The sequence below is a fragment of the Oncorhynchus clarkii genome, chromosome 17 (assembly GCF_045791955.1).
Source record: "Oncorhynchus clarkii lewisi isolate Uvic-CL-2024 chromosome 17, UVic_Ocla_1.0, whole genome shotgun sequence".
Classification (NCBI taxonomy): domain Eukaryota; kingdom Metazoa; phylum Chordata; class Actinopteri; order Salmoniformes; family Salmonidae; genus Oncorhynchus; species Oncorhynchus clarkii.
Window position 1 is genome coordinate 23,501,854 of NC_092163.1, and position 58,235 is coordinate 23,560,088.

The following is a 58,235-nucleotide window of genomic DNA, read 5'->3' on the forward strand; positions in this document are numbered from 1 at the left end:
TTTAACAAAATACAATATGTAATCGGAATTACTCTATAGAGTCTCCAAAACTGAAATTGGTCTCTTGTGCTGGGCAATGGGTTTAATACAGAGTGCTGGTGACTCCACCCACTCCTTTCATTGCAATGCAATACACTGTCAATTAATTACATACTGTATGGGTTTTACGATAAAAAAAACGATTGTATTTGCTGAGGTAAAAGTGGGTTGGGAATACTCAGTAGGGTCTGTAGGTGGAGTATAAAGTCCTGCTGGGAATTTAGACTTCAGTCCCCCATTAAATAACACCATATATAGATTCTACAGACCCCACTCTGAGTATTACGATCTGAACATCGTATTTTTTGATAGTGGCCTTACAAAATGTTTTTAGAAGCATATTTGTAATTGTTTCCATAAAGTCCTTTTTGCATTTGCTTTTAATCACAATATAAAGGGGACATTGATTAAAATGTAGTACTGTATCTTTCGAATTAGTTATCCACATTTCAATGTTTTGAAATGTGTGCTTTTATTTTGAAGGAATTTTCATTAGCATACAAAGTGAGGCCATCGTTTGTGCTGCTTGCAGAATACTAGTGCGGTATTGCACTTATATCTCCTGTTTTGATTGTAGGTCAGAAGAAGTAGTGCTCAACTACAATCCTGTACTTTGTTGACCAGGTAAGAACGCCGACTTTATCACTAAATGTTTTGGTCTAAACTAGTGTTCAGGGAAGCATAGCAAATTAATAGGTAAATTGCCCAAATGTCCACAGAACCTACACAATTAATAACCGATTGTGGTTATCCAAAAAAAAATATTATAAGCTGTCTATCCTAAAGCCTATTAGCTTTATGGCATATACGTTCTTGCAACCCCAGTGACATTTTTTGCTGCGTTTTTGGGTGTGCTGGTTCCCTAGGGTTGACCTACTTTTGCTATAATGCAGTGCAGTCAGTGTTCTTGTTCGACATTGCAGGCGACTGCCGACTGACTGATCTACAAATTACCTTGCGTCATAATTAACTACTCATTACTATTTGTAGTTCAGCCAGTGTCACCATTTACGCACAATGCATCATGGATTTGACGCTCTCGAACACGGGCAGTGAGTTCACAGCCCATTTAATTGTTCGCCAGCGATGGTTAATCGGATGTTGTAGTAAAATCTTTAATTTAGTCCGTGCTGCTGTGCACTACTTTTAGTGGATTTGTTAGCGTGCGCTGTTAGTGTTTTTGTGTTTGGTTTGTGTTGAGTAATGTGCAACCCACCTGCCGCAGTAAACAGAGTTTTAAAATGTTTGTGGGGGTAAAAGCCGATTTATGGTCAATCTGGCATCTGTAGCAGCAGTACAGCGTTTACTGAGATGCCACCTCTGTTGAAGTCAAAGCATTCATACTTGCGCTTTGGTGAGCTGTCGTACGCATCCAATAAATTGGTCTGCACCGCACCACTCGCAGTGATAGTCTGTTAGCTAATTACGAATAACTGTCCAAACGAAATGACAAGACCTTACCTTTTCTGAGATGTTGGAGTAGGAGCTCAGACAATTCTATCGTTAAGTAAAAATGCTGCACCGTTTTCCACTTGCATCTCCCCATCCAGCAAAATTGGGTTACATTTAGGCTATTGTTTATTTTACACTATGTTGAGGTAAACATCAAAGTATAATGCTTGTATGGATGTCAATCCCAATACATGTTCATGTCATCAATCAACTGCCTTGCAGTTAAAACCGACTGAATACTACCACTGATTTCTGAATGCTAGCTATGCTACCAGTTTATACGAACCGGAGCATAGCAGCACTTCTTCTAAATCTGAAAAGGGACAACTTCTAAATGTTATGCAGCGAAACCAGCCAAGTATATCCACATCTGATTTTAGTAACCACATTTTGGGCCTGTTACAATACATCAATCATGACCGATTTGGCACATCAACTTTGTTTGATCAGATTTGTTGAATGTGTACAAATCCATCTATCCCAATTTACCTCCCTGATCTCCTTCCAGGAGTTAACTCCTTTTTGTATCATAAATATGTATTTATTTTGTGAACTTGTTCTGATAAGACTCCATGTTTGTGTTTTATACAGGATATACCGCCCCCACCTATAGTCAACCAATCATGTCAATGCGGAGCTACACAGAGCCCTCCGCATTGTTAGCTCAATTTGGCCTCCAGCGGCTCCACAATTGCGTCACACCCTTGAAAAGGAGCCTCGGAACAACATTTCCAGATGAAGCAATAATCAGCTTTTCAAATCTAAATCTATTTGTCACATGCGCCGAGTACAAAGGTGTAGTAGACCTTACTGTGAAATGCTTACAAGCCCTTAACCAACAATGCAGTTCAAGAAATAGAGTTAAGAAAATATTTACTAAATAAACAAAAGTCAAACATTTTAATAAAAGTAACACAATAACAAGGCTATATTATTTTATTGTACCTTTATTTAACTAGGCAAGTCAGTTAAGAATAAATTCTTATTTACATTGACGGCCAACCGGGGAACAGTGGGTTAACTGCCTTGTTCAGGGGCAGAACAACACATTTTTACATTGTCAGCCCAGGGATTTAATCCAGCAACCTTTCGGTTACTGGCCCAATGCTCCAACCATTAGGCTACCTGCCACCCCAACAAGGGGTACAGGTATCGGGTCAATGTGCAGGGGTACAGGTTAGTCTAAGTAATTTGTACATGTAGGTAGGGATAAAGTGACTGCATAGATAATGAACAGGGAGTAGCAGCAGTGTAAAAACAAAGGGCAGGGGGGGTCAATGTAAATAGTTCGGGTGGACATTTGATTAATTGTTCAGCAGTCTTATGGCTTGGTGGATCCCTTTTGGACCTAGACTTAGCCCTTTGGTACTGCTTGCCGTGTGGTAGCAGAGAGAACAGTCTATGACTTGGGTGACTGGAGTCTTTGACAATTTTTTGGGCCTTCCTTTGACACCGCCTAGTATATAGGTCCTGGATGGCAGGAAGCTTGACCCCTAGTGATGTACTGGGCCATACACACTACCCTCTGTAGCGCCTTATGTTGAACAGTTGCCATACCAGGTGGTGATGCAACCGGTCAGGATGCTCTCGATAGTGCAGCTGTAGAACTTTTTGAGGATCTGGGGACGCATGACAAATCTTTTTAATCTCCTGAGGGGGAAAATGTGTTGTCGTGCACTCTTCACAACTGTCTTCAGGTGTTTGGACCATGATGGTTTGTTGGTGATGATGCTGTTGGAGTCGTGCTTGGCCACGCAGTCGTGGGTGAACAGGGAGTACAGGAGGGGACTAAGCACTCATCCATGAGGTGCCCCCGTGTTGAGGATCAGCTTGGCAGATGTGTTGTTGCCTACCCTGACTGCCTGGCGGTGGCCTGTCAGGAAGTTCAGGGTCCAGTTGCGGAGGGAGGTGTTTAGTCCCAGGGTCCTTAGCTTAGTGATGACCTCCGGGATGATGGAGTTGATGTGAGCCATGACCAGCCTTTCAAAACACTTCATGGCTACAGACGTGAGTGCTACGGGGCGGTAGTCATTTAGGCAGGTTACCTTAGTGTTCTTGGGCATAGGGACTATGGTGGTCTGCTTGAAACATGTAGGTATTACAGACTCCGACAAGGAGATGTTAAAAATGTCAGTGAAGACACTTGCCAGTTAGTCCGCGCATGCATTGAGTACACGTCCTGGTAATCCGTCCGGCCCCTCGGCCTTGTGAATGTTGACCTGTTTAAAGGTCCTGCTCACATCGGCTACGGAGAGCGGGATCACACAGTCGTCCGGAACAGCTAGTGCTGTCATGCATGCTTCAGTGTTGGTTGCCTCGAAGCGACCGATAAAAGGCATTTAGCCCATCTCGTAGGCTCGCGTCACTGGGCAGCTTGCCGCTGGGTTACCCTTTGTAGTCCGTAATAGTTTGCGAGCCCTGCCACATCTGACGAGCGTCGGAGCCGGTGTAGTAGGATTCAGTCTTAGCCCTGTAATGGCCCTTTACCTGTTTGATGGTTCGTCAGAGGGCAGAGCGGGATGTTTTATAAGCGTCCGGGTTAGTGTCCCGCTTCTTGAAAGCGGCAGCCCTAGCCTTTAGCTCGGTGCGGATGTTGCCTGTAATCCACGGCTTCTGGTTGGGATATGTACATACTGTCACTGTGGGGATGTCATCAGTAGACTTATTGATGAAGCCGGTGACTGAGGTGTAATAATCCTCAATGCCGTTCAATGAATCCCAGAACATATTCTAGTCTGTGCTAGCAAAACAGTCTGTGCTAGCAAAACAGTCCCAAAACAGTCCTGTAGCGTGTGCAATAAAGATGAATTTGTGCTGTTTCTTTACTGTACATTTTCAAACCTGTGTCCCCATGATGGCACAACAGTAGCCCGATGGTGTAGGCTACTGTGTTTATTTAAGTTTGTTACCAAAGCCCTATAAGCTAACATTAAAATCTGACAGGTAAAATGCTTTATTACTTCTTATAAGCATATATGAGCTTTTTAAAAACATTTTTTTATTTGACCTTTATTTAACTAGGCAAGTCAGTTAAGAACAAATTCTTATTTTCAATGACAGCCCAGGAACAGAATGACAGATTTGTACCTTGTCAGCTCGGGGGTTTGAACTTGAAACCTTCCGGTTACTAGTCCAACGCTCTAACCACTAGGCTACCCTGCCGCTAATGACTTATGTGGTGTATAAGATTAGTTCACATTACTGTAGCCATACAATTATAGAATTATAGGATTTCTTTGACTGCGGCTGACACTTTCTGAATGAACCACCTTGATTTGGAGCCCTCACTTGAAATGTTATGCATTTTTTGCCTAAGACCTATTATGCGGCAACAAATGTTATGGAACAATACATGTATACCCTTTCATCTGATAGAATATGTAATTGGCCATTTGTAATACAACTCACATTTGTCTACCATATGGTGCCCTTTCTGGTCATTTGCGGAGATGGTGATAAGCCTCCTACCACAGGCACCATAAGCTTCTTTGAAAAGGTCTGACAATCAGGTTTGATATGATCCCGTGAATAGTGAAGTCCGTATCAAAACAGCTTCATGTACCTACATGGTATTACATCAGCCTGTCCGTGATACTGTACAAATCATAATATGTCCTGTGTAGCCTACATTCAGTGAATAAATGACTGAATCGTGTAAAGTGTTCTATTTTCTACTGGTAATAGTATGGTAGCATATTATTTGATGGTACTGTTTTTATGTGGTTTTTAATGGGACATTTTAACAATAGTTACTTTTGGTACTTACAAAAATAATTGGTTATTACAGTGTAATATACATTGTTACAGTTTGATCGTGTCTTTTTATTGTATGTATGGGATTTTCTGATTTTATTGAACAAATAGTGAATGAGGGTGACCGTGGGGAAAGTCGGAGACTTTTGTGTCAAAGGGCGGTAATCCCAATTCAAACCAATGCCGACACTGTAGACGTGTGGCGGAGGCTGCAGCATTAACACTAGACCAGCCATGCCACAACCAAGTCATTTCTTAGTAGGCCTAAATACCCAGGTGAAATGGACATTAACAATGGCCCTATTTCTAGGAAAGTAACATTTGTCTTCTTGGTCTTGTATTTGCAGATCTACCCGGCCTGTCGACCAAAAACAATGGCGCTAATCTCCCTCGAGGATCTTGACGGATTGGAGGATGAAGAGCTGGACAATGACATCACTGACAACCCTGAGCCAATGGAGGACGACGAGCAGCAGACGCTGTACACCCATTGGCAGGCGATCGCCAGCACACACCAGGTGTCCGTCCCCCGAGGTAAGCGAAATAGGCGGTGGAGTAAAATAGTCCCATTCGAGGTAGTTGCTTGGCAGCAGTGTATTTGGAGACAATCAGTCTGAGAAATCAGACTCTTTTCAACAGAACATGGTTTCTTCCAACAGTTTAAATAACATCTCAGATTCTAGTTGCTACATCTTGTCTGCAGTTCAGCAGTATGACTTGATTGTTATAGTGTGTGTATTGAAGTCTCTATCATGGCTTACTCAAATGGGTATCAGTTTAGGGTCTAGTGAGAAGCTTATAGCTATTAGAGCATGCCCATTTTCCTAGAGACTTGAATACTTGACATTAGCACTGTGTTCCTTTTATGAAGTATAAGCCAATGATGAATTTCCCCCCACTTCACTTGGTTCCGGTGAGGTTTTTGCCAGTGAGGTTTGCTCTCACACTGCTCTCTGTCATCTTTTTTTTTAAAATGAAGAGGCCCCCTGTGTTGTTTTGATAGAAATGACAGGACCAATTCAAGAGCTGACGCAGCGGAACCAAGCCCAAGAGAGAGAGCAGGTCCCCTTTTCCTCCATCTCTCAGCATGAGAAGGTAAAGTATGTCTCCCTTCCACTTGATACCAATCTTAGGTCAGGATGACAATGGCAGATATGTTGTCTGGCTGTTCCATTTTCTGGGTCATCTGTCTATGTAATGGCAGGAAGTGAAGGAAAGTCTTTAGTAAAAGCTAAATGAAGCCATTTTTCTTGTTGTTCTTTTGAGTGTCTGGCACATGCACTTTTGAGTGTTTGAATAATAATTAAATAAATCATGAAAGCTGTGTGTATGAACACACGGATTTGTGTAAATGCCTGAGTGCAATGTGGTGTGTAAAATCTGTGTGTTTGTGTTGCCTTATGACCAGCCATGCGTTTGCTTGAGTGCAATTTACAGTGCCTTGCGAAAGTATTCGGCCCCCTTGAACTTTGCGACCTTTTGCCACATTTCAGGCTTCAAACATAAAGATATAAAACTGTATTTTTTTGTGAAGAATCAACAACAAGTGGGACACAATCATGAAGTGGAACAACATTTATTGGATATTTCAAACTTTTTTAACAAATCAAAAACGGAAAAATTGGGCGTTCAAAATTATTCAGCCCCCTTAAGTTAATACTTTGTAGCGCCACCTTTTGCTGCGATTACAGCTGTAAGTCGCTTGGGGTATGTCTCTATCAGTTTTGCACATCGAGAGACTGACATTTTTTCCCCATTCCTCCTTGCAAAACAGCTCGAGCTCAGTGAGGTTGGATGGAGAGCATTTGTGAACAGCAGTTTTCAGTTCTTTCCACAGATTCTCGATTGGATTCAGGTCTGGACTTTGACTTGGCCATTCTAACACCTGGATATGTTTATTTTTGAACCATTCCATTGTAGATTTTGCTTTATGTTTTGGATCATTGTCTTGTTGGAAGACAAATCTCCGTCCCAGTCTCAGGTCTTTTGCAGACTCCCTCAGGTTTTCTTCCAGAATGGTCCTGTATTTGGCTCCATCCATCTTCCCATCAATTTTAACCATCTTCCCTGTCCCTGCTGAAGAAAAGCAGGCCCAAACCATGATGCTGCCACCACCATGTTTGACAGTGGGGATGGTGTGTTGCTTTTACGCCAAACATAACGTTTTGCATTGTTGCCAAAAAGTTCAATTTTGGTTTCATCTGACCAGAGCACCTTCTTCCACATGTTTGGTGTGTCTCCCAGGTGGCTTGTGGCAAACTTTAAACAACACTTTTTATGGATATCTTTAAGAAATGGCTTTCTTGCCACTCTTCCATAAAGGCCAGATTTGTGCAATATACGACTGATTGTTGTCCTATGGACAAAGTCTCCCACCTCAGCTGTAGATCTCTGCAGTTCATCCAGAGTGATCATGGGCCTCTTGGCTGCATCTCTGATCAGTCTTATCCTTGTATGAGCTGAAAGTTTAGAGGGACGGCCAGGTCTTGGTAGATTTGCAGTGGTCTGATACTCCTACCATTTCAATATTATCGCTCGCACAGTGCTCCTTGGGATGTTTAAAGCTTGGGAAATCTTTTTGTATCCAAATCCGGCTTTAAACTTCTTCACAACAGTATCTCGGACCTGCCTGGTGTGTTCCTTGTTCTCCATGATGCTCTCTGCGCTTTTGACGGACCTCTGAGACTATCACAGTGCAGGTGCATTTATACGGAGACTTGATTACACACAGGTGGATTGTATTTATCATCATTAGTCATTTAGGTCAACATTGGATCATTCAGAGATCCTCACTGAACTTTTGGAGAGAGTTTGCTGCACTGAAAGTAAAGGGGCTGAATAATTTTGCACGCCCAATTTTTCAGTTTTGATTTGTTAAAAAAGTTTGAAATATCCAATAAATGTCGTTCCACTTCATGATTGTGTCCCACTTGTTGTTGATTCTTCACAAAAAAATACAGTTTTATATCTTTATGTTTGAAGCCTGAAATGTGGCAAAAGGTCGCAAAGTTCAAGGGGGCCGAATACTTTCGCAAGGCACTGTATGTTGGGTGTGTGTGTGCGCCGCTGTGTTTCAGCTTGAGAATCCATGCCATTGCTTGAGTGCTAAGTGAAGTGGAAGATCTCTTAAATTCCCTGGATAACGAAGTGTGTGTTTGTCTATTTCTTCAGATGGGCGAGGTGCTGTTTGAGGAGAGGGTGTACCCTGCAGGGAAGTGGGCGTGCATCACTGAAGGGGAGAAGCTGTACGAGCAGAGCATCTCCATGGGCTTTATGAAACTCATGAAATTCATCTGCAAGGAGAACTCTGTCGGTAAGGCCTTAGTGTTCATGTTACTGTGTAATTATTGATGTAAGTATAGTGCAACATCTATTGTAATCACTCATTGTTTCAACTATATTGTAATCATTCATTGTTCCACCCTACTTACAGCAGTAACCCTAACCCTTATCATAACCCTAAGTACAGTGTATCCACAATTTATTGATTTGGGGCCTCCACTCTATTGTATATTATTTAGTCATTATTACACTGTACTTACATAAGTAATCCTAATCCTTACCATAGCCCTAAGGATAGTAAGAACAGTGTAACAATGAATAATCCTAATAGCACACTCTCGTGTCAACAGGACGCTATTTGGGAATGACTGTACCCATTGTGAACAGTATCCAAATGCTGGAGGACGGCAATGGCTTTCAGAAGGACATCTTGACAGCATACTACCTGCCTGCTCAGTTCCAGGCCAACCCGCCCCAGCCAACGGACCCAGACATCACCATACTCCAAAGGGAGGCTTTACGAGTCATCACCCTGTAAGGACACTCCCACCTCTGGCTGACTTCGATACTCAAGCCCCAGGCTTGATTTGAGGCCTATTCTACTTTGCCTGTGGTTTGGAGACCTATTCTGACCTATTTACATATCTACATGTAAAAATAGACAATGGATTTAGATAGACAATGTATAGCCAAAATGGGTGGAAATAATTAGTCAGATTAGTGATAATATCCATGTTTTTTTTGTTTTACTATATTGGCTGGTTTCCCGGACACAGATTAAATCAAATCAAATTGTATTAATCACATGCGCCGAATACAACAGTGAAATGCTTACTTACAAACCCCTAACCAACAATGCAGTTAAAAAAAATATATATATTTTTTTTATAAGTAATACGGATAAGAAATAAAAGGAACAAGTAATTAAAGAGCAGCAGTAAAATAACATTAGCGAGACTATATACAAGGGAGTACCAGTACAGACTCGATGTGCGGGGGCACTGGTTAGTTGAGGTAACATGTACATGTGGGTAGAGTTATTAAAGTGACTATGCATAGATGATAACAGAGAGTACCGGTAGTGGTGGTGTAAAAGAGGGTGGGGGGCAATGCAAATAGTCTGGTTAGCCATTTGATTAGGTGTTCAGGACTCTTATGGCTTGGGGGTAGAAGCTGTTTAGAAGCCTCTTGGACCTAGACTTGGTGCTCCGGTACCGCTTGCCGTGCGGTAGCAGAGAGAACAGTCATGTGGCTGGAGTCTGACAATTTGTAGGCCCCTCCTCTGACAGCGCCTGGTATAGAGGTCCTGGATGGCAGGGAGCTTGGCCCCGGTGATGTCCTGGGCCGTTCGCACTACCCTCTGTAGTGCCTTACGGTCGGGGGGGCGAACAGTTGCCATACCAGGCAGTGATGCAACCAGTCAGGATGCTCTCGATGGTGTAGCTGTAGAACCTTTTTAAGCCCAGTCCTGAATTTAAAAGCAGTTTCAATGGAGTCTACATCGAGCTTCTTTTTTGTTGTTGTCCACTACTAGGCTTAATCTGTGTGTGGGGAATCAGCCCAAACAGTATTAATTATGCTAACTTCTATAGATAATGGATACGCACTAGCTAGACTCACACACTACTTTGCTTGGTACGATGTCTGGGTAAAATACTGTAGGTAAAAAATAATCACATAATAGCAGTAATGCCAGTATTTATTTAAACACGAATAACAAATGCGGTCTTCTGTAGGACGTTCTTCGGCACCACCACGGAGGAGACAATCATGCCTCAAATCAACCTGCTGTGGGAGATGCTGGGCCCCAGCGAGGAGATGCATCGCAACTCCTACATGGTGGCCGTCTACGACAACCCTGGGGTGTCCTGCCGCAGAAACGAGATCTGGTTCATCCGACGAGACCCCTAAAGCTCTTATAACATCCTCCTGTATCATCCCGATTTGGGCGCTAACCCGAATAAAAGGGACAAACGGGGAAGGACTACCTGGACTTGGTCCAATAAGCAGCACTCCTTTTTAGTTTCTGGTACAAAATGTTTTTTTTATAAACTTTTGTTTTTGCGTGCCATAATGAACACAACCCAGATGATTCCTGTAATGGAGATAGAGTATGGATTAAAATGGGAGGAATGGCTCTTGGGTTGGTTTTAGCTGTAAAGATGACAAGATTACTTTAAAGATGGTATTAGGTATATAGTAGGTATGGAAAATACTTTTTTTTAACATTCACTGAGATTGTATGTTTATGCTCCAGGGGAGCACAAGGAAAGACTAACTTCAGTGGCATTTATACCATATACACAGCCAAATATGGTGTTTAAAATACAAGTATATTGTATCTCTGTGAAAAACTGTCTGGGAATTACAAGAGTTAACTCTTATATTTCCGTCACGTTTTATCTTTATTTTATTTTTCTTGCTTTTTATGTAACAAATTAGTGATCGAATCATTGCAAACTAGTGTCACACAATGTGTGAAACACGCTGTTTTAGAAATGGACTGAAATTAATTTACTTTTTAGATTTGAGTAATTTAGCAGATGCTCTTATCCAGAGCGAGTTACAGTAGTGAGTGCAAACGTTTTAATATATTTTTTCGTAATGATACCATAACGTTTTTCTAAACTATAATGGTTATGTCTTGTGGGACTGTAACCTATTACTAAAATGTTGTATTTGCTGTTGACTAGAGTAGGCATCCAGGTTTAACTTTATTATTATCCATAGGTAAATCTGACAACTTTATCATTCAAAGTTATTTGCTATGATATGTGGGTGTCCTCTTACTCTTAACTGTCTTTTTTTTTCTTCCTGCTAGTGAATTTTACCCACACTCTGCTGCTTTACCAAGATTTCGAGGCTGGTGTAGGGATTTTGGGTATCGGTGTCTGAAAGTAAACAACTGTTCTCAAATGACTATCCCCCCAGCCTCAAAATGATAGACAGATCTGTCATTTGTTTCCTTCAGTTGCCACTAGGTGTCAACCAAACCGTAACGTTTGTGTAATGTTTTTTTTTTGTCTATCCATTTGCTTATTGGTGAGTAACGACTATCTCACAAATTAATAGATTGTTTTTTGGTGAGGTTAGTTGTAAATGGAGCTGAGACTGTGACCAGGCACTTTAGATGTTGAGGAAGGCTCAAGCTTTAAGGCCGTCATTGTACATAAGAATTTGTTCATAACTGACTTGCCTAGTTACATTTTATAATTATTTTTCTTTTTTGAAGATTCATAACTATAGTTAATGATGGTTGGGGAATGGAAGTTTAATTAAAGTGACTTATGAACATTTGTTCAGCATGGCCAAATGATGTGCTCTTACTGTGCTTGCCTCTTTTTTTTTTTATATACATATATACATAACATTCCTTGAAATGTTCCCAGAATAAGTGCATTAGTTGTATTTGTTTGCATTCTCCAATCATTTGTATGGTATACTTTTGATATGTTAAAATTGCACCCGTCCTCTCTTTTGTGACCTTGTATTTCTATGCTGTTGTCAAAGCATACATTTCAAAATTGCAGTGTGAATTTTAGTGGATTGCTTCAATTTTTAAAGCTGCGCTATGTCACTTTTTGGGCGACCTGACCAAATTCACATAGAAATGTGAGGAGTTATAGAACTTTCATTCTCATTGAATGCAAGTCTAAGACGTGGTAGGTCTGTTCTGTGTGTTATTTCTATGCTTCTTCCCGTTCTAAAGTTTTGTTTTTGCCTCTTGGTTTTGTACACCAGCTAAAAATACAATATTTTTGGTTATGGAAAACATATTTCACAGCGGTTTAGATGGTACAATGATTCTGTACACTATACTTGTTTTGTCTCATACACAGAAATGTACAATTTTAGCAACCAGGAAATGGCAGAGAGATTTCTGCATTAGGCATCTTTAAACTACTTAAAATATTCCCAGAGTAAATGAATGGAGATTTGATATACATTTACACTTAATGTACAGTGCCTTCACAAAGTATTCACACACATTTTACATTTGACACATTTTGTTGTGTTACAGCCTGAGCTATTTGGTCCCTGCTCTACGCACACTACTGCATAATGTCATGGTGGATTTTTTTTTTTTTTACATTTAAAAATGAAAGGCTGACATTTCTTAAGTGTTCAATCCCTTTGTTATGGCAAGCCTAAATGCATTCAGGAGTAAAAATGTGCTTAACAATTCTCATAAGTTGCATGGTGTTCAGCACTAGTGTTTAACATTACCTTTGAATGATTACCCTGTCTGTACCCCACACATACAATTATTTTTAAGGTCCCTCAATCGAGAAATGAATTTCAAGTACAGATTCAACCACAAAGACCAGGGAGGTTTACCAATGCCTTGCAAATAAGGTTACTGAATGGTAGATGTGTTAAAAAAAATGACACTGAATATCCCTCTGAGCATGGTGGAGTTATGAATTAGTCACTACAAACATACAGGCGTCCTTCCTAACTCATTTGCCAGAGAGGAACGACACCACTCAGGGATTTAAAACAGTTACAGAGTTTAATGGTTGTGATGTGAGAACTGTGGATGGATCTTCAACATTGTAGTTACTCCACAATACTAACCTAAATGACAGAGTGAAAAGAAGGATATTCCAAAACATGCATCCTGTTTGCAACAAGGCACTTCATACTGCAAAAAAATGTGGCAAAGAAAGGTACTTTTTGTCCTGAATATGAAGCATTATATTTGGGGCAAAAACACATCACTGAGTACCACTTGTCATATTTTCAAGCATGGTTTTGGCTGCATCATGTTATGGGTATGTTTGTCATTGGCAAGGAGTAGGGAGATTTTGGGGAAAAACATGTATGGAATAAAGCTAAGCACAGGCTAAAATCCTATAGGAAACCTTGTTCAGTCTGCTTTCCAACAGACACTGGGAGATAAATTCACCTTTTAGCAGGACAATAACCTAAATCACAAGCCCAAATCTACACTGGAGTTGCTAACCAAGACAACATAATGTTTCTGAGTGGCCTAATTACAGTTTTGACTTAAATCTGCTGAAAGATCTAGGGCAAGACTTGAAAATAGCTGACTAGCAAAGATCTATAATCAACTTGAGCTTGAAGAACTTTAAAAAATAATAATGGGCAAATATTATACAATGCAGGTGTGCTTAGTTCTGAGACTTAATCAAGATATATTAGCGTTTTAGTTTACATATTTTTATAAATGTTGAAAAAATTCTTCCACTTTGACATTACATAGTATTTTGTGTAGATCAATGATGACAAATTACAATTAAAACAGTTTCAATCCCACTTTGTAACACAACAAAATGTGGGGAAAATAAAGGGGTGTGAATAATTAAGACACTGTATACAATGACAGCTTTTATAATCTTTGCACTGTATGATTTGTATTTTTATGTAAAATGCAAATAAAATTAAAACAAAAATGTGTGGCTTGGTGTGAAGGACATGATTGTTTCCTGTCAAATACCATTTGTTATATTTGTGGTTATTTGGCTATGTCACAGTGTGTCTTATTAGTATACCGCCTCTGTCCAAAAATCTTACACAACTAAAATTACAAAAGTATCCCTTTCTGACAACTACCTTGTCTGCATTAAATTTTGTAATAGTCTCTTAATTTATCCTTATCCATATTTACATTTTATATGTATTTTAAATGGTTTAGGATGTAGCCCGAAAGATAGCCTTGGCCTTTAATCCAAATAATAAAATATTCAAAACAAGTTGTATGTGCTTGGGCATACAGTATTTTAAATGGTTTAGGATGTAGCCCGAAAGATAGCCTTGGCCTTTAATCCAAATAATAAAATATTCAAAACAAGTTGTATGTGCTTGGGCCTACAGAAAAATGTGTGCCTGTTATGTTTGCACAGAAAAAGTTCAAAATTGTCACGTTTGACCTAAGGCTACTCTTTTAATTTTGTAAAAAAAAAAACAACCTTTCGTGCCCCCCATCCCCTCACCCCTCCCTCTCTTCTCCAAACACCGGAAGCTTCTCATCCAAAGTGGGAGCTAAGGAGAGAGAGAGGGAGAAAAAGGGAAAGGCTACTTTCATTTAATAGTGTTGAAGGAATGGCATGTAGGCACATTTCTTCTTTGCATTTTCTTGTCATTATTTGAAATAATGGAATAGGTCCTACGTCTTCACGTTTACGAATTGCGCGTGCAACAGTCGTATCGTCATCGGACGACCACTAGACAAAGCAGTCGTTTATCGTTGCTCTTGTCGGAGTACTTTTTTAGAGGTCTTGTGAAACGCTGGTAGTTTTCGCGTTGACTGCCCTTGGTTTCGGGTCTCGTTTTCTTGTGCGAATGATTTAACGTAGTTGTGGCTGACTTTGCTTGAGTTCTATTATGGAGTTACCGTCCACAGAAAATAAATGTTTCACAGAGAGTAACCTGAACTCGGCGAATAGGCGTAGACAAGGAGTCATGCCGCCAATACACACCACTACTATGCTGTTTCTTATTTTCACCAAAGGTAAGAAGACAAAGTAGCCACAAGCCCGTCAGGTGTTATAAATGTATCTGTTAAATGAAAGTGTGCTTATCAGCCGGTACAATGTTCTACTATAGACGACTACATCAATGTAACAAGCAAGCTTTCTTTCCGAAAAATGTTTACTAGAGGACGCTACTGAGGAACCCATCTTGGTTATCAAATAGCCCAAGTTGTAAGTGCCCACTAACAAAGTTGTCTTGGCGTTTTAACTTTTTAACCTTTACTCTACAAAAGGCTAGTGTTATAGTTAACGGCTGTAAACTCCATGTTACTGAAAACATAGTCAGTGAAAAACGTGTTACTCATTTGTATTTTTTTATTGTCCAGTTGGTTAGTTTTCATACTGTCATGACCCATGTAATATCCCCTTCAGCCTGGGTCTTTAAATTGACAGCTTTGCAGGGCACACAAAGAACTGTTTTCCAATGCCACACATGTTAATCCTTCAATTTCCATAATATTTCCATAACAATATGAATTTTACAGTATGTCATTTGAGCTCATAACAGGACCATGGCTGAAAACTGTTTTTTGGCAGAATAATGATCTGTATTGGTTGTATGCAACGTTCATGTTGGCATGGCCTGGCTTTAGAAGGTTCCCTATTGCTCAGCTTGATTCAACAGGCTCTTTCATAGAATATGGCCAGACCTGGGCTGAAGAGAGTGGGGAAGTGACTGGCCTACACGGAGTGTGCAAAACATTAAAAACACCTAACTAATATTGAGTTGCACCCCCCTTTGCCCTCAGAACAGGCTCAATTCATTGGGGCATGGACTCAAGGTGTCGAAAGCGTTCCACAGGGATGCTGGCCCATGATGACTCCAATGCTTCCCACTGTTGTATCAAGTTGGCTGGAGGACCTTTGGATGGTGGACCATTCTTGATACATACAGGAAAATGTTGCTTGTGGAAAACCCCAGCAGCATTGCAGTTCTTGAGACAAACTGGTGCACCTACTACCATTCCCCGTTCAACGGCACTTTTGTCTTGCCCTTTCACCCTCTGAATGGCACGAATACACAATCTGCCATCTTCATCGACCTGGCCAAGGCTTTCGACTCTGTCCATCACCATATTTCTTATCGGCAGACTCGGTTTTTCTAATGACTGCCTTGCCTGGTTCACCAACTACTTTGCAGACAGAGTTCATTGTGTCAAATCGGAGGGCATGTTGTCCGGTCTTCTGGCAGTCTCTATGGGGGTACCACAGGGTTCAATTCTCGGGCCGACTCTTTTCTCTGTATATATCAATGATGTTGCTCTTGCTGCGGGCGATTCCCTGATCCACCTCTACGCAGACGACACCATTCTGTATACTTCTGGCTCTTCCTTGGACACTGTGCTATCTAACCTCCAAACGAGCTTCAATGCCATACAACACTCCTTCCGTGGCCTCCAACTGCTCTTGAACGCTAGTAAAACCAAATGCATGCTTTTCAACCGTTCGCTGCCTGCACCCACACGCCCGACTAGCATCACCACCCTGGATGGTTCCGACCTAGAATATGTGGACATCTATAAGTACCTAGGTGTCTGGCTAGACTGTCAACTCTCCTTCCAGACTCATATCAAACATCTCCAATCCAAAATCAAATCTAGAATCGGCTTTCTATTTCGCAACAAAGCCTCCTTCGCTCACGCCGCAAAACTTACCCTAGTAAAACTGACTATCATACCGATAGCTCAAAAATAGCTTCCAATACTCTACTCAGCAAACTGGATGCAGTTTATCACAGTGCCATCCGTTTTGTTACTAAAGCACCTTCTACCACTCACCACTGCGACCTGTATGCCCTAGTCGGCTGGCCCTCGCTACATGTTCGTCGCCAGACCCACTGGCTCCAGGTCATCTACAAGTCTATGCTAGGTAAAGCTCCTTATCTCGGTTCACTGGTCACGATGGCAACACCCACCCGTAGCACGGCGGCCAAAACCTAATTTGGCCGCCTTTCCTTCCAGTTCTCTGCTGCCTGCGACTGGAACGAATTGCAAAAATTGCTGTGGTTGGAGACTTGTATCTCCCTCACCAACTTTAAACATCTATCTGAGCAGCTAACCGATCGCTGCAGCTGTACATAGTCCATCGGTATATAGCCCACCCAATTTACCTACCTCATCCCAATACTGTTTTTATTTTATTTACTTTTCTGCTCTTTTGCACACCAGTATCTCTACCTGCACATGTTCATCTGATCATTTATCACTCCAGTGTTAATCTGCTAAATTGTAATTATTCACTCCTATGGCCTATTTATTGCCTACCTCCTCATGCCTTTTGCACACAATGTATATAGATTCTCTTTTTTTCTACTACGTTATTGACTTGTTTATTGTTTACTCCATGTGTAACTCTGTTGTTGTCTGTTCATACTGCTATGCTTTATCTTGGCCAGGTCGCAGTTGCAAATGAGAACTTGTTCTCAACTAGCCTACCTGGTTAAATAAAGGTTAAATAAATAAAAATGTCTCAAGGCTTAAAAGTCCTCCTTTAACTTGTCTCCTTCCCTTCATCTACACGGATTGGAGTGGATTTAACAAGTGACATCAATAAGGGTTTAAGCTTTCACCTGGATTCACCTGGTCAGTCTGTCATGGAGAGCAGGTGTAATTAATGCTCCAACTTTTCCCAATCATCTTGGAGCTCCATTTCTAATTGGGCAGCATTTGCTGATGATTAGAGCTTGTCAGGAATGACATGTTCATAGAGATTCTATAACTCAATTGTAGGATCCCTATGCATGCGTTGATAAGGCACATACTGTAGTACAGCATGCAGAAGGGTAATTTATCTATGCTGCAGGCTAAAGCCACTTGTAAAAGTTTAAGGTACTCTTGTGCAAAGTAGTGGTATGGCTCAAGCTCTGCTTTTGCTTTGGTCCTTCCCCAATGTATGACTACTGTATATATTTTTTTATCTTGTAGGTAAGTGGGAGTTTTTAAATTTATTTTTAATTTCACCTTTATTTAACCAGGTAGGCAAGTTGAGAACAAGTTATCATTTACAATTGCGACCTGGAGTGTAGAGAAACAGTCAGAGAATGGATTTGTATCTTTTTGGAGAGGAAAGTGTGTTGGGGGTTTGTGTTGGCCTCAGGGTCTCTGGAGGAAATGTCACTACATTTGCATGGAAACCCAAGAGATAAAAGCAGCCTGATGAGACTTCACAGGTAGTTGAGGGGCTTGCTTGATCTTTAGAACTCAAGGGGGACTATCTCCTTCCATTGTTATGGAAATCAGGATTGGTCTGGGAAAAATACTTTAGAAGCATTCACTGTAATTGCAAAGACAGAGGTAGTATCATTTCACTTGACAAGTCCCTTTGCTCTGAATTGGGCTCACAATCATTTTTTGTTTATTCTAAAGTAAGACGACTGAGAAGGATGATACGCTGTAGTAGGATTTTGATACTATAATTAAGTGGAAAAAGCCCCCAGTCTTATTGGACTGTTTTAAATGCAAGGCTCCATGTATTGTTTGAAATATCAACAGTTTGCCTTCTGGGGCTTCAGAGGGGAAATAAAAATGTCTTCAGATAATTTTACATCAAAACCATATTGTGAGCCCTTTTCCCCTAACAAGATGGCCCTGTGTCTTGATTAAGACCTACAGTGTATAATGTGAAACATCCTTTGCCTTGAAGTCCTGGAATATGGACTGCGTCCAAGGAGGTTTCAGTTAGAGGAATAGTTCACGTTGATTGCAAATGTAACTTGTCTTATAGATATTTAGAGAGTGGTCTATGTACCTGGAGAGCCGGCAATCTAATATTGGTTTGTTTACCTTGCTATACAGCCAGTGTTAGGCTACTGATGGTAGTATAGATCATTTTCTTGGTAATATTACCCTTAATGTGAGGTAAGTTGAGTGAACTTTCTCTTAAACCAACAGCGCCCACACAGGACATAGGCGATGCTACAGCAAGCTATATCACACAGGACTTGGGCTATACTGCAGCAGGCTATATCACACAGGACATAGGCGACGCTAAAGCAGGCTATATCACACAGGACGTACGCGACGCTAAAGCAGGCTATATCACACAGGAAGTAGGCGACGCTAAAGCAGGCTGTATCACACAGGACGTAGGCGACGCTAAAGCAGGCTGTATCACACAGGACGTAGGCGACGCTAAAGCAGGCTGTATCACACAGGACGTAGGCGACGCTAAAGCAGGCTGTATCACACAGGACGTAGGCGACGCTAAAGTAGGCTGTATCACACAGGACGTAGGTGACGCTAAAGCAGGCTGTATCACACAGGACGTAGGCGACGCTAAAGCAGGCTGTATCACACAGGACGTAGGCGACGCTAAAGCAGGCTGTATCACACAGGACGTAGGCGACGCTAAAGCAGGCTGTATCACACAGGACGTAGGCGACGCTAAAGCAGGCTGTATCACACAGGACGTAGGCGACGCTAAAGCAGGCTGTATCACACAGGACGTAGGCGACGCTAAAGCAGGCTGTATCACACAGGACGTAGGCGACGCTAAAGCAGGCTGTATCACACAGGACGTAGGCGACGCTAAAGTAGGCTGTATCACACAGGACGTAGGCGACGCTACAGTTGAAGTCAGAAGTTTACATACACCTTAGCCAAAAGACATTTAAACTCAGTTTTTCACAATTCCTGACATTTAATCCTAGTAAAAATTCCATGTTTTAGATCAGTTAGGATCACCACTTTATTTTAAGAATGAAATGTCAGAATAATAGAAGAGGGAATGATTTATTTCAGCTTTTATTGCTCACACACACTTTTTCAGTTCTGTCCACAAGGTTTCTATGGGAGTGAGATCATGGCTTTGTGATGGCCACTCCAATACCTTGACGTTGTTGTCCTTAGGCCATTTTGCCACAACTTTGGAAGTATGCTTGGGGTCATTGTCCATTTGGAGGACCCTTTTGCGACCAAGCATTAACTTCCTGACTGATGTCTTGAGACGTTGCTTCAATATATCCACATAATTTTCCTTTCTCCTTTCTCATGACGCCATCTATTTTGGGAAGTGCACCAGTCCCTCCTGCAGCAAAGCACCTCCACAACATGATGCTGCAGCCCCGTGCTTCACGGTTGGGATGGTGTTCTTCGGCTTGCAAGCCTCCTTCTTTTTCCTCCAAACATAATGATGGTCATTATGGCCAAACGGTTCTATTTTTGTTTCATCAGACCAGAGGACATTTCTCCAAGATGTACGATCTTTGTCCCCATGTGCAGTTGCAAACCGTAGTCTGGCTTTTTTATGGTGGTTTTGGAGCAGTGGCTTCTTCCTTGCTGAGCGGCCTTTCAGGTTATGTCGATATAGGACTTGTGTACCTGTTTCCTTCAGCATCTTCAAAAGGTCCTTTGCTGTTGTTCTGGGATTGATTTGCACTTTTCACACCCAAGTACGTTCATCTCTAGGAGACAGAAAGCATCTACTTCCTGAGCGGTATGATGTCTGCGTCATGGTGTTTATAAAAATTGCTCCCAAGGATGAACCAGACTAGTGGAGGTCTGCAATTTTATTTCTGAGGTCTTGGCTGATTTCTTTTGATTTTCACATGATGTCAAGCATGAGTTTGAAGGTAGGCCTTGAAATACATCCACAGGCTAATTGACATCATTTGAGTCAATTACCTATCAGAAGCTTATAAAGCCATTCTCTGGAATTTTCCAAGCTATTTAATGGCACAGTCAACTTGTGTATGTAAACTTCTGACCTCTGGAATTGTAAGTGAAATAATCTGTCTGTAATCAATTGTTTTTTTTAAACTAGGCAAGTCAGTTAAGAACAAGTTCTTATTTTTAATGACGGCCTAGGAACAGTGGGTTAACTGCCTGTTCAGGGTCAGAACGACAGATTTGTACCTTGTCAGCTCGGGGATTTAAACTTGCAACCTTCCGGTTACTAGTCCAACGCTCTAACCACTAGGCTACCCTGCCGCCTTGTTGTGCCATGCACAATGTAGATGTCCTAACTGACCTGCCAAAACTATAGTTTGTTAACAATACATTTGTGGAGTGGTTGAAAAACGAGTTTTAATGACTCCAACCTAAGTGTATGAAACTTCAGACTTCAACTTTTTATCACACAGGACATAGGTGATGCTGCAGCAGCCGATATCGCAGAGATTAGGAAGTGATGATTACCAAACAAATACAAAAATAATGATAGTTTCCTTGGTTTACAATAAGCTCAATCATCACCATTTGCAGCATTGGAACAGCATTATTTGCTGAAACATTGAATTAATCCTATAGTATCTTATTTCCAACGGTCATCCAATTTCTGTAGTACTTTCAGAGCTTGTACAAATTTCCTGGTTCGATCAAAACCCAGTCCTTATTTTCTATACTCCCATCTGTCCTTGCTGTGTGTGTCCTGTTGAAACCAATGGCAACTACTTGTATGAAAGAGAGGGCCACTCCGGTCTGTGACATATGTGATGATGGAGAAGCAGCTGAAATGTCTTGAAACACGTTCTGGATTAGGCGTGATGGCATGTTCTTCCCTCTGGTCTAACTCCCCGAGATCTCATGGGTCTTTGGGACTGTGCAGTTAAATGTCAGGGGCAACCATCACTGTTTTCTTTTGGCACACCTCTGGCAGCTACAGTTTCATCAGACAAACAAGTGTTTGTTTATTTCAGCTAAACTTTAAGACCTGGAAAGTACATTTTGAGGAGTTCTTGTTGTTGTGAGGAATAATCTATCTCTATAGCCCTTTTAGAAAGCAAAAGCAAATGGTGTTAGCAGTCAGTGGGCAGCCCTGATATAGGGCATTGATGTATAAAGATTTGTACTATAATTAGTGTAAAAATAATACCTGAAAACCTCTCTGCGACATCACACACACACACATTAAATATGCACAATTCAAATGTCACGGTGGAGGTTCACAATTTAGATGAGTAACTTAACTGCTACACAGTATTTGAAGCAATACAACAGCGACACTGTATTTATTGTCAAAATATCACACGGTTTCAAAATTACATGTGGCAGGGGGGGAATGTAAAGGTAACATCTATAATTCAGTGTTCTCGTATGGTAGATGCTCCTCTATGCCAAACTCATAGGATGATTGATGCCACTTCATTCGCTTGTTGAGTTATTCTACCCTGGGTAAACCCAGCCAAGGTCGTGCCAAAGCATGTTGTAACCTTGTGATTACTTTCCACAATGTCCTCCATATTTGGCTCCTAACCCAGTGCAGAAAGACGATGCCAGCGGCTGACATAACTGATGTTTGATCTGATAGCCCATAATGAGCTACTAAAATGACAGCCTGGCAGATGTTTGAAATGAATGCCTGTGTAAACCATGCCACCCGTCGTGAGATTGCTCGCCGGCAGAGAAATAGCAGGGCCTTGGCAAGGAGGAAGAGATTCTGCTCATAAGATGTCAAGTTGTCTGATATGGAGTGTCAGCCAGGAATGGCCTGAACAAAATGGTGGAAAACATGCCTGTTTTGAATTGTCTAATGATGAACTGTTAAACAACAACCAGCTCAGAAATATTTGGTTTCCAGACTCATGGTTTTAAAAAATTCAAAGCATTTGGTTAAACACTATTGTTTTTCCTGCTAAATGGGGCATTCGTTAGAACCAATTTAGGAAACTACATCTGTGTGTGAAACTGTTACTCTGGCATACATGGGTGCTTAATATTTGTAATCTTTTTTCACTCTTTGAAGGAAATAGCTTTGTTGGTTAAAATAATAAGCTATATTGAGCTTTGCACTTGAAGTAGGCTCCTTTTGGATATTTTCAGGAGGATCTGTTTCTGAAAACTGCTCCAATTTCCTTTTATATAGTCGGGAAACATTGGGTTGAAAGCAACAGCCGAGTCACTGGTTGCAACAAGGATTAAAACCTGAAGATTGTGTGGAAGATGCACAATCTTTGGGATTTGAGTCATCATTTGCAGAATAACTTTGACCCAATTTGTTGAATGATTCCATTGTCTTTACTTAACTTTGTTTTTCTCCGTTAACAGTCTGTTGGGCGTGAGGTCAACCGTCAACATTTCTTCACCGATTTATCAAAATGTCAACCTTTTTAGATGTGCTTTCTGCCAAAGCTAGGACATGGGCTTGTCTTTTAGCCACATATGAGCCTATGGCACCATATCAGTCAAGGAGCAGATAGCCCTGTAACCCTGGCAAACCTCAGTGCTGCTGACTGGGAGAGGACTGTTTCCATGTTGTAAAGTACACCTGGAAAGCTGGGCAGATGTCATTCACAATTCCACATAGAGAGTTTTACAGCTCCACCCCATTTTTAGAGGGGATTTCACTGTTAGTCTACACCTTTTTGTATATGAGGCATGTGACAAATTGTTGATTTAATTTATGAATATTTTTCTGACAAATTATTGATTTTTGATAAGACTTTGCAGATAGAATAAAGAGGGGGGGAAAGCGTGTCATCAAATACTTGCACATAAACCCTGAATAACACACTCCCAGAATTGCTTGGGTTTTGTGCGAATGATAAGTAATGAAATAAGAGTAATTGCTCACGCAGTGTATAAAGTATACACAAAGTAGTGGTCTACTGTTTGTTCGTGCCATCCCTTCATGCTCCTCTAATATTACGATAGCATGTGAAATGGACAGAGCAACCTCGAGATGAAAAGAACCCTGTCTGACAGAGCCAATCACAACTATGCATGGCTCTCGTTGAACATGAGGTAAACCAATGGCTGCTTGCAGGCCACAATCATCAAGGGAAACCCACACAGACCGATTCCAGGGCAGAGAGGTCACGAGCAGGGGAGAAGAGCTGATTTTACATTTCGCAACCCAAGAACAAGCTCAGCCAGAGCCGTTTGAAGAACTAGGGACATGAGTGATTGTACCTTTTTTTTGAGTCTCTCTGTGGTAAAACAATATTTATTGCTAGAGGTTTTGCCAGATTTTTGCCCATTGTTGCAAATGAACCCTTTCCTCTCAAGGGCTGTCTGGAGAGACTTGTTTTAGGGACAATTTTAGTCTGTTGGCCTGCCTGGAACCGATGTGAAGTTGCCTGGTGACACTCCTGAGTGCTCTGCAGAGAGAACAAGTGGTTCTTGTTATAAGATCAGAATTTGTGTAATTAAATTTAAGTCCATATGCTTTTCATTAAGCTCCATCTCTTTCCAGAGCCGAATTTAGAAATCCCACAACATTCCCTAAGCACCAAAGGCTTTTTAGATTTTATGTAATATAAAGAGAAGCGTGTGGAATTTACTGTGGAGGATAGATTGAACTTCAGTGCAACACACATTTCCCGCCAATTTAGTTTGTGAGAAGAAATAATTACTTGGTTAATATGCCAAGACTATCAACATTTGAGGTCTGAAAAACTGCCGGGTTGCATGACTGAACGTCCCAAGCCTCGTCTCCTAAACATTTTTCTGACTTTCAACATCCTCTGCTGTTGACCTCCTTTAACATTTATTGTATTTTGTCCCTCCTTGTGTGCTGTTTTGGGTATTGTTTGTTTGTCGGGGGCCCCACACTTTCTGTGGTAGGCATCAGTTGCTTGCACTTCTCCCAGCATGAGGTCAACACTGCCAACTGGCAGAAAGAGAAAGAACTGTTATGAGCTGAACATAACAGTGGAAGGGAGGACCAGTAGCAGGTGACCCAACTGTGATTTGTGACTAGATTTAGAATGCAATGCAATTATCCCCCCCACCCCCCCCCACGGGACAGCTAATTGTATTGCATTCTAAATCTCACAGCGAAAACACATACTCTGTAAAGACTTCCATGTCTGAACTGCCTGCGGCAGATGCCATACCAGAGGGGTGGGCATAGTTGAGATGGGTTGTAACCTGGTTTTGGTGCTTCAATTGTTATTTCCCCCTCCGAAAACAGAGAGTAGGCTACTTTATCACCTTCAAGCCAGTTCAGCAAACAGTAAAATGAAAGCCCTAAGGCTCACATGTGAAAAGTGGCTGGACCCCTGACTCTTCCAGGGCTGTAAACTTGGCCCTGGACTCTAACGATGGAGGTACACAGGAAAGGTTTTATTTTCTTCTCCAGGAGCATGTCAAATTAGGCATAAGTAAAGTCTTTGATTTCTGGATCAGATAGAAAATGTGTCTTACAAAATGTAAGACTTTTTTCCCTTGTAGATGTTATCAGAAATGCATCAAAACCCCTGCCAACTAATATCAACACACACAAATTGTTTACGTTCTAAAGTTTTAAGAAATATTGCCTTGTGCCTCTTCATTCCGTAACCAAAAACGGACATATCTTTAAGATATTTTAATGTCTCTCCCTCATGAGGGTGAATAATGAAAGTTCACAGAAGTAACGGTAGACCTACCAATTTAGTTATAGTGATTTTACTGATGTCAGTTTTATTTGAATTATTAAGTGAATAAAACTCGTAATTGCATTACCAAATTGATAACTGAATTACCATTAAAATCAGTAATGGAATTACTGCAACTGAATTGGCTACAATGGGAAATCATAATAGTCACAAATCATAGTTGGGTCACCTGCTACTGTCCTCCCTTCCACTGTCATACTGTTCTGTTCAGCTCATAAGTTTTCTTTCTGTTATCTAGTGGTGAAACCTCTCTCACATACACTGTCCAGTTAATGTTACCTCTCCCAGCTCTTACTGACACTACCAATGTGTCCCCTGTAACCAGCATCCTAACGCACTGACCGACATCGAACATCCACGGATGTTGAAAAGTAGTTTTAAAAAATTTGATCAGTCCACCCTGGCCTTGATGTTTAACATCCACACATGGACCGGACTGAACATATCATAGATGTATGTTTCACAAGTTTTGATAGTACAGTTAGTAGAGCACAGTGGAGTATAACTACACATTTCAGGACCCAATGAATAGCCAGCCCGCTTTTACACTGGACAATTCGTGGGTTTATGCTGCAGTCCGCCCATAGACTAGTTGCTGCTCAACTCCATCGTAAATTGTTGAGTTTAGTCAGCTAAATATAGTACAGTACAGAAATGTATTATAGTACAGTAGAGAACAGTATATTGTACTGAACTATACTCTAATGTACTATACTGTATTCTACTGCAGTCCACTGTGCTGCGTGCGCTGTGATGTCCAAACTTGTGAAACATGAGGAGTAAGGGAAAGGGGGATACCTAGTCAGTTCTACAACTGAATGCCTTCAACCGAAATGTGGCTTCTGCACTTAACCCAACCCCTCTGAATCAGAGTTGCAGGGGGCTATATCAATCGACAACCACGTCATCGGCGCCCGGGGAACAGTGGGTTAACTGCCTTGCTCAGAGGCAGAACGACAGATTTTTGCCTAGTCAGCTCTGGGATTCGATCCAGTATCCTTTCTGTTACAGGACCAATGCTCCTACCCGCCAGAATACCGACATTCATATCCATAATTATGCTTTTCTGTGTCGTACAGATCAGTCGAATTCCATTACCAGGTGTAAATCCACTTCACTTACTGTAGTTCAATAACCAAAATGGATTTTTTTCAAACTCAAGGTGCTATGTCATAGCTGATACCTCATTCTTTCTGCGGATCTCTTTATGTTTTTATTCAGAGCAGATATTTACAATTTTTACCGGAAACGTAGTCGCATAAAAACCTGAGGGAGATTTTACTGTAATTCTGCTTTAAAAAAGTTAGCATCTGTACAGTTCTTACACAAAATTAGTTTTAAAAACATTCTGTGGAAATTGTTAAACAAACAATACTAACTTTGAAATGGCGTAATTCCGTTACCGTGGAATTGCCCCTGTAAATCCATACATTTCTCCAATGGCTCAAACGTGTTGAATTTCTGATTTGAATGCCCCCCTCGTAAATGGTTGGAGCCATGCTTAGTGGGGAGTTGTAAAGCGAACCACTCTTGGTATGTTCCACTTAGTGGGGGTTGGGGGGGGAGGGGGGTGAAGCTTAGGTTGTTTGATTTGTTTTATGTTACAACTCAAATTCATTAGTCTTTGCTGTAGTATTTGTGTCTTAGTCATGTAATTAAATAGTTTTACATTCATAATCTCCACCAAGAAAATGACCATGTATGGCCATAGCACGCTCCCACTCATCTCTGCGCCCACCTCCCTCCAGCTGTTTTGTCCCTTGTATGTGCAGGGAAGGGGCAGGGGATTCTCATATAAATGTTTTGGCCACAGATGTGTATCCATCTCACAGCTGGGCCCCTGCGTTAAATGAAGGTTTACGGTTCACCAATAACTTAAAGTCTCAACGGCCCCCGATACAATCTCATGCCATGTCTCTGTGATGACAGGACAGAAAAGACAGCTGAAATGCAAACTCAAAGAACTGTTCCATCCTAGGTCTGGGCGCTATATCAAATTAATTCCAGTTAATGTTTTTGTGCGATATTCCAAATGCCTGTATCGCAAGAATCAAGTTATTTTGTATTTTTTGTTTTTATGAGCATTTATGTTCGCTTGTTCTCATGTTTTCTTTTTGTTCTCGTCTCCTTCGCGGGAAGAGCTTATTTTGGGCAAGAGTGAAACCTCTCGCTTCGCCTTTTCCTGACTATTTACACACACACACCAAGCCCCTCCCCCTGCCACACCAACACAAACCAAGCCCCTCCCCCTGCCACACCAACAAAGTTGAGAGATCAATTCTTCCTCTGACGAGCAGTTTAAACTCGCTATTTGCATTTGAGCTTTGGTCCAACGGAATCTGTCAAATGGACACAGAAATGCTTAGACACTATTTTTTACTGTAATAAAGAAGTTAACCTTTCTAACAATACCATTTTTATGTTTCAACTACTCAAATTGCGCGCAGAGCAGACACTACTAAAACAGGCGTGTCAATGAACATTGATTCTGGAAAATTAATGCTGAGTTTAGCATTTTTAGCTAAAGACTGTTATACTTGCTGTGTAGTCATTAAAACATTTTTTTTATATAAATGTGCAATAAACATTCAAACACAATTAATTGGCAACTTGTTTTCATTCTGAGAAATAAGGTAAACTACTCAATTTCAACATCTGAACAGTGGACAGGCTAGCAAGCTGTCCAAAGAGTTGGGAGACAGACGGGTGTGTTCATAACAATTCAACTGTTCTGCCTTGTTACCTAGCAAATAGATTCACGCCGGGAATTCATTTGATTATTGCTGACTGTTTGAAATGCGGTGTATTTGACCTTTTTTAATTGTACAACAACGCTTATTTAGTGTATATATTTTATATATATTTCTACCATTCAAAAGTTTGGGTTCACTTAGAAATATCCTTGTTTTTGAAAGAAAAGCTTTTTTTGGTCCATTTTAAAATTAAAATAAATATCAGAAATACAGTGTAGACATTGTTAATGTTGTAAATGACTGTTGTCACTGGAAATGGCTGATTTTTAATGGAATATCTACAAGGGACCCCAAACTTTTGAACGGTAGTGTATATCTCGTGAATCGCCCATAAGTTCGAGATACGATTTTTAGGCCATGTCACCCAGCCCTATTCCATCCTATTGCCGGGCACTTCTTTGCTGCACTCCTCCTTTTGAGTGGAACATTGTTATTATTGTCAATTTATCCTGGAAACACGTTTAGCGGTTATGATTAAATTGACCGCTATGCCTACTTCATCCTAATCTCACTTGATTTCTTTTACCCTAACATAATAAATCCCTCAATCAACATCCTACTCAGTGTCATTGTCTTACATCAGATCGGTTCAGGCGGAATCAACATTTATCTCGCAAATGGTAATGGGATAGAACAAAAGTAGTCCGGATACAAGGGCTGCCATAACGTTTGAAAATATTACCTACTGTCTGCGAGACTCAATTTCTTCATCAAAACTGTCTCAATTAATCTAAGCTTAAACAAATGTCAATCATGTTTTTTGTGAAGTCTTAGTTGCCCCATTTTACATCTAGCTAAGGATTATTGTGCTTCAATGAGCAGTATTTCTGTAGTTTTGACTATACGCACGAAAGCTAGAATACATTTTCCCAAAATGAACTTTCTAACGTTAGCTGAACCAGTCACTGAAATCATCTTTGACTGAAACGGTGCTGCTAACTTAGTGCTGCACACAATGTTGAGTCTTCCAGCAAGTTACTGCACTGCTAACTAATGCTTACATTATTGTAGGTTTGCATAAAGCAGCTGTTCTTCTGTTCTTCTGCCACGAGTCATTACAGTAGCTTCCGGAGTCAGCTGCTGTGCTCAGCTGACCCAACGATACGATTGCGGGGAAACATGCTGATCCTACAGACTGATTTCTCAGTTCTTCATAATTGTGGGCCTGCATGTCTACAACTTCAGGATCATTTAAATAGGCTAATCCAAACTTTTTGTCATTCATGTCAGTAAGCTAGCTATACAGCTGATCAAGTCACTGCACTGGCAACCAACGTCCTTGCACAGCCTGTTTGCAGGAGATAGCCACCGGATTATTTTTATTTTTTTTGCAAACTATTAAATCACTCACAACATTTTGTAGTAATTTTGCTAGCTAGTTATTCTTCCTATTTCATCGAAGGTCATGCAAGAGCGCAGTGATTAGTAACTGTTTTAAATTTTTTGAATGGCGGATGCTCAATGTTAAATTTCGAATGAGTTCCACTTCCTACAAGAGAGACCGGTTGAAGAACGCGCGTCGCAGAGGAGTGAAGCCATCTGACGTGAGACATTGACTGTGTGCCACTGACTGACCAAGATTCTGCAGGGCCTAATGTTCTCCCAGCAGCCTAATCACTGGAACCCTCACGTCTGCATCGTGGCCCCAATCAGAGAGGATTTCCCGCCAGCTCACTCTAGGTCTCCCCTTTTGCCTGTTGTCTGTCAATCTGGACTATGTTATTAAATGGAGGGTGACTTACTCCTACTGCACTGTCCCAATGGACCGCAGTCCCCCGCTGGTTAATCTTAGTATCTGTAGGCATTTCAGAGCGGGCACCTGTTTAGCCATGTCCAGCCTGACACTGTGTCCCTAGACTTGGGAGCAGCTGCACAAACACCTTCCTTCTCTGCCGGGTCCCTCCGCTTTGCCTTGTGAACCCCCCCCCCCCCCCCCGACACACACACACACAACCCTTATATGGCAGTTTGTCTGATGGGTCCAGGCCTAGTGTGATACCCCAGGCCCAACGGCCTTGCCTGACTATTAGGCTGTTCTGGACTATTAGGTTACCCCAGAGAAATCAGCAGCTGAAAGTAATAAGTGCTCTAATAAGTTGCCTTCTCGCCCTCAACAGCCACGTAGCTCGATGACTTACTTGGTTTTTTGGATGCTCCTATGGCATAATCTCAAGTGGAGATTGGACAATTGAAGATTCAGTTTCCACTGTTGTATATTTGCATAACGATGCGCCTTGCGAACTGCGGGTATGGTGAACTGAACCATGGGTATGGTGAAACATAACTTAGTAATAATTGTGGCAAGCTCAAATTTCTGTACAAGGCTGTTGTCATTTATGGACCCCCCCTCTACTCAGTGTCTGGTGGGTTAAACCACTCTGGTCATATTTCACAGGGTGGTTTTGTTTAACCATGGCTCAATTTAATGCTTGGCTCCTTTTTAGTGGACAGATGGTCCAAATCAACTCTCCACCATTGTTAAATATGGGTCTGCTTACATCCATGGAGTCATCCTTACCCCTGATATATAGCATCGAAATTGGTCTGTTTGAAGTTACATTGTGGGCTTCCTCTGTAAGGTAACATTCTCATTTTTATTCTGCAGTTTGCTATTGTGGTCTCTCCCAGCAGTTTTCACATTCCACGCGCATTCTGTGTCTTGTGAATTAAACCTAAAATGTTTCTGTGCCAATCTTTCCTGCCTACTGTCAGTAGTGCTTGGTGGGAGGTCCCTGCATCTGCAACCAAGCCCTGTAGGTATCTCAAAATGGAACTGGTCACAGACCCAGTATCTTTACTCCGGAGGGTCATTGACCGCTGTGCATCAAAGCCCTCCTTTGTGAGAGAGCGGGAGAAACCACAGGAGCTTTTTGGCACTAACAGAGCCAAGTTGAGCTTTGAGACTAATATGATACCACTATACGAACTGGAAGAGAAAGACCAGTGCCCTAAAGCTCCTGGTGCATAATTTATATCCCGAACGGACTTATCGATTGACACCAACTTATTTGCTTCCCTATTTGGTTCATGATTTGCATCTTCAGGTTCACATGAATGCTTATTTAGCTCAATCTTGGGAGGTAGGTTGTGTTTGATCAGATCCCAGATGTGATGTAATGTGCAGCGTTTTATGCAGCAGCAGGTTCCATTTGTGGTTCATGTTTCAGCCAATCAGGTTTGCTTACACTCGGTTAGTATAGTTCCACTGCTTCAGTATCCATGAATGCCACCTTTGTCACTTCGAACTCTAAATTCCTGCCCTGGGATCAAGGAAGAGGTTTAGGAATGCTCCAGTGCCAGGCATTTCTGTGGAGGCTAGGGTCCTCACCTAGACACTGATTTTGTAGACACTTTAAATGTGCAAGACTATTGCCATTCCTGATATCTCCGAGAATCTCATAATTTTGAAAATCTATTGAAAATAAAGCCAACTGGACACCAATGGTCCAACATGATGTTCTGGTAAATGTACCATCTCTGGTCAAACAATTCTTTACATGAAACAAATGTTCTAGGCATCTTTCTCATGACCTAGCTTAGCTACACTCTGCACAGTTGATTCCATGCAACATGGCGAGTCACCACATGTCTGATTTAATTTCTTTGGTGAGTAAATTTCCCCAGAGTCCAATCAGAAGAGACAGCAATGGCGACAAACAGACTGACGGTGCACGCTGGAGGTCACACGAACATTCACCCTGTTTATTTACCTGTGGAAAAAGTACAGGCAAGATGTACACCTACAACCCCCCCCCCCGAACTGTCCACTGCATTTTCATGTGAGGAAAGAAGACAAATTTCCCAGATTTAAGTCTGTGGTTGGGGGACCATACAGGAAATGTTAGATTTCTCTGTGGCCGCTAGCTCACCACTTCTTATGATAAAGTAGGCATCACCATTCTTTTGTTTTCTGAGAGAACATCCGAATGAACTCTTATCTTTAAATAGAAGAGGTAATTTATTGAATAGCCTAGATTTTTATTTATCAATTGCAAGGGCTCTTGAATGACCCAATCAACAAGATTTTTATATTTTTGTTTAAAAAAGAAATTCTTTGAAGGGTGGATCAGCTTTAATATTGAGGATAGATTGTTGCTTCCATCAATGCAATTGTCAGCGTCATTTACAATATATATATATATATTGCGTTGTAAATGACGCTGACAATTGCACACTTAGGTTGGAGTCATTAAAACTCGTTTTTCAACCACTCAACACAAATTTCTTGTTTAGAAACTATAGTTTTGGCAAGTCGGTTAGGACATCTACTTTGTGCATGACACAGGTAATTTTTCCAGCAATTGTTTAGACAGATTATTTCACTTATTATTCACTGTATCACAATTCCAGTGGGTCAGAAGTTTACATACACTAAGTTGACTGTGCCTTTAAACAGCTTGGAAAATTCCAGAAAATGTCATGGCTTTATAAGCTTCTGATAGGCTAATTGACATCATTCGAGTTAATTGGAGGTGTACCTGTGGATGTATTTCAAGGCCTACCTTCAAACTCAGTGCCTCTTTGCTTGACATCATGGGAAAATCAAAAGAAATCAGCCAAGACCTCACAAAAGAAATTGCAGACCTCCACAAGTCTGGTTCATCCTTGGGAGCAATTTCCAACTGCCTGACTGTACCACGCTTATCTGTACAAACAATAGCACGCAAGTATAAACACCATGGGCCCATGCAGCCGTCATACCGCTCAGGAAGGAGACGTGTTCTGTCTCCTAGAGATGAACGTACTTTGGTGCGAAAAGTGCAAATCAATCCCAGAACAACAGCACAGGACCTTGTGAAGATGCTGGAGGAAATGGGTACAAAAGTATCTATATCCACAGTTAATAAACAAGTCCTATATCGACATAACCTGAAAGGCCGCTCAGCAAGGAAGAAGCCACTGCTCCAAAACTGCCATTAAAAAGCCATCCACGGTTTGCAACTGCACATGGGGACAAAGATTGTACTTTTTGGAGAAATGTCCTCTGGTCTGATGAAACAAAAATAGAATTGTTTGGCCTTAATGACCATCATTATGTTAGGAGGAAAAGGGGGAGGCTTGCAAGTCAAAGAACACCATCCCAACCGTGAAGCGTGGGGGTGCTTTGCTGCAGGAGGGACTGGTGCACTTCACAAAATAGATGACATCATGATGCTGGAAAATGTTGTAGATGTATTGAAGCAACATCTCAAGACATCAGTCAGGAAGTTAAAGCTTGGTTGCAAATGGGTCTTCCGAATAGACAATGACCCCAAGCATACTTCCGAAGTTGTGGCAAAATGGCTTAAGGACAACCAAGTCAACGTATTGGAGTGGCCATCACAAAGCCCTGACCTCAATCCCATAGAATTTTTGGGCAGAACTGAAAAAGCTTGTGTGAGCAAGGAGGCCTTCAAACCTAACTCAGTTACACCAGCTCTGCCAGGAGGAATGGGCCAAAATTCACCCATCTTATTGTGGGAAGCTTGTGGATGGCTACCTGAAATGTTTGACCCAAGTTAAACAATAAAAAAGGCAATGCTACCAAATACTAATTGAGTGTATGTAAACTTCTGACCCACTGGGAATGTGATGAAAGAAATACAAGCTGAAATACAGAATTCTCTCTACTATTATTCTGACATTTCACATTCTTCAAATAAAGTGGTGATCTTAACTGACCCAAGACAGGGCATTTTTACTAGGATTAAATGTCAGGAATTGTGAAACTGAGTTTAAATGTATTTGGCTAAGGTGTATGTAAACTTCCGACTTTAACTGTGTGCATATATATACTTTTTTATATATACCTTTTTTATTATTCCCTGCAAACCCTGCCACCTTTCCCCCAATTGGAGTAAACTAATAACCAACACTTCGGCTTCTACCTTCAGTTTATACACATTTTACGGACACAGTCTAGTTATATTTTGTTTGTTTTTAGTCCTTCCTCTATTTCTGACGTCCATCCAGTTTGATTTCTATTTGTAACTGTGCTATTTCACAAAATGTCTGAGCCTACATACATTTTACAGACCCTGTGTGTTTTTACATTGGTTGTCTTGTTATTAGTCCCACCCTTCAGCTCCATTCAACAGGCTCTGTTTTTACACTTGTTGTGACTTGTAGTTTTGAATGATGGAGGTTGGAGTAGACTGAATAGCTATAGCCTACATTGCAGCAATGGCTCCCTATTCTCTAGTCTGTTCAGTTCTTCTGAGTCTTGGTACCCTCTTAATCAAGAGTATTCCCTGAGAGGATCCTGTCTCCATAGCAGCAACAGGCACCGATAATGGCTTGTCCTGCCCCTCTGGCTGCACTAAGTTTGGAATGTGGTCTCTCCTGTAGAGGAGAGAACTAGACTGGTGTGTGTATATGTGTGTATATATATATATAACACACACAGTCTAGCTCTATATATTAGTGGATCACAGGACGTGGGAGAGCTAGTACAGAGCCAAAGAGATGAGTCTTGGGGGTATTGTTATTGAGCACCAAGGGCTACTCTTCTTCCTGTAGTCTCAATTAGACTCCACTCGGTACTTACAATGACAGAACCACTCTCGAAGCAGTGAGAACACAGCGTGTTGTGTACTTCCAGTATGTAATTGACTGGAGTTGTGTAGTTAGCAAGGCTGTGGGCTTTTCATTTTGGATGTAAAGAGGGGGAGCATGATAGCCCAACCAGAACAAAGTCATTGGACAGGTCATTATTGTAAACAAGAATTTGCTTTTAATATACGTCAACTTTTTATTATTTTTTATTAATACAGGTAAGTAAAATGCATGTATGTTCAGACACTTTTACTCTGTGTCACTTTTGCCGGGTAACCCAGGAGTCCCATTCATCCAAGGCTGAGGGGTATGAATGAATACCTCATCCTCTTGAAGCCGGGCAGATGCCACTCCGCATTCCATCCCCCTCGCTGGTATGCGCTCTCGACCTGTGATGTGTTGACATTGTGTCTGTGTGTATTAAAAAGAGACAGAACTAGGTACAGCCTCATTGGGCACAGTTGAACTGTTTTGTTCAGGGTACACTCTTGTTTAGTTATTCTTTCAACCAGTCTCTCGATTCCACACGTATTTGTATGTCACTATCACACTAGAGTACATTTATTGTTGATAGACTTATGAAACCGAACATAATATGAATATAACGAATTCAGTACTCAAAAAGGCCAATATAGTATGTCATAGCCCGTTATTGCCCCCGCCCCTTTGTGAAACACTGCAAACCAACAGAGGCCAAATGCCAAAGTAAGGTGGTATGCATGCCAGGGTGAAGTGAGGGGGGTCAACTAAGTGATGGCACAGTGCCCGCCTACCTACAAAAACATTAGGGAAAACACTATCAGCTCAGTTGAGTGCCAGTTATTCATCCTTTTCTGCTCATTAAAAGTGTAGCCTACTTGTGTTATTTATTTATTTTTGTTTTATTTTTTCTTCACTTCTGCTCCATGGGAAAGCAGAGGCTTTATTTCCCACTCCCACTGCAGACTGTCCCGCTCCCAGCATGGGCCTTCGCTCGGCCTGGGCCCCAGTAACCAGTCACTGGAGCGAGACAGACTGCCGTCTCGGTCTCAGGCAGTCGTCTGTCTGGATGAATGGGCAGCTCTGAGTTCCAGACAGGCCCTGCCAATCACTGAGGATCAGTGGCACTCTATTCAACGTCTGGGACATTGGGAGAAAAACAAATCCTTCATTGAAATTCATACTTAGTATTACTAGGATTTATTCATTTGAAGGTACACACTTATTATTCTAGTAGCTTGACTTGATCCGCTTGTGTAACTAAATTTTTGTGAACACATCTCCCATTGACATCAATTAATGAGTTGCGCGAAAGTCTGATTTTGCTTGAGCTCAATTTAGAATCTGGACATTTGAATGCCTCTTAAATAAGCCGAAAGGACAACATAGTATTGTTTTAATGTAATGAGTGGCAATGTCCTATAGGGTGTTCTAATGGCTTATACTGCACCCTAAAGGGATAGTTAACTTTTCTGAATGTTTTTGCTTATTTACAGCTCACCTAGGGTGGTGTTGTCATCCAAACCACTTTGAAGTTCACTGGCGGGGTGTTGCGCCGCATCCAAAATCTCCTGGCCAGCATTTTTTGTGCATGTAGCAATGCAAGTGGAAACTGATGGTCTTGCAGGAGACGTGGTTATTATTTGGGATGACAGAGTACATACCTGGCATGTCACTCAGCAAGAGGGAGACCAAGGAGTTATGAACCATGTCTAGAGAAACTGGGGCCCATGGTCTGTCTGCCGCACACCTGGGGGTTTGTCTTTTTGTCTGTCTTACTGCAGCACACCTGGGTGTCTGTCTCTCTACTCCCAGCTGCCAGTGGACAAAAGAGCTAAGGGCATAGAAGGGGAAAAGCATTGTCCTCTTTCCTTTAAATCAGTGCTTTCCAACCCTGTTCCTGGAGAGCTACCCTCCTTTAGGTTTTTGCTCCAACCCCAGTTGTAAATGACCTGATTCAGTTTATCAACTAGATAATTATTAGAATCAGGGGAGCTAGATTCGGGTTGGAGCAAAAAACCTACAGGACGGTAGCTCTCTAGGAACAGGGTTGGAGAGCCCTGCTTTACATTTTCTGAGTTGATGTGCGGATGGCTGAAAATCTCTTTCACTTCATCTTTTCAAGGAAGAAAAATCAGATGAATTTGTATGTGCATTAAATACAGGCTCTGTTGTGAACTGAATAATTTTGGGTTTAGCGTAACACGACAGAGCTTAACAACTAATTCCTTCCTCTAACTCTCTCTTCATCCTCCAGTTCTCACTGTTCACGCCGCCTCCTTCCACTTCACCAAGGAGCCCAAGTCCCAGGATGCCTTGCACGGCCGGAGTGCCATGTTACGCTGCGAGGTCAGCGACGCGGAGGGCGTGAGTTACAGCTGGCTGCAAAACGGCGATGCAGTGAACGACACAGAGCGCCGCTTTCGGGAGGGCGGCAACCTCAAGTTCACCGCTGTGGACCGCGTGCTGGACGCCGGGACCTTCCAGTGCCTGGCCACCAACAATGCCACGGGAGAAGAGGAGCGCTCCACGGAGGCGTCTTTCAACATCAAATGTGAGTTTACTTAAATACTACTAAATTTTACTTACTTAATTCTCATAAATGTAAGCCCTTCCCTTAAATCAGTGTTTTGAGTTCTCATAACCAAAATACTGTAAATAGATGTGCAATTGTTAAATCCATACACATATTTCCGATATTGATATGACTCAATCTAGCTCAAAGTAAGCATGGGTGACAGTGTAATGGCAATTGATAGGCATAATTATATATGTTACTGTAATCATTTTTGCCAAATGCATTGAATTGGCTGCACAGCAATTAAAGCCATCTTAGACCTTATGCAGACCTACCTGTTTTGAATATTGACAGTTGCCTTGCATCTTCCAGATGTCAACTCAACATGTATGTCCTCACATGTGTGTCTCTACAACCTCCATCTATATAACAGGCATCACATCTCCTGAAGCTCTAAGAAAATGCTGCCTCATACTTATGAAGACTCTTTACGAGAGCCAGCCAGTGCTTTCCTTTTTCTAACTCTTATTTCCACCGGACCAAAAAACGAAGTCACGCCCGCGTGAGAGGTTATTTTGAGTGTGGGGCGGACAAAGCTGTCCTTTATGTCCTCTGCCAATATGGACTGCTTGTGAAGTTGCAGCGTCCGCCTGCTCTGGCTGGCTGTGTCACAGAACAAGGAAGGTCAGCTGAAAGGGAAGGGGCTGTTTTGGTAGCCGGCGCTAAGTTAGCCGGCCAGGTGTGAATGGCTGGTTTGTTTGTTAATGAGCAGCAAGAGAGGGTTTGACAGCTTTTTTTTCTTTTTTCACTCCTTTAAAAAAAACAAATCCTCCTCTCTCTCTTCCTCTTGCGCTCGCTCTCTTCCTTCTGTCTTTTTTAAACTCTCACTCTACCTACCTACCTCTCCATCTATCGATCGATAGATAATGTCTCTGTCTGTCACACAGGGCTAGAGAGTGGTGGGGTGACCCTGAAGGATCCTGCATCAGAGCAGGATATCGAGAGCTCTGCCCCTGTGACGTTCAGGTGCAACATTGATGGACACCCACGGTGAGAAGAACAACTGCGGCCTTACGGTGTCCGCATGCTTCCCAGCCGAAACTGTTGGGATGAGTTCATGCATATTAAAACAGACAAATACTACTATTGCCGCTTTTTTCCTTTTTCAAGCAAACCTCTTCTTTTTAAAGGGAGTATTTAAGGGAGTATTCTGGCGCCTTTACAAGGCCCCACGTTGCCTTGTGTGTCCCCACGTTGCCTCGTGTGTCCCCACGTTGCCTTGTGTTTTCACTGGACTTTCATTGTGTTATGTAGAACAATGCCCACTTGATTTAGTCAAAACTACAAAGTATCCATGATGAGTAAATATACTGGCCACCAATGAGGACTGATTTAACCACTATAGCATTCATCAGTCTTGCCACCTGTTATGTGCCAACTCACTCATGCATATTACGTAGTCATGTCTTCCTCCCCCAGACCAACATGTCACTGGTACAGAGACGGCGTGCGCCTGCCGGAGAAGAGCCATCAGATCAACAACAAGGAGCGAACTCTGACCCTGCCCAGTGCCAGCCCAGACAACAATGGCCTCTACTATTGCTGTGCCAAAAATCCAGCCGGGCACGTGTGCAGCAATGCCAACTTCACCCTCAATATCATAGGTGTGTATATGGACAAAGATTCAATAAAGAAGAGGTGAGGAGGGATTGCAGTTTTCCCTATAGTTTCATTGCAAAGCAACACCCAGCCCCACTAGCATCAACATAGTGAATAGAAGCCAGAGCTGAAGAGAGCCCTTTGACCTGTCTCTTTCCTTTCTTATGAACTGTATACCTCTTTCTCAGTCTCTTCATACCTCACACTATCACCCCTTACCCCCTGTATAGATAAGAGTTTCCCTCGTCCCGTGGTGGTTCCTGAGGACTTGGTGGTGATGAGGAACGAGGAGGCCCTCCTTAACTGCCTGTTCACTGCCGAGCCCCCTCCCACCCAAGAGTGGTACCACCAGGACGAGCTCGTCACCAACAAGTCCCGGTAAGACTGGGTTGATATATACACATACATTACCAGCCAAAAGTTTGGACACATCAACTCATTTTCTTTATTTTTACTATTTTCTACATTGTAGAATAATAGTGAGGACATCGACTATGAAATAACACATGGAATCATGAAGTAACCAAAAAGTGTTAAACAAATCAAAATAGCCACCCGTTACCTTGATTACACCTTTGCACACGCTTGGCATTCTCTCAACCAGCTTCATGAGGTAGTCACCTGGAATGCAATTCAATTAACAGGTGTGCCTTGTTAATTTGTGGAATGTATTTCCTTAATGTGTTTGAGCCAATCAGTTGTGTTGTGACAAGGTAGGGGTGGTATACAGAAGATAGGCCTATTTGGTAAAAGACCAAGTCCATATTATGGCAAGAACCGCTCAAATAAGCTAAGATAAACGACAGTCCATCATTTACTTTAAGACATGAAGAATATTTCAGGAACTTTTAAAGTTTCTTCAAGTGCAGTTGCCAAACCCACAAAGCGCTATGATGAAACTGGCTCTCATGAGGACCTCCACAGGAGAGGAAGACCCAGAGTTACCTCTGCTGCAGATGATACATTCATTAGAGTTACCAGCCTCAGAAATTGCAGCCCAAATAAATGCTTCAGAGTTCAAGTAACAGACACATCTCAACATCAACTGTTCAGAGGAGACTGCGTGAATCAGGCCTTCATGGTTGAATTGCTGCAAAGAAACCACTACTAAAGGACACCAATAAGAAGACTTGCTTGTGCCAAGAAACATGAGCAATGGACATTAGACCGGTGGAAAACTGTCCTTTGGTCTGATTTTTGGTTCCAACTGCTGTGTCTTTATGAGACAGGTGAATGGGGATGATCTCTGCATGTGTGGTTCTCACATTGAAGCATGGAGGAGATAGTGTGGAAGTGCTTTGCTGGTGACACTGTCAGTGATTTTATTTAGAATTCAAGGCACACTTAACCAGCATAGCTACCGCAGCATTCTGCAGCGATATGCCATCCCATCTGGTTTGCGCTTAGTGGGACTATAATTTGTTTTTCAACAGGACAATGTCCCATCATACCTCCAGGCTGTGTAAGGGCTATTTGACCAAGAAGGAGAGTGCTGCATCAGATGACCTGGCCTCCACAATCACCTGACCTCAACCCAATTGGGATGGTTTGGGATGAGCTGGACCGCAGAGTGAAAGAAAAGCAGCCAACAAGTGCTCAGCATAGCTGGTTGAGTGTGCAAAGTTGTCGTCAAGGCAAAGGGTGGCTACTTTGAAGAATCTAAAATATATTTTTGATTTAACACTTTTCTGGTTACTACAGTGCCTTGCGAAAGTATTCGGCCCCCTTGAACTTTGCGACCTTTTGCCACATTTCAGGCTTCAAACATAAAGATATAAAACTGTATTTTTTTTTGTGAAGAATCAACAACAAGTGGGACACAATCATGAAGTGGAATGGTCCTGTATTTGGCTCCATACATCTTCCCATCAATTTTAACCATCTTCCCTGTCCCTGCTGAAGAAAAGGCCCAAACCATGATGCTGCCACCACCATGTTTGACAGTGGGGATGGTGTGTTCAGCTGTGTTGCTTTTACGCCAAACATAACGTTTTGCATTGTTGCCAAAAAGTTAAATTTTGGTTTCATCTGACCAGAGCACCTTCTTCCACATGTTTGGTGTGTCTCCCAGGTGGCTTGTGGCAAACTTTAAACAACACTTTTTATGGATATCTTTAAGAAATGTCTTTCTTCTTGCCACTCTTCCATAAAGGCCAGATTTGTGCAATATACGACTGATTGTTGTCCTATGGACAGAGTCTCCCACCTCAGCTGTATATCTCTGCAGTTCATCCAGAGTGATCATGGGCCTCTTGGCTGCATCTCTGATCAGTCTTCTCCTTGTATGAGCTGAAAGTTTAGAGGGACGGCCAGGTCTTGGTAGATTTGCAGTGGTCTGATACTCCTTCCATTTCAATATTATCGCTTGCACAGTGCTCCTTGGGATGTTTAAAGCTTGGGAAATCTTTTTGTATCCAAATCCGGCTTTAAACTTCTTCACAACAGTATCTCGGACCTGCCTGGTGTGTTCCTTGTTCTTCATGATGCTCTCTGCGCTTTTAACGGACTATCACAGTGCAGGTGCATTTATACGGAGACTTGATTACACACAGGTGGATTGTATCATCATTAGTCATTTAGGTCAACATTGGATCATTCAGAGATCCTCACTGAACTTCTGGAGAGAGTTTGCTGCACTGAAAGTAAAGGGGCTGAATAATTTTGCACGCCCAATTTTTCAGTTCTTGATTTGTTAAAAAAGTTTGAAATATCCAATAAATGTCGTTCCACTTCATGATTGTGTCCCACTTGTTGTTGATTCTTCACAAAAAAAATACAGTTGTATATCTTTATGTTTGAAGCCTGAAATGTGGCAAAAGGTCGCAAAGTTCAAGGGGGCCGAATACTTTCGCAAGGCACTGTAAATGATTCCATGTGTTATTTCATAGTTTTTGATGTTTTCGCTATTAATTAGTCTAGTCTCCTAGATGTGAATTACAGTTTTGAGGACGGCTCCACCATATACAGCCACTATAAGGCTGTGTGCTTGTGCATGTTGTGTTAATGAATGTTTTGGATGCATGTCGACATTTTGAGGTGAATTCTGCAAACCGCTAATGTTTATTAGTATCTCTTCCAAGAGTCCTTTTAAAAATGTACAAATATACAGAAAATGCAAAACAAACAACGGGTCCTCTTTCCTGAGTTGGCCAACTTTCCAGAAAATATTCATAATGAAGTCTGTATTTTGTTGTGACCTTTTCTCTCCCTCCCTAGGTTGGTGATGTTGAACAATGGCTCCCTGCTCATCACCCAGGTGAAACCCAGAAACACTGGGCTCTACAAATGTGTGGCCAAAGGGCCCCGCGGACTCCCTGTCACTCTGGAGGCCACCGTGAACCTAGCAGGTAAGGGAGTGCACACACAGGCATGCACAGTTTTGACACACTACCTCAAGACAGTTGTTTGAATCCTTCAGTTTGAATCCTTCAGTTTATGTCTAACTTACTGAACCCTGTCACAGTTTAACTCCATTAATAAATGTTATCCCTCACTAATCTGCACTATCTTTAGCTGGGTTGGCACGGCAAGGTCAACAGTTCCACTCTACAGTTGAGTGGTGTACTGCATTGCCTTCATGATTAGGACACAAGATATTCGTTTTCATGTTGTTTTTTTCTGATGTCATGGACTATCACTCCCTTCCCTTACAGAAATTGAGGAGATGGGCCCCAGCCAGAGCCGGGTCTTCTCGGCCAACTCCCTGGAGCGGGTATCCTGCCGCCCCCCTCGCGGCCACCCGGAACCCGATGTGTGGTGGGAGTGGGGCGGGGAACGCGTTCCCTCAGAGGGCAGGGTCTACCAGGACGGACTGGAGCTGGTCTTCAGCCCCACCCAGGGGGAAGACTCAGGATTGTATACCTGCGTGGGCCAGAACAAGGCTGGTACCAGGAGGCAGGAGCTGACTGTCACCGTGGCCAGTGAGTATAGACCTCAAGACTGACCAAGACCCTAAAGGCTTTTCATACTACTGAGCCGAGCCAAGCCAAACCAAGCTGGTCTGGTTACACATCCACAATTGTTTCTGGAACCTTGATGAAAAGCACAATGTGAAATGAAAATATCAGAATCAGCACAGTTTGGATCAGGTCAGTAAGATGGTGTGAAAAGGGGATTTGTGGTCAATACGGAAGGAAACTGTCTAAAATTGAAGCAGGGAGGTAGTATGTAAACTTGTCCAATAAAAAAAAAGCTAATTTCTGGTTTTGTAACATATTGCTATAGTGTGCCCTAATGAACAGGACCCAGATGTTTCACTGTTGAGGCGGGAGTTGGACAAAACTCTGAAGGACTGTGGCTCTTCAGGAGTGTGGTGTTTGTTGTGACCTGCACCCGCTGAAATGTATTGGGTATAGACACTACTTTTGAAGAGATGCTAAATGTGTGTATCCCCTAGCCCCTCCGGAGTGGGTGACAAAGCCAGAGGACAGCCAGCTGGAGGAGGGCCTCCCTGGGTACCTGCATTGCCACACCCGTGCCACGCCCCAGCCCGAGGTTACCTGGTACCGCAACTTCATCCCCATCACCACCGAGGTCAGTCCAGGTTCGAACTGTGTCCTGGTCATTCTGAAAAGAAGTGGGAATATACACTAAGAACTACTACACACCGAGTGTACAAAACGTTAAGACCACCTGCTCTTTCCATGACATAGATGGACCAGATAAATCCAGGTGAAAGCGATGATCCCGTATTGATGTCACTTGTTAAACTCACTTCAGCCAGTGTAGATGAAGGAGAAGAGACAGGTTAAAGAAGGACTTTTAAGCATCGAGACACATTGGGTATGTGTTCCATTCAGAGGGTAAATGGGTTAGACAATATTTAAAAGGACATCCAGCCAACTAGACACAACTGTGGGAAGCACAGGAGTCAACATAGGCCAGCATCCCCATGGAACACTTTTGACAATTGAGGCTGTTCTGAAGGAAATGGGGGTGCAACTCAATATGTCATGTTTTGTACACTCAATGTATATACTTATATTTACAAACGGTTCTGGACATTGTTAATGTGACATTCTCGCGTAATGTTACGCAAGGTTCAAGTTCATTTAAGAATCATTTAACAATAATCCATGTAACGAAATACATTTCTCAAATATGCCCCTGACGCTGCATTTTACATTCACTTTAAAGCCAATGTTTTTTGCTGTGCTGCAATAGATTAACTTTTTAATGCCCATAACTGTAAATATGCATAAAGGTGCATTAACTGCAGTAACTTTCATTACCTTTTTAACCTATTGTTAACCCATTATCTTTTGACTGTAGGACATTCGCTTTAAGCTGTACCCCAATGGGACCCTGAGGATCAACAGTGTAGAGGTGTATGATAACCACTTGTACATGTGTCGGAGCCAGACGGAGGCCGGGAGGGTGGAGGGCCGGGCCCGGGTCTTCGTACTTGGTGAGTGTGCACATGCGTAGGTGTGAGTTTGTAAGTGAGAGAGACAGCATGCAGGTGTGTGGTAGTGCCATGATGTGAGAGTGTGTACAAATAACTTTTGTGTGTGGGAGTGTCATGTTATATGCGTGGGTGTCAGGGTTTCCATTTGCTGGTAATTGCTGGCTTTTGGCCGTTTTTTTTTTAAATAAATAAAATTCCCGAAAGCCGGCCAAAGTGTCCGGGGCTGCCCTGCTGAGGAGAGAGAGAGGAGCCTTAAGGCCTAGGCTACTGTTGATTACGAAGATTGAGGCCTTTTTCATTGAAGTGAAAGTTAGAGAGTAGTGAAAAGCCTATAAGGCAGGGCTCCAGACTGCGACCATTTAGTCTCATTTTGTCTGTACGAGTTAAAAAAAATGTATTGGTTGCATCGGTGCGAGCTGCACATTCATTCACCTCACTCAAAATAGTGAAGTGCATTATCCTCATGATTCCTGTAATGAAAGTGTCTGCCTACTTGCCCCTGTACTGGTTTCGCTGGAGCCTGCTGCTGTGTCGAGAGAGCCACGCTTTCCTTTCCCAGGGGGGGGAAAGTGTTCTGATTTGTATAACATTTTAAAAACCAATTGCAGGTGAAACACAGCTATCCTGTTGTCACCGGTGGTGTGAGGATGTTCTCATCTTTTCTGTAGATATACTTTTTATTTCTTAACTTTCAATTTTGAGCTCAGTAGCAACTATTTTACAAACAAGATATTTGATATTGCTTTGAGAAACGGAGCGTGCGAGCTGCGCATTGGCCATTGCGAGTGCATAGGCCTCTTTGAGCGGTAGGTTACGACTGGGGACACTAAATGTACTGTTAGACTAATACATGGCTACTAGCAGTGGGTATTCAATTTAGAGCTAGGGATCTAGGTCATGTGTTTTGAGTTTCCACTTACTCAGGTGGTGAATTAGCCCATGATATTAGATCACATAAAGATGCAGGCAAAGTCATCTGTATTGAATCCCTATTTTAACAGTAAAATGTAACAACAATAGTATAATTTTCTACTCAAAATGCATGACAGTCACTGGAGTATGGTTGGACATAAACATTTTGAAAGATGATGAAACAACGTATTACTTCAATACCATCTCAGTAGTTTAATAGACGTTTTAATAAAGCACTGAATGACTTTATAAGATGATAGGCCTACTAATTTGTCCTATTGCGTGATGCCGTGAAAATTTTGTGTGTGACCAAATCATGGTTTGGTGCCACCAACTGAAAAACTTAGTGGCACCAGTGCCACCAGGGGAAAATGTTAGTCTGGATCCCTGCCACAAGGGGAATGTCTTCCGTATGGACAAGTTCTAATATTGTAGTGGACAAAGATGAGATGAATGTAGGTGCGGCCGAATGCAGGCTGCAACTTGCTATTCAGGTAGAGGTAATGTTGGAACATTATTATTAAATAAAATTTAAAAAATGTCATTTGTTATTGTAGGCCTATTTATTCATCTATACCAGTTCTTTAAATCTGTTTCATTCTGTTGACACACATTTGTTGGCTAAATTAGGTTTGATCTGTCTTTTTAATTGTGTGCTCTGTATTTAGTTTAAGATGTGTTTTAAGTAGGCCTGTTGTAAAAATAAATATCATTAGCCTATTGCTGTCTATTGTTGGGTAAGGTAGGCAAGGTAAGGTAGCCTTTCTTGGTAATTGCTGCAATATAGCTTGTTAAACCAGTTCACAAGTGTGTCTCATTATGTTGAGACATTTTCTTTTACTTACTTTTGATATGACCCTGATAACGTTTAGAAGCTTTTGTGACGGTTTGGGGTGGTGTAGCCTATTACACTGCAGGCCTATGATATGAAGGCAGTGCGCCCCGGCGCTCCAACTGACTCTGTCAGTTGAACTTGTGAGGTAGAATGTTTTAGGCCTAACAGAGTTACTCCTATAATCTTACAATATAGCGCCTGTCTTTATAGAAAAATATTCTGATAAAAAATGTACGAATTATCCCCCTTCTGAACGCATTTATCTGTATAGCAGACATTCGCCTATCTGACATGTATAAAGAAATTCAGTTTTGCATATGCTACACATCGAAACACAAGGAATAAATAGTGTTTTGTAATTAGTTATAGGCTGTTTTTAAGGACATGTAAATGTCTCTCTTGGCCAATATCGCTTTATTGATGGCGCTGGAAGACCTAATGGGTTACGCGCCATAACGCAAATGGATGACCGGTAAATGAATCAAATGTCCAATAAATGTAAGTCTTCCTGGTCACTTGTCCGGTGCCAAATTTTCCTGACGGAAACCCTAGGGGGTGTGTGTGTGTCTTTGTCTGCGTGTGTGTGTGTGTGTGTGTGTGTGTCTGTCTCTACTCTGTGCTCGGTCTCCAACACGTTTGTCTCCTTCCTCCAGAGAAGCTGAAGTTCACCCCCACCCCCCAGCCCTCCCAGTGTCTGGAGTTGGACAAGGAGAGCACTGTGCAGTGCTCTGCCAAGGGCCGCGAGACCCCCACCATTCAGTGGACCAAAGCAGGTGGGTGATCGCGGACCTCCTTGCATGCCTTTGTACATGTGTGTGTCTAAGTCCTGTGTTGCTCAATCCAATCCAAAATCAACTCGTAGCTCCTACCCCTTGTACCTTTACACTTCTAGTTGATCTCAAAGGATAGTATGGGTGTAAGCAATATGGTAATAACTGCCTAGCTTATTGGCTAAGTCCGATTTTCTGCCATATTTCTTACCCCCACTGTTTCTACCAAGCTTATTGGAATAGTTAGATTTTCGGACTGTTTTTTTTTTTTTTACACCTATAGTTTAATTGTAGATGTAAATGTGTTTTCTAAATGGGTTTTGTCTATAATCTGAGAGCTGTGCTCCACTTGTAGGACAATAAACGTGAATCTGAATCTCTAATATTGCCCCCTGCAGATGGCAGTGAGCTGCCGGAGCATGTAGTCCAGACCGGCGGCGTGCTCCATTTCGCAAAGGTGACGAGGGACGACGCGGGCAACTACACCTGCCTGGCATCCAACAGCCCGCAGGGCCAGATCACAGCCGCCGTGCAGCTCACCGTAGCAGGTATCCCTCCACTAACACTAGTGGCACCAATGCAGGTCACAGACACACCACAAAGCTGCCACCTATTCAACCAGACACCACACAGACCAAGGGTCTTCTGAATGTCGTCCTCTACTTTTAACCAGAGATTGATTTCTACCTGTGAAAAATGTATATGTATGCTCCAGCCAACCTGTGACAGTAATTAAGTTGAAGGGTTACGTTTAGAAACGAAGATGGCAGAACTAAGTTGTGCACAGCTAATGTAGACAATCCCCAAATGTTTCTAGTTTTTTTTACCAATGATTTCATCAACTGTGCTAATGCCACCATCACCAAAGCTGTCTCCAGACTCCAACGCAACTAAATCCATCTTAACCAACACTTCTCTTCCACTATTTATTTCCTTCTCCCCTCTCTCTCCCAGTGTATATAACATTTAATATGGAGCCGGAGCACACCACTGTTTACCAGGGCCACACAGCCATTCTGCACTGCCAGGCCACCGGCGACCCCCAGCCCTTTATCCAGTGGAAGAAGAAAGACAAGTTCCTGGAGCCTCGCAAGAGCAGGTAGAGAACCACAACTGTCTGTTTTGTTAAGGCCCAAAGTCATTTTGTAGTATTTGGTTTCTCATTTGTGGGTTTTTTGTTCTGAACACCGTGCTAAATGGAATGTTTGGATAGTGTGTTTTGCTAGTGACATCTTCCCTACCATGATAAGAACCCATCTATCCTTTGCCATATTGCCATAAGCCAGTCCCAATTCCCTTCCTATGCCTTCCCTTAGGTCGAACATTTCATTATTTGCAGTTCTATAAGGTAAATGCAATATGTTGGAAGCTCCTTATACCTCGAGACCCCTCAGATCAAGGTCAAGGGGAAGGGAGTGAAATAGGACTGGAGTAAAGTAGGGAAAGGAATTGACTGCAGCCACGGCCTCACCCCTGTCCCCTCTGCTGTTTTTCTCTCCAGGTTTCAGAAGATGCCCAACGGCTCTCTGGTCATCCACGACGTGAGTGTGGAGGACACGGGAAGCTTCACATGCATCGCTGGCAACAGCTGCAATATCGGCCACACATCGGCAGAGCTCTATGTCGTAGGTAAGACACCAGGAGATAAACTGATAAACTTTGTGTGCCTGCTGCAGCTGTCTACAGTATTTTTGTGGTTGTGGTAGGTGGAGGAAATCAAATGGAGCACCAAACTAAATACCTTTTGGTGCTTGAATGTGTAATTACACTAACCGGGTCAAGACAAATGAAACATTTCGACACTGCAATGTCTCATTTAGGATGTACTAAGGATGTACAAAGGATGTAATTGAGTGGCGCCGTCTTGAAGTGTCCACTTGACATCTGAGGCTGAGATGGTGATTCAATAGACTCCAATAGGCTTTAATTCAATAGAGAAGCACATCACCTGACCCTTTCGTGTGTGTCTGCATGCCAACAGAGAAGCCCGTGCACCACTCGTTGGAAGAGGACGAAAAGGCGCCCTACAAGATGATCCAGACAATCGGCCTATCGGTGGGCGCCGCCGTGGCCTACATCATCATCGTCCTGGGCCTGATGTTCTACTGCAAGAAGAGACGCAACGCCAAGAGACTAAAGGGCCCAGAGGGAGAGGAGGCCGAGACAGAGCACCTCAACGGTCAGCGTTCACAGTCGATTCCATTCAGTTGAATTCAGTAGTGTCTGGTTTTCATGGTAGTGTGAGGAGAATTGAGTTGAACTTTATTGAAAACATTACAAATATGTATAGTTGTTGTACTGCATGTACATGTATTACTAGTGACGGGCACCGATATGCAAAGTCAATATTCGTTATCAGTTGCAATTATTTTTTTATACGATATCAATAAATGGCGGCAAAAATAAATAAATGTTAACACCACAACTGTGTGTTAGCCTCTGGAGTTAGTTTCCAAAACGGAACTGTTTCAAGTGATACTTCATTTCCATGGCTGTGTTGCTTTAACATTTCTGTACCTAGAAATAAGAAGAGTATGTACAAGCAATCAGAATGTTTAGTTACTGGTATTGAAGGATGCCATTTTGTCCTGGCACTACAGGGGGCACGGTGCAGACCAACGGGCAGGCCACCGCTGAGATCCAGGAGGAGGTGGCACTGACCAACATGGGCACCACGGCCAGCAGCGCCAATAACAAGCGCCACAGCAGCCACGACAAAGGGCCCTACCCCCGCGCCAACTTGACCACCATCACCACTCTGGGTATGGAGCAATGCATGTGCGCACAGTCATTGTAAATAAGAATTTGGAAAAGTTGTCATTGTAACTAAGAATTGGTTCTTAGTTGACTTACCTGTATAAATAAAGGCTATATACAATCATACTGATTTCCTTCTAAACAGGGAAAGGTGAGTTTGGCGAGGTGTTCCTGGCCAAAGCCAAGGGCATCATGTCGGCAGGAGGAAGAGGCAGTGAAGATGAGGAGGAGACAGTGGTGCTGGTGAAGAGTCTGCAGACGCGGGACGAGACCCTGCAGCTGGAGTTCCGCCGCGAGATCGAGATGTTCGGCAAGCTGGGCCACCCCAACCTGGTGCGCCTACTGGGCATGTGCAGAGAAGCCGAGCCCCACTACCTCATACTGGAGTACGCTGAATTGGTAAGGATGGAGCTACTTGCTTAGGCTCTGGGGTGAAGTTTCTCCTAGGTACAGATCTAGGAACAGTTTCCCCTCCCCCAAACCTTAACCATTAGTAGGGGAAATGCTAAACTGACCCAAGATCAGTGTCTACGGGCAACTTAACTTCACCCTACTCTCTACAAACACACACACTTTATGTATTCTACATGGCAGTCAATTGTATCATTGAAATACATGTGTATTAAGATAAAATGCATTGATAAAATACAGATTTAAAATATGAGCTACATACGCACACACTGACCCCAGTGCAGTAAAAAACGTGTGTGGGTGTCCCTTTTTTAAATCATCCATGATTTAGCATCGACCCCAGACCTGTGTATATGTTCCTAGGGGGACCTGAAGCAATACCTCAAGATGTCCAAGAACAAGGAGGAGAAACCCAAGTCCCATCACCTCAGCACCAAGCAGAAGGTCAGTTTACACACACACATACTCAAAAGAACGCATACATTAGCATCTTAAACAGGTCGTGGCTTCAGTGCAGTAGGCCAGGATTTGGTAGCTGGTGCTTACAGTAAGTATCTCCTGTTGCATCATGCCACTGGCTTTCACTGCCTGTTGGACCACTCAGAAGGAGAAACAGATTAACCATAAGATGTGATTTTAAAAAGCCATTAAAATGCTTAAACACACTAACTCACTCACGTGAAGACACACATACGCTTGAAAACACAGTGATTTAATGCTTTCTATGTCCCACTCTCTCTCCCTCAGGTGGGGGTGTGTCTGCAGGTTGCCCGGGGGATGGAGCATCTATCCAATCAGCGCTTCGTCCACAAGGACCTAGCCACCCGCAACTGTCTGATCAGTGCCAAGAGACAGGTCAAGGTGTCTGCACTGGGGCTCAGCAAGGATGTCTACAACGAGTAAGATTACATTGAATTAAATCTTGATTTAACCAGGAAAGATCCCTTGCGGTTGAAAACCACATTTAAGGTTTTGATTAATTTTGATGAATCCAGTCATAGAATAATTGTATCGATAATTTAGGTTTCCCAAAGCAAGTCTCCATTTAAAGAGACTTGTGATATGTAAAGTGATGACGTATGACAGACTAAATTAACTGTGGCGCCACCCAATGACCAAAGATCACTCTCTCCTCTCCTCTCCCATCCTCTCTTCCTCCTCTTCCCCTCCAGTGAGTACTATCACTACCGGCAGGCATGGATCCCTCTGCGCTGGCTGCCCAGCGAGGCCGTGTTTGAGGACGACTACTCCACCAAGACGGATGTGTGGTCCTTCGGCGTGCTCATGTGGGAGGTGTTTAGCCTGGGGGAGCTGCCGCACGCTGCGCTCGACCACGACAAGGTCCTCGAAGGTGAGGGCAGTCAAACTGGATCTTGGAAATGTTATTGAAGGATGCTGCTTCACCCCAGATGGGGGTAGAGGTAGAAGAGCACTATTCCAGGGTCACATATTTTGTCATCCTCCTAATGGGTTGCTTTATCCTTTGCCTGCTCATAGTTGTTTAAAACCACACAATATGTCACTAAAATCCCATCTATTTTTTTAGTACAAAACATAGTTTTCACATGTTGACATTGCAGTGGTGTTTATTGCGCTCTCCTGTTTGGTCCTTTCAGAGTATTGGTCATGAGTGAAAGGATAGTGAGGTATAAATGTTATTTTGTTTCCCATCTATTTGAGTTTCACTCTAACCCCCACATGTTCTTTCCCTCAGTCTTTATTTCTCTATCCCTCCATCTTTCCCTGCATCTCACGCGCTCTCACCCCCATGTATGTCGTTCTCTCACGTCTTTCCCTCTACCAGAGCTGAGGGAGGGCCGGGGGAAGCTGCCCCTGCCCCAGGGCTGTCCTTCTCGGGTGTACAAGCTGATGACTCGCTGCTGGGCCTCCAGCCCCAAGGACCGTGCCTGCTTTAATGACATCGTCTCTGCCCTCAGCGAACTGCCCTCCGAGAGCAAGGTGTAACACACACGGCCCAGGTGCACAGTTTGTGTGTAAGGGTATGAATGTGTTATCAATGGGGGGAGGTGACGTGTGTGTGTGTGTGTGTGAGAGCGGTCGTGTACAAATGTGTACGTGAGGTACGTATACACGTTGTTGTTGGTGTTGTTGTGCATGCATGTATTGGCCTTTTGAGTTTGTGTGTCTAGCACTCCAGGACTATCCTACTCTGCCTGGTTGGCCTCTAGTTAGCGTCTACAAGAGCAGAACGAGACTCTTAACAACTAGGAAATTTGGTCGCAAATGAGGACCCAGCCGAGAAGAGATCAACATCCAATGAGCTTCTCCTTCTCTATGGATTAAAATGACTATTTTTTACAATGAGGACTTCTATTCTGCCTTAGCAGGTCAAATGCTGTCTATAACATTTTAATCTAGAAACTAATGACAGTTAACGTTGGCACGGTTTTCACCCCAATTGAATCTTTTCTGTTACTCATGTTTGCAAATGGACAAGACAAAAGGGACATTTTCTTCCCAGAGCCAAACGGGACATGAAGGTACAACCTCTTCGGGAGTAAAAATCGAATGTCTGTCACCCTGTTAGATATGATCAAAACGAGGTAAAGGGCCAGCGGTGGCATTATTGAACTTGTGGAGTTTAGCTGGAGTGTGGATGGAATCACTGCTCACAACCCTAGTTTTCCTTGCCTTGAAGGTAAATATTTGGTTGGTTTTAAAGTATAGTCGTGGTAGTATATGGACCCTGAATTAGCTTCAACATGCTGTTTTGGAGTTAAGGTAACTGATCTAAGTTGTAGCATTATAGGCTAGCTATTTTATAAAGGCCATCCTGTCATGAACAGTTTTGTACTCCTATCAAAGATGTCTGAATGTTACTGCTCCATTTGCCCATCAATCATCCAATCCTATCACGACCAGAGCTTTTCCAATCAGAGTGGGAGAAACCTTTCTTCGTAGACATTCGTCTAAAAGTGCTTTGTATACATGCTTAAAACATGCACTGATCACAACTATACATTTTTGTTTTCTAGAAGGATTGTTTCGGAGACCTGTTAACTTATTTTAAAGGTCCTGTTTTGTATTTTTTCACTGTATAGAAAGGTACTAAGCTTCTTTGATATAATTTTTTTATGTGCGAGGCATTTTATGATGTGTAATAGTTTGTCCATTTTTCTTTTGCCCCAAAAAATTTAATTAAGGTTCTCCTGAATTGAAAAAAATGCCTGGCAAATGAAGGACTCTGCATCAGATTGCTGTCTTGCTATTGTTTTTATATTTACTTTCTTGCTTTTGTTTTAATATTTACTTTTTTACGTGAACATTTTTATACATTGCAGTTTTCTATTTTAAATATGTTTATACAAACGCATATTAGCCATGGTATATACATGGCGCTGGAACCAATAAAATGTTGTAAATGTACCTTTTTTGTTTGTACGCCGTTTGGTAAATATTGTGCATACAACATTAACAAATATAAGATCTCACTGGTAACTTGTAGAGTTTAGCTTGAGTAAGAGTACAAAATATCTATTTCAACAGTTTAACAAAAGATAACCCTCTGCAATGATATTCAAGCTTTGTCCACATCTGATATTTATCCAAAGTTAATATCAGCATCAAACTCAGGAAGTCAATTTTTTTTGTTTGTTTTTGAGGGTCAGTCCGGCTTGCAGAGTGATGGAGGATGAAGATCTGTGAATCCTAAATCCAGCATAGTGTGGCTCCGTGAACGTGATGTGGAATGCATAAGGAGGGACACTTGACCCACGTTCTGAATCGATTAGGTAGAATCACAGGTCGTCTCTTGGCCAGTCCAGATAAACCCCAAACCGCCTTGACTGATGAGCGCAGGCCAGCTCCACCATTTCAAATTTAAGTAACCAGGTAGAAATCTCAGGAGGAAGGATGGAACTTGATCCCCCAGGCTTTGCATTTTGCTCCATATACTCCCTCCCTTACTCCTTCCCCTTCTGTTTGGACATCACCCCCACTGATATGGCTCTGGGTTTCTTTCCTCCAGTCCACTCTGCGTCCCAGTAGCGATGGCTGCTCGAGATATGAATCCGTAGGGATTCTGGGGTTCAACGGGATATGTCGGCTTCCTGGGTCATTCTCCTGGTTTCCCCTGTCCTACAGTGTCAGCCGACAGGCATCCAAGGGACACAGAATTCTCTATCAAACTGCTAATATCATTTGTGACAGATAATCCCTATGATCTGTAACAATACATAATATAACCATGCAGTGAAAATTATGCTAATTCAAATACGTTTTCCCAGCTACAACTTCTTGTAGTTCTGCCAGAACTCACATTTCATAAGCCCTGGTTTGTTTCGACACACTCAAATGGTCCACAAGGTGGAAAAATGTTGACCATTAGAGTTGCGCAATTCTCCACAATGGTTCTAGCTTCCAGATGGCAGGAAATACCAAATTGAGGACTAATGATGTGCGCGCATCGATGTGGCCTGAAGAAGAATTGTGGATGTTGAACGGTCAGATAGCTGGCAACAATCGTAGGTGGCTCATTCAGCTCGTATCTTATTGATACACTACATAGCCAAAAGTATGTGAACCACCCTTCAAATTAGTGTATTTGGTTATTTCAGCCACACCTGTTGCTGACTAGGTGTATAAAGTCAAGCACACCGCCATGCAATCGCCATAGAAGAATATTGGTAGTAGAATGGCCCGTACTGAAGAGCTCAGTGACTTTCAACATGCTATTGAGGAGTGGTAGGCCACATAAGCTCAAAACGGGACTGCCGAGTGCTGAAGCGTGTAAAAATTTCCCAGAGTTCCAAACTGCCTCTGGAAGCAATGTCAGCACCAGAACAGTTTGTGGGGAGCTTCTTGAGATGGGTTTCCATGGCCGAGCAGCCGCACAAGAGACTTACAGGAATGTCATACACAATGGATAATTAGCTTCCCTACAGAAAAGACACTAACCTTCACACATCAAGATGGCAGGTGGGTGTGGGACAGCGATGGCAGGGGTTCAAACTGTAGAACCCAGTTCCTACATTTTATCTCTGGGACCCTCAGGATGACAAATCAGAGCAAGATTACTTAATGTACGTACATTGTTTACCTTTAGAGGTCAATGTGTCAAACCAGTTGCTGTGCTAAAAGTGTTTTGTTGTTGTGCGCTCAAACAATAGCATGGTATTTTTTTTCACTAATAGCTACTTAAATTGGACAGTGCAGTTAGTTTAACAATCATTTAGGCTTTCTGCACATAAGACATGTCTATGTCCTGGAAAGTTGGATGTTACTTACGTCGTTCTAGTCACATTAGCGCACATTAGCAACAACCATCCTGCTTTATGGACACCGATCCCGTAGAGGTTAATCTGATCCTTGATATGCCTCAGGTGGATGGATTATCTTGGCAAAGGAAAAATGTTCACTAAAAGGGATAAACATTTGTGTACCAAATTTCAGAGAGCTTTTTGTGCGTATGGAACATTTCTTGGATCTTATTTCAGTTCATGAAACCAACACTTTACATGTTTTTATATTTTTGTTCAGTGTATTATCGTTGACTGCAAAAATAACTAATCAAATAAAAACCAATTATTTAGTTTGTTTTCTTCTGAACTTTGAGCAAAAATCTAATTTTCAACATTCTGAATCTGCCAGTAATTGCCAAAGTTTCAAATAGGCGTAGCTTGTGCATCACTATCCCTAGCTATCAATAGCTAACGGGGAAGAAATCAGAGGGCGGGCATGGAGTGTGGCTGGGCCAAGCTAGAGCAGCTTGTGAAGTCTCTGGAGCTATTCACAATTCACACGACCAACATCACTGACAGCCAGTCGCTGTCTGATGTGGTGCCGTGTCATCTCAACCTTGAGGCACACTTGCAGTCAACTACTGTTGCAAAACAGTTGGCGCAGGTCCTCCTGAAGTCACTGCGTGAGTGCGTGAGTGCTTCACATGGAAGATGCCAGCACGATGAATCCAGCAAGCATCTCAACCACAATGCTTCAGAACTATAGCTTCCTCGCATCGAAGATTGTGTCTGAGGTAACGGTCCAGCTGGAAGGTCAACCTGGCAGGGCATTAAGTGCCCCTGTGAGCTGTGGAAATACTAGGAAGAGATATAAGGTGGGTATGTTTAGTCGCCTCTCCAGTTCTGGCATGCAAGGATGCTTTTTATTCAAAGCTGTGCCCTGTGGCACTGGATCTTGTTTCTTCCCCTGCCTCCCAAATGTTTGTGGAGTGAATATTCTCTGTCTGTGGACAACTGTCATCAGGCTTGAGAAACTGAACGACCACCTCTTCTTGAGTCTTGTAGATAAAACCAGAAAATCTTGTTTGAAGGGGTTAGTCAATGATACATGTTTATTACATAAACATAACATGGCATGACTTCATTTGTTTTTTTCCTCTTTGTCAGGTAAAGGTACTTGATTCTTCCATCTACTACTAAAGTTTAAAAACAACATTGGATTGTTATAAAATGGGAATGAGAGTTTCCTTCCATATTTCTTGCATCAGTTTAGGCACTTATCCTTTAAATCCAAGACACATTAGGATTGATTTATAATTTAAACCTAACCTACTGTTTGTCCTGGCAATGGAGTTGTATGGAGTCCTCTAGTGGCCAAAAGCCTGTGTTTAGCATGGGCAGCGCCATTGAGTACTTTCACCATTTTGATTTAGTCAATGGGGTGGGACTTCCAACTGATCCCTCCTGATGTCCCGGTTGGCATGACCTGATGACCCAGTGGAGTCATGACAGCTGGGTCATCAGGAGGGATCAGCCAATTAATTTTACTGGTGAAGAAGAAAATAGAGATGGCCTCAATGGCACTGCCCACGCACACAGATGGTCTGTCTATCCAAGTATATGGTCCTGGCCCATCACCATATGTATTACTGCCCCCAGTGGCAAGAAGTGACACCCCACCCCAAGCATCCCACACATAGGCTACTTTCTGTCCCTAACTAAGTAATGAAACGAAATATAAATGTGTTACAAAATAAAGAGTTAAATCGGGTGTGAAAACTGAATTTCAAATAATATCAAAAATAATATTAAATCACAAAACGACCATAAAGGCTGTTGAACAGTGGACTGTTTTGGGAAACATGTTGGTCAGTACAAACTGTCATGCAACGTAGCAAACATTGAACTGAACTAAACGCACCCCTGGCCACACTGCCAGGCCACATCCACCAAACGGGAGCAAACATACCTCAAAAGCTGTTGAAGAACAGTGCACTGTTTTGGGGAAGCATGTCATTCAGTTCATTGGACCGAACTGGGCTGTATTCACTAGGAATTAAACGTTTCGTTGTAAAACACTTTACATTTGCAACTTCTCTAGGATTTGGACTAATTATTACGCCACTGAACTCTCACCCCAGGTTATGTTTATGTAGCCACATGGTTATTTGGAGAAGCCTACTGGCTAAATCTGAAATTAGCCTCTGTCTCTGGCAAAGAGATGTCGTGCAGGGGATCTACACAGATTGCCAGTTGACAAATTTAAAAAGTGGAGAAAATGGGTCTCTGAGTCAAGCTTTCAATGTAGTAAAATTAATCTCAGGAAGAATCTCAATTGCACACTCCTTGTGTCCTCGCCTCCTTCTCAAAACCCATTGGTGGCAAAAGCCAGAGGTCCTTCCCCACTGACCTCCTCTAATGGGTTTTGAGAAGGTTGCGCTCAAATATATTGGGATAATCTCAATTGCATACTCCTCGCATCCTCTCAAAACCCATTGGTAAATTGCAGGTACCTACCATCGGGGTTGGGTAGGTTACTTTCTAAATGTAATCCCTTAGTTACTAGTTACCTGTCAAATTGTAATCAGTAACGTAACTTGGATTACCCAAACTCAGTAACGTAATCTGATTACATTCAGGTACTTTTAGATTAATTTTCCCTTAAGAGGCATTAGAAGAGGCCAAATGTATGTTACCAATTGAATATCTATTGCAGGATAAATCAATGTTAAAGGTTACATAGCTGGCCATATATGGATGTTAAATTACTTTATGGGTTGGTTATGTAGGCTTGCTCTAACCCATCTCGTTCTACTACATCCAAGAATACGATTAAATTATCTTTACATTTAGTATATAGAATTTAAAAGTCAGATGGATGTAGCAACCACAGATTGCCCCTTTTCTTTACGTCTATCAAAATTGTGCGAGTTTGAGCATGTGTCTATTAGGCCTGTGGATGTTATTTTATTTTATCAGAATTAATTAATTGAGCAATAAAAGCCCCATTTTTATTAAATAGGCTGGGATCTGCACTATGCAGCTGTTGCAAAAGCGCATTCAAAAACAATGATTGATAGGCAGTTTAAACTTTTAGAATTCAACTATTGGTTTAAAATACACTTAGATTTGTGAACAACAACCCAAACCTGCTGCGCGCG

General features: G+C 42.3%; 2 protein-coding genes across 2 annotated transcripts; both read left to right on the forward strand.

The window, feature by feature from the left end:
* The first annotated feature begins 536 nt into the window (after positions 1-536).
* Positions 537-13,943, forward strand: LOC139370555 (heme-binding protein 1-like). Its single transcript, XM_071110126.1, has 6 exons — positions 537-663; positions 5,592-5,778; positions 6,248-6,339; positions 8,416-8,557; positions 8,877-9,060; positions 10,263-13,943. The coding sequence occupies exons 2-6, from the start codon at positions 5,619-5,621 to the stop codon at positions 10,435-10,437; spliced, it is 753 nt and encodes a 250-aa protein (XP_070966227.1). The 5' UTR covers positions 537-663; positions 5,592-5,618; the 3' UTR covers positions 10,438-13,943.
* A 557-nt stretch (positions 13,944-14,500) lies between these two features.
* Positions 14,501-53,260, forward strand: LOC139370556 (inactive tyrosine-protein kinase 7-like). The gene is made up of 20 exons (XM_071110127.1): positions 14,501-15,001; positions 36,862-37,158; positions 38,070-38,172; positions 38,602-38,786; positions 39,012-39,159; positions 41,998-42,128; positions 42,435-42,701; positions 43,178-43,314; positions 44,053-44,188; positions 46,589-46,708; positions 47,104-47,253; positions 47,660-47,804; positions 48,207-48,334; positions 48,687-48,884; positions 49,306-49,467; positions 49,608-49,861; positions 50,237-50,317; positions 50,621-50,772; positions 51,046-51,224; positions 51,678-53,260. Exons 1-20 carry the CDS (start codon positions 14,875-14,877, stop codon positions 51,836-51,838), a joined length of 3,261 nt encoding a protein of 1,086 aa, XP_070966228.1. The 5' UTR covers positions 14,501-14,874; the 3' UTR covers positions 51,839-53,260.
* The last annotated feature ends 4,975 nt before the right edge of the window (positions 53,261-58,235 follow it).

Coding starts and splice junctions, on each gene's coding strand:
- LOC139370555 (XM_071110126.1), top strand. CDS start 5,619: ATGGCGCTAATCTCCCTCGAGGATCTTGACGGATTGGAGGATGAAGAG. Junction 5,779..6,247: donor CCAGGTGTCCGTCCCCCGAG/GTAAGCGAAATA, acceptor TTGTTTTGATAG/AAATGACAGGACCAATTCAA. Junction 8,558..8,876: donor CTGCAAGGAGAACTCTGTCG/GTAAGGCCTTAG, acceptor TCGTGTCAACAG/GACGCTATTTGGGAATGACT.
- LOC139370556 (XM_071110127.1), top strand. CDS start 14,875: ATGGAGTTACCGTCCACAGAAAATAAATGTTTCACAGAGAGTAACCTG. Junction 49,468..49,607: donor GACCACCATCACCACTCTGG/GTATGGAGCAAT, acceptor CCTTCTAAACAG/GGAAAGGTGAGTTTGGCGAG. Junction 49,862..50,236: donor TACTGGAGTACGCTGAATTG/GTAAGGATGGAG, acceptor ATATGTTCCTAG/GGGGACCTGAAGCAATACCT.